Here is a 72,089-nt window from a genome sequence, read left to right as displayed (position 1 = left end):
GAAGGCCTTTCATGGTTTTGGGTGGAAAACCGAAGATGATAAAATGGTAATTCTCCCAAATTAATCTAAATTAATCTAATTAGAATCTTAACAGAATTTAAGAAAAATAATTTTTATTATTATTTCAAAATTCATAGGTAAGAACAAATATCCTAGAATAATCTAGAAAGGTATGAAAAAGAAGTATATGTGATGAAAGTCTTTTACTATATATAAGAATATATTATACAGCTTTTGTAATGAAATCAATATGGTATCAGCATAAGAACAAATAGGTCAGTTGACAGAATAGAAAATCCAGAAATAGATCATAATCTATATGAGAACTGTTTAACATATGAAAAATGTGTAGCTCAATTTGGTGGGGTAACGTATACTTTACTTAAGCAATAGTGTTTACACTTGTTCATATATTGATCTATGAATAAGAAAAGAGAGTCAGAAGGATACGTAAGCTCATTAATGCACGTTATCTATAGGGTGGCTGTGGAACAAAAGGCAGGGGAGAAGAAAGAGACCAAAAAAAATCACTAAGCAAACTTAGAATGTATGATTTATGCCATGCTTCAATAATTATAATTTAATGCGATTCTGTGCAAATATATGTGTAGAAATGGACAGGAGTGAGAGACAAAGGTACTGACCTGTAAGAATCCGTATGATGTATCAGTGAAGAAGGCAAATTGAAAATTAACATATAGAATTTGATTGTTTACATGAAAACAGACACACTGTATTAATCAGGATTTAATCAGAGAATCAGAACTTCTAGGAGACCTATAGAAGGAATTGATTATAGGTATTTGAGGATAATTTGCTATAGGGTCAAGACGAGAGCTGGTTAAACACTTTATATACAGCTGTTGCTTCTGTGTCCAATGTTGGCCCTGAAGTCTTCAGGGCAGGCAGCTAGATAGGAAAGAACAATAAAGTGGCATGCAATTGCAAGGGTAAATTGGAGCCTAGGAGGACAAGTTGAATCCAAGCAGCTCTTTTATTTCTTCCAAACCTCCAACTTTGATGATGTGGGTGACTTGCAGAAGCTGATGCCCTTGGCCATGGAGTGGAAAATGCTTCTGACCCAGGAGGAGAAGAACATGAAGGAGGAGAGCCTGTGGGAGCTGGAGAGTCCGTGGCACAGCTACCACCTGATGACAACAAGGTGACCCGGCAGACCCATACAAGTGTGTATTAGCTGCCATAACACTTGATCCTATACTAATCTCCTCAATTTAATTATTCCAGCTGCTTCATTCTTGCCTTACAATTATGCACATTTCTCTCTGGCCACTCTTAGCTTACAACCACATAAGGAAAGGAATTCTGGTAAATGTAGCCACTACAAACACACACACACACACACACACACACACACACACACACACACACCCTATTTAAGTGTATACCGTTATGTTGGTATGAATAAGGAGAAGGCGTGGGAAGATACACCACAGGCTTCTTAAGTCTAGTTCAATGGGGAAGTTCATAGGAGAGGGATGTGACCAGAGGTTAAATAAAACATGATATACTTATGCAACACAATGCCATGCAGCTGCTGTAAAGAACAAGACAGGTCTGTATGCAGCCTTAGGGAAAGATGCTCCAGTGTTAATGATGTTAAGTGGAAAAAAGCAAGACACCAAAAAAATATCTACAATATAATCTTATTTATGGTAAAATAGCCTAGCATGTTTGGAGATAAAGATATAGATCCGTTTACTGGCTGTGGGACCTGGAGCAAGCTATTTAATATCTGTATACCTTATTTTCCTCATTTGTAAAAAAAAAAAAAAAAAAAAAAGGACATAGTAATAGTAATGATACTATCTGGATCATAGAGTTGTCATGAACATTAAATGACAGCCATAAAGAGCCTAAAATAGTGCTTAGCAAATAGCAAGTGCTCAATAATATTAGTCACCATTATTATTTTGTTGTTATTTCTATCATTATTAATATATATGAAAGGAAATCACTTTCCTCCTTCTCCTATCAACTCCATTCTATACTGTCAAATCAAGGAGAAAAGAAAGAAAAGAAAAAGATCTGACTTAAACAGAGCTGCCCCAGAAGGTTGTCACTGGCCTATGGGTCAGTGAGTTGTAACCCTGGGTAGTCATTAAAAGGATGTCGATGGTGAAAAGACACAAGGTCAAGCAATCCTTATCCAGAAAAAAGCCTAGGACTGAGACAGGCAGTTCTGGCTGCTTCGGAGAGTATGTATGTGCACATGTGTGTGTTTGTATTCTCACGTTAGCATAAATGTGCTTGTGTATACGTTGTAAAGATCCAATACAACAACTGAGGTTGAATGCACATAAGGAAAAATTTTAAATACTGCAAAGGTGAGGTCAGAATGTTATATAACCTTGTTTTCTCATCCACACATGAGAGTTAAGAGAAGGGAACTGCCAGTATACTCATTTACACACCCTGAGCCCTGCAATTTATTTCACTGTATTTGATGTTAGCAGGGAAGCATTTATTTATTTAAAATTACTCAGAATACAGCACAAAGAGCTATTCTGTAGGTAGAAATGTGTCTAAACTGCAATAAAATCCCCCTCCTGCACTTTTGACACAGTGTGACCACGGTAAAGGCAACATGAGGTTTCTTTTGTTTCTAGATGCTGCTGGAGGAAATATAACAATGGGGCATGAACATGGTTCTCAGCTTTTTTTTTTTTTTTTTTTAAACTGGGGCACACGTGGCTGACTAATGTTCCTCAGCACAATGCTCTTCTAAATGCAATTCCCAGTACACTGGCCATTACTTCATCTCATTCACTGCCACCCAAGAGAGCATTTCAAGATACAAATGAGCGAGACTGACATTGGAAGAGGATAACCTTGAAGACATTCTATTTTTTAATTAAAAATGTAATACATGAATATATTCTTATTGTAAAAGATTTAAATAGTATGGAAATATATAGAATATACTCCTGTATGTGCTCTTACACACCCAAAGTCCTCCTCTCCACAGACAGAAGTTAATAAATTATTAACAATTTGATCTGTATCCTTCCTATATTAAATTTGCATTTGTACACATTTATATGTATGCATGTGTTTATCTATAGTTATATCTCCACATGCAGTGGGTTATTTTTCCATAAATGAGATTATATTTCAGATATCTTTCAGCGATTTGCCTTTTCCTCTTAACATCATATTGTGTTGCATACATACCATATTTTATTTAACCTCTCCCCAATTGGTGGATATTTATGTTGTTTCATTTTTATTATTAAAAACAATGTTGGACTGAGCATACTTGCTCACCCTTGAACATGCCTCTTAATGCACAGATATATTTATTAAGAAAAGATACCCAGAAGTGGAATTGCTGGGTCTGAGAATAACCACATTTTATGTTAGTATTTAATTAAATGCAAAAATGTCCTAAAAATCTACTCATTTACATTTTCTCCAGCGGCACATTTTTTCCTCATTCAAAAAAGACTTGGGACACCTGGGTGGCTCAGTTGGTTAAGCGGCTGCCTTCGGCTCAGGTCATGATCCCGGCATCCTGGGATCGAGTCCCACATCGGGCTCCTTGCTCGGCAGGGAGCCTGCTTCTCCCTCTGTCTCTGCCTGCCACTCTGTCTGCCTGTGCGCTCTCTTTCTCTCTCTGACAAATAAATAAAATCTTAAAAAAAAAAAAAAAAAAGACAACGCAGTGGCTACTTACTTGCCTACCTACCTACATATCTCCCTCCTTCCTTACCATCTATCTAATATGTGGAGGAAAATAAAGCAGATCAAGAGGTAGCAGCATTGATAGGGGTAGTTAAATTAGGCGATACAGGTACCTTGCTAAAAATGTAATCTGTGAGAAAAGCCTGAAGGAAGACCTGGAGCGAGCCACCCAGAGGTTATTTGAGGTAGAAAAAGATTTGAGGTAGAAGAAAGTGAAAGTATCTGAGACAGACAGTGTGTATTAGGATAAAGAGGATAAAGACTGAAGTGGGCAAGGGGAAAGTAGGAGAGAGATAATGGGTGTATGAGAGTGTACATCTCCTCAGATTATTACCAAGAATTATTAATCTTTGAAGTGTGCCAGGTCTGCTCACAAATTCACTCCCTTTTTTCAAATTTTATTCTGAGTGATTACTAATGAGATGAACATTTTCACACGAACATTGGCCATTTTAGTGATTATTCTGCATTTATATTTTCATATCTTTTTCTCATTTTTGATTGAATTTTTCTTACTGATTTTGATTCTTTTTATATATTCTGATTATTAATCCTTTTTCAATTATATGTGTTATAAATGCTTTCTCCAGGTTTGTCTCAATTTTTATGAAATCCAACCTGTACATTTTACTTATGACTTCTGGGTATTATTTTTAGCTTAAAAATAGAGAAGTATTTTCTTATATTCTCTTCTGATAGTTTAATACATTTGTTGTTTATTATGTTTCATTATTTAATCCATTTGAGATTTATATTTGTGAATGTCATAGTTAAGGTATAGTCATATTATGTAATATATGCATATATGTTATTTTTACCATATTTATAGCATTAATATGTTAGAATTTCATATATGCCAATGTTTCTGTACCCTCTATTACATTCTATATTTTCCTGTCAATACCACAGTTTCAATTATTTAAGCTTCATAATGTATATGGCTACCTGATATGGATCACTTTTCTTCACTGTCTTTTTAAAATATTCCTTGAGGGGCGCCTGGGTGGCTCAGTGGGTTAATCCTCTGCCTTCAGCTCAGGTCATGATCTCAGGGTTCTGAGATGGAGCCCCGCATTGGGCTCTCTGCTCAGCGGGGAGCCTGCTTCCCCCTCTCTCTCTGCCTGTTGCTCTGCCTACTTGTGATCTCTCTCTGTCAAATAAATAAATAAAATATTCAAAGAAAAATATTCCTGGAGATTCCATTACAGATGAATCAGAGAATCAGCTTATCTATGTGCATTTTATTGAGCTATTATTTTATAGATTAATTCAGAGAGAATATCTGTAAAATACTAAGTATTTTCATTTAGAAAATAAAATCTTTCCATTTACTTAGATTTCCTTTCTAATTTTCAGTAAATTTTTACAGTTTTAGTCCATGTAGATCTTGCATATTTTTGTTAGGTTTGGTCCTCAGCATTTTTCTCTTGCTATTTATAAATAGGGTGTATTAAATGTTATTCTTTACTATCTTGATTGAACTTCATTGGATAAATTCTGAGGGGAAACCCCACAAAACCCTGTAGTAAATAAAGATACAAGGGTAGTTTTACTCTGATTGCAGTCATTTAATAATCTGTTGCTAGGAATAGAGCATCTGAAGTGATTTCCCTCATCAGAAAAATCTCTGGGATATGACAAATCAAAGAGATTACCTTTAGCCTTTGCTTTGGGACATTTATTTACTCAGGGAGGAGGCAATTAGGCCAACCCCTAAGGCTCAAATATGTTCAATCATCCTGGTATCTGAGAACAAAGCAATGTGGCTGGGATTTCTCTTCCCTTTTTATACATTCGCCCCTGCTGTGAATTTTGACTTCCTTTTGTTTCAAGTTTTTATTTTATACAACTAAAATTTTTTAAATTATGCAATATTTCATGCACATGGGAGAGTATATAAATTAACATGACCTTAATTTAATAGATGGGTCATTTAATATAACCCAGGTTTAGTAGCTGTTAGCTGTTTACTATATTTGATTCAGAACTATTTTCCTTTTTAAAAAATTAGTTAAAAAAAATAAACTATTATAAATACAGCTGAAAACAGCATCCCCTCCCTTCCCATTCACACTGATATTTTGGGTCTTACTCTTATGCACATTTTAAATATTGTTCTGTTCTTTTCTGTGCACTTCTAAGTTGTATTCATTATGTGTGTTCTTAGCATTTACATAGTTGATATAACATGTGTAGCCTTTTGTAACTTGACATTATGTGCTTTTGAAATTCATCCTTGTTGACAAGGACAGTTCTCTGAAGTTGCTCACGATACTTCTGTTTATAGCCTATTAGTCAGATTTAGCCAATCTCAACCACCCCTCATGGCCAGAGAAAAAGGGAAATGCAGTTTTTATTCCAGGCAACCATGAACCTGGGTAAAAATCAAGATATATATTACTTAGGGAAAAGAGGGGAACTGGTAGTAGGGTACAGCTAGCCATCTCTGACAAATCTTTTAATTATAATATTTATTGTAGACTTCTGATGTATACTTTTACTAGATTAAGGTATTTTTTTTTCTTTTTTGCGGTTTATGAAAGGATATTTTGACATTGCTGTTAACTAGAAATAAATGTTAAAAGTTCCTTTGGCATCTTTTGGGATGATTTTATGGGTTTTCTACTTTAATCTGATAATAAATTTTGATAGGTTTTCTAATGTTAAACTATCCTTGCATTCTAGAAATTAGTTTATTCAATCAATAACATGAATCTTATATCTGTTAGAAACACATTTTCTTTTAAAACAGTGCAAAGTTTGATTTATTTAGGATTTAAACATATATTTATAGATTAAATTGGCTTATTCTATTGCTAAACTTCTATGATACTTTTCTGTCTCTTATTGAGTCAATTTTTGTGATATATATTTTCTAGAAAAATTAACCTGATAATTCAGATTTCTAAATTTCTTGGCATTAATTCATACTTAGGTTTCTTCCATACTTAAATAAATTTCTGCATCTGTATTTATGTCTCTTCTCTTTTTTCTTGATCAGAATTGTTAGAGATTTCACAATTATGCTGGGCTTTTAAAGAACATTTAATGGGTTTATTAAGTGGTCCTATTAGGCTTTTTGCTTACTTTAGTATTTTCTGTTTTAAATGTTCTCAATACAAATTGGGTTCATTTTTCTTCTAAATTCTTGCATTGCGTTATTATAGTAGACATTGTTTATTGGCTACCCATTCCTATCTTTTTATCCTTTATCCACACCTAACTGTAGAGGTTAAATAGCAAGTACTCAATTTCCCAGATATTCTTGGAACTAGGTATAGCCATGTCTTCCAGATTTAAGAGTTTGAGTTTAAAAGGAAGACTTCTATGGGGGCACAGTGGGATTTTTTTTTTTTTTTTTTTTTTTTTACTGCTCACTGAAGCAAAGGAACACACACTAACTTTCCTTTCCTTCAACTAGCAGAAGGAAAGAGACAGCATGGAGGAGGCACACCTGATTATAAGCACCAGCCTAGATGTGGTATACATCATGCCCTGTCACATACCATTGGAGAAAACTTACTTATTTAGTCAAAACTATTTGTGAGGGAGGCTGGGAAATATGACTACTGTGTTGGTGGCTATATCCCTATTACTGTGGAAGAAAAGAACAGATACAGAAAACAGGTTTTTAGCATATTGGTTGCAACCCTTCCCACTTCCAAAGGTACAGCAGCTAAGAACATAAATTACCCATGGATGCACAAGCTTAGAAGTTGTTATACAGTCCTTATGAGGGCCTATGTGGAAGAAAAATTGAACTTTGAAAATAGTCATCAAAATATTAGGGGATGCTACTAGCATTTTTATCTCACAAAAATACCAAAACTTGAGCTACAAGAATCAGACTCAAGTAAGCAGAGACAGAATGTCTGAGCAGCTAATTTGAAGCAATAATATTTCTTTTTTTTTTTTTTAAGATTTTATTTATTTATTTACAGACAGAGATCATGAGTAGGCAGAGAGGTAGGCGGGGGCAGAGGGGCAGGGAAGCAGGCTCCCCGCTGAGCAGAGACCCTGATATGGGGCTCGATCCCAGGGCCCTGAGATCATGGCCTGACCTGAAGGCAGAGGCTTTAACCCACTGAGCCACCTAGGCACCCTGAAACAATAATATTTCTGTAAGGGAGGATAATCTATCTATAATTCTGTAAAGGGGGATAATCACACATACACACTGCCATACAATTGAGCGGCTTCTCAATTCACTATGAAATCATATTTAATTCAAACCAAATTAATAGTCACAGGTGGTTTTAACTAGCAGTGTCATAAAAGCAATTAACATTGGTTTGTACCAACTCCAACTAGAGTTTGGAGTTGTTTCCTACTAGAACTAGTGGAGCCAATGACAATTGTATGCACAAGTAGCAGTATTCTGTTGTGCATTCAGAAATATTAAAAGAATAGAAAAAAAGATATTACTTTCTTTCTGAGTCAATTAGTTTAATTTTTAAAATATTATCTCTTATATTTTCTAGCAGTTTGCTCTTTTACGTTTAAAATAATTGAATGAAAAAGTCTACAAACCACTTATCTTTTTCTAGCATAGATTTAAATATCTTTTATAATTTTTTAATTTGAAGTTAGGTTTTAAAAAGCACAACTTACATTTAGTAAGATTCACTCTTTTTCAGGTGTACAGTTCTTTGAATTTTACTAAATAAATACAGTTGTATGACTGCCACCAGAATCAAAGTATCAAATATTTCCACAACTTCATCCCCTTAAGAGTTTCCTCAGGTCCCTGTGTAATCTGCAAGTAAAACATTTTGGGGTGAATCAAAATTGTAGTTGAGGTGTCCCAGTTGGTAAGGCAGGTTTTTCATCTGGGAGAATGCCACAAAGAATTCAAATATGACTAAACCAAGGAGCTTATTTTTGTTTTTCTTCCCAGCCCCTATGCTGAAATCCTAGCTGTGCCTCATTGGTCTAAATGATTTTAGCAGTGCATCATTCCTTTTGCTTTGCAAATATACTTTAAGAAAAATTGTGGAGGTGTACTACTTTTAATTCAACATGTTGACGTAAATATCTTCCTTCAAGTATTTTCCAAATCCATCAGATGTTTAAAGTATATTACAGAAATAAACAAAAGAAGGCATAATCTTTATTCTCAGGGGCTTTCAGATTAAGACAGAGAATAAATATGGATATATTTACAGTAAACAGAATATGGTCTATGGTAACCAGTAAGTGTTTAAGCATTTTTTTCTCCTTTGTTTATTATTGTTAGCCTGTGGAGAAGGGAATGTAGGAGGAAGTTGATGGAGTGGAAGGAGTGACTGTATTCAGCAGAAAGGAATAAATGTAAGAAGCTACAGAGTACCATGAAGAGAACAGATCAGAGATTTGGGTAGAGATGACCTTATTAAAAGATGATTATCATGGTTTTCTTTAGATAAAAGAAGCATTGTATAGTGAAGCCCTTCATTCATAGATGAGAAAATAGGCCCAAAGAGGTGCAGTGACATGGTCAAGGTCAACCAGAGAGTTTGCAGCAGATCCAGGACTAAAACTCTCTGTCCTAATTCTTCTGATATTCATTTTACTAGTCTATGTGCCTAACCTACTTGTTTTAGGAGGCAACTGGCAATTCTTCTCTTATTTACACTTGCTTTACAAGACTCCTTACACCCGACTCTAGCTTTACCAAAAAAGCAAAAAACAAAACACAAAAACGAAAAAACCCCAAACCAAACCAAAACAAAAAAACCATTAGCCATCACTTGGGGATGACACTCACTGCCTGGTAGGTGCCGCTCTCAGTTTTTCTTAAGAGAATTCACCTCTACCTTTCTTTTCTCTTGGCAGAGTGCAGGCTTCTTCCTTTTTTTTTTTTTTTTTTTTTTTTTTTTTGCCGTAAGGCTAGCTAGAAACCTTGACTCCCTTGATATCATTTCTGCAGGGGGAAAATATTTTCCCAGTTCCAAATAAACTAAACTTTCAACAAAAAGGCAAATACATGGGTCCTTTCTATAAATTTATCTGTATATGTTGGCTTTTCTATTCTGAAGAGAAATTATATTTGCTGCTCAAATCTAAAACTATGACCTTGTATATATAGGATCAACTATATCATACACAACTCTCCACAGGTTCTGGGAAACCTGAGCTTTTTCCTTGCTAAAGCAGATCACAATTCTACTCCAAATTATAGAGAATGGTACAAAGTGTCTCACTATCTGGAAAACAGGTAGAGTATACGAGAAAAGAAAATTTACAGTGGAAAAGGCACTGGTGACAGTGTCTTGATGCCATAGTTCTTTGCTGAAATGCAGTTTTTTTCAGGTGGCTTCTCTAAAAGAAAAAGGGCTACTTGGATACCAAGCTCAAGTCCACAAAGGAAATTCAAATTAGCATTACACCAAAGGTAGCACTTTCAACATCATCTGTGGGTATTTTCACCATAATGTTCCATGTTCAAAAATATTTTTGAAATGTCAATATGCACACAACACTGTGCTATGGGGAATATTTAAAAAGTAGAATAAGAAGAGAAAATAGTGCATGATATAGGGACAGTTTGGAAACATCAGCTGTAAGTATTGTGGGGATTTGGAATCAAGAAACAAAATTGTATAGAACAAGGAGGTTTAGTGAAAGAAAGCCTTGAAGGACAGAATTTGTACATATGGAGAAGAATAAAGAGCAGAGCAAAGGTTCGGTTGGATGTTCCACTACAGTGGCATTGGCGTCTATTTTGTGTGACTGGTGAATTCATTCTGAATGGTCGTTGTACCTGCCAAATGGGTTGTTAGATATTCTGAAGCTCATCCCAGCAGGCATTTCACGACACAGATGTGGAAGGGGCTATGAGGTCAGAGAGTGGTTCAGCTCGCATGGGCCATCAATCAAATGTAACAATTAAAGTGATCAAAAATAGAGATTAGTCTTTAATTGTTGCTGTGTTTTAGTTAAGTCTTACATATTGTGTGCACTCACTTCTTCTAAGGTTATACAACTAATCTCTCAGTCATGTTGCCATCAGTCTTAAACTTCATTATCATATAGCCTTATGTATCAAGCTGACAAACACACTCAATGGATATAGATGATGCTTATTATTCTTTACCAGAATAACAACGGTACTGTCACTTAACATTCAGATCCAATTTCAATCCCTTTGCAATACAAAGTTTAAAGCAATCTCATCAAGAAGTAGCAGAGCTGGCCAGTCTTCTCTAGCAGGTGCTTCTGCTGTTTCACCTTTTGAGGTAAGTAGCCTCAGGCCATGGAACCAATTTTCAGCAGTGATTTGCTATGATATTGAATACACATCTCAATACCCTATAGATAGAAAAGGAGGATCTGATTCATCAACACTTTTCTTTAGGTCAGCAAACACTCAGGGAACAATTAGACTGTTTATAAAGCCTTGGTACCTAGAATACGGCAAAGTCAATTTAAAAAATATATTGAATATGTGAGCTTTTCCAAATTGTCATCAGCTGTGATGACAAGCTATTAAAGAAGCTATTGTAGAGGACTGAAGGAGCAGCTGATTTCAAAATAGTAAATCAAGTCTTGGTCAAGAGCAGTGATGAAAAGAGAACAGGATTCTTGCTGTGTTTATGAGTAGCTCAAGACAGCTTTAATACACATCAATCACAGGTAGGCATCCTGCTCTGGTCCATGCCCCTGACTCTCAGTGTGACCTTTTGTGAGTCACCAGACGGCTTTCAGGCTCGGTTACTCAGCCGAAAACAAAGCCGAGGAGCAGAAACCTCAATGAAAAACAGGCGCTGCATCACTAATGAGATTTCCTGGGGAAATAAATTCCTCACCTCTGTAACCCTCTCTCCGTGACACTCCCCACTCTAGATTGCCACATCCCACACATTCAAGAGAAGGTGGACAAAGCAAAGTGCTTGAGGCTTGTGACTATGTCACACTCCCAGCTTCAGATGCGTTTATCAGGAAGATTTCACTGTGCTTACTTAAAATAGGGAAGCCACAAAGAAAAAGGGTCACACTATCTTGCTTTAGAAATTGGAGTGCTAGCTTTGGATTCAAAAATTTCTCAATCAGTTATGGTTTACTTAGACTTGGAAGGACTGGCCAAGGAATCTCTTTTTTCAGTTGGTCCTAAAGAGTTATGGCTATACAACCGGTACTTTGAAATATTTCCAATTCCCTCTAGGCAAAAGCATTCATTGCTGTGAAACTTGCTGCTAAAAGCCCAAGATTAGAGTTAACATGAACATGTGACAGTGTCATCATGGATGAAACAAAGTTTAGAACAGAAGAGCCAGAAGAGCAGCTTTTTAGGAGGGTAGTAATATGGGTGGAAAGTAGGCCTGGGGTTTGGAAATGCCACCAATACTGTCAACTACCACAGCTTCTGGGTACAACAGGCCACCTGCAGAAGAAGAAAGCACATAAGGAAGATGTGGCCGACACAACTTACGGCCCTTGAGAATTAGGCTGCACTTTTGCTTTTAAGATTGTTCGTCCCTTATGGGCTTCAGACACACACACACACACACACACACACACACACACACGAGGGTCTCCTTTCTGTGGCTAGCCCCTTTGGAAAGGTTCCACATGAGTGAACACTACTGAATCAGTCAGTCTATTTAGTGACTTGTAAGAAAAGCTGACGATATCACTGCTCCAAGGCAGGCTGCCACCCCAGAGCCTCAATCGTAACTAATGGGGGTTTAAAAGGGAGATCAGAAAATATCATGCAGATAAAATACTGAGATAGGAGAAAAGACCATAACCTCAATCTGCAAAATGTAATAGCTTTGTCAAAATAAAAGCCAAAGCTAAACTCTCCCGCTGCTGCACACCTCCCAGCTCAAGGGAACTGTTCAAGCAGAGAGGCATTTTCTATTAGCACAAACTCTGAATGCAGCAGGGAGAAACTCAGCCATAATATCTGCACAACGGCCCCTCCATGCAAACACCATTCCAGTAATGGGAAATTTTAATGATGTAAAGCAGCAAGGTCACACGATATGTCCAGGCAGCCCTTGGAAAGACACTACCTCGGCAGATATTACAGAGGAGAGCTCAGAATTGCTCTTGGTTCATTAGGCTTTGCCTGAGGGTTTTTTTCTTCCACTATTAACTACAAACAAGGTTGAGGTTCCTGTTACTCAGTTCCTTGTATGCAATGCAAAGAGGTGAAGGGCAGGGTTTGTAAATACGGAAAGGCAGACAGCTTAGACATGTTTTTACAATACCTGAAATATTCTCTCTGAGACACCTTAAATATGAAAATTGCAAAAACCTTATCAATGTTGCAGTAGTTTCTTCCTAGCAGAAGAACTTTTTATCTACTCGCGTGTAGATAAAGGTACTATATGCACATAAATATACACACATGGGGTGGATTGATTCCCTCCCCTACATACAGCACCACCACATCTTCTTAAAGTTTGCTTCCTTCTCCCAGCTTTATGACCCCATTGAGATCACTCTTACTGTTTTCTTCCTCGTTACATTTTGATATTTCAAAGCATGGCCTGGATCTCACTCCCATCTCCCCACTCCACATTATTAATGAATTGGAAAGCAGACATCATTAGTTTTCGGAGACCATTTCTTTTAAAATTTACAGGCCCCTTCATCTGAATCCCCAGAGACAGTCTGCTGTTCTCATCTTAGAATCTTATTAGCATCATATCTTCTGTATCCTGCCATGCAAACTGCATGGCTATGCACTTTCTAGCACTTGACCCTTTTGCGGACGGAATTAATTTACTCTTTGAAGATGCAGCAGCATGCTGTTGTGCTTGTTAAAGAAAGAAAAGCCAAGCAAGGAGATGGTAAAGCAAGCAAAGAAAATTCCTGGTTTAAAAGCAAGCTCTTGTAAGGCAAGTTACGTAGAGACTGGGCAGGAGAAACTAATAGCCAGTAACTATTGATAGAAACAGGCAAATTAACTGATGAGCAGAGATCACTGAGAATATCTGCATCTAACTACTAATAAGCACCCTCGTATAGAAAAGATTACATATTACAGATTACAATTATTGTGTACTACAACCTTTCATTCTTAGAAGACTCTTTGGTTCAATGCAGGTTAGCATTAGAAGACAACCCAAGCAACTAATTTTGATTTGGTCAGACACATGACTTGTCTCTTGAAACCTTTCAGACTCATTTACTCTGTACTCACTGTTCGACAGGTATTGTTCTAGATGCTGGAGATATAACATTGGGTAGGACATGATCCCCTTCATTTGCAGAACTTACTTTCTAGTGAAGGAGTGAAGAAAAAAAAAACCTAAGCAGACAATTAAAAATATAACTGTAGGTAGCTATAAGCACTATGAAAGAAAATGAAGCCATGCATAGGAATAGAGTGTTAAGGAGAATTATTTGAAACAAGGTAATCCATTACTTAGAAACTGACTTTCAACTGGACATTAATGATGTAAAAGAGCAAGCCCTATGAAGATCTCAGGGACCAGTATTCCAAAAAGCACACAAAAGCCTTGAGACTAGAACAAGCTTGGCATCTCTAAATTTAAATATAACCAATGCAGTTGGAGTGGGATAGTGGGGGAGTAAGTGGTGGGATAAATTGGCAGTAATTAGAAGTAAACACTTAAAGACCATAACAAGGAATCTGAATTTTATCTTACCATGATGAAAGCAATCAAAGAGTACAGATTTATGCTTTGAGGTCACTCCTACTGTTTTGAAAAGAACAGAATCAAGGGTGGGAATAAGAGAGCAGAATAAAAGCAAGGAAACTAGATAGGAGGTTATCCCAGAAATCTACACAAGAAATGATTATGGCATCTTGGACTTAGGGTGGTAGCAGTGGTGGTGGAGAGAGGTGGAGCAATTCAAGATATATTTTGAAGAGAGAATTATAGGACTTGTTAAGGAAATGGATGAGTGAGTGAATGGTGACAGATTTAACAGTACCAGAAGACTGAAGGGGGAAAAGATTCAAGATAGAAATAAAAAGCTTCATTTTGGCCAGGTTAAATTTGGGGTGACCACTAGTTTTAAAAGAGTAGATAGGGTAGAGCTCATAGGAGGGATCTGGGATTAAGACAGATATATATTTATAATTGCAAACTTCCTGAATTGTTTCAGGATGGATGAGATCATCATAGAGTGAGTTTAGATGGAAAAAAAGGCACCATGGATGGCTTTGGGGCATTCCAAAATGCAAAGGTCAGGAAGAAAAAAAGCAGCATCAAAGGAGCCTGAAAGGAATAACCAGGGTTACACAAGAATAACCAGAAAACACTACCACCACCAAGAAAAAGGACATTTGAAAAAAGAGGGAGTAATCAACTGTATAAAATGTCACTAAGAATTTAGGTAAAACAAGACTGAGAGTTGGCTATTTGATGGCAAGACGAAGTCATTTGTCACCTTGACTGAAGAGTTCTGAAGAGTGATAGGAGTGTTAATGAGAGAAACTTGATTGAAGTGAATTACAGACAAAATGGAGTATGATGGTGAAAAAAAATTAAAACAAAACAAAGAACGAGGTAGTGAGAGTAGACTCTACTAATCAGTCTTCTCAGAAAGGAGAGCAGGGAAACAAAGTGATATTTAGAGTGTTATGTTGGGATGAAGGAAGGTTTTAAGTTGGGAGCAACCACAGCATACTTGTGTTGGTTCGGCAGCTCCGGGAATGCAGGAGGAACAACAGAAATGACTGCTGGGCCGCCATCTTCCAGTATCTGCCTTCCTTAACCCTTGACTCTCCCACCAAAAGGATATATGCCCAGGTCACATCTCCATAGGTAACCTGGTACCTATGCAGGAAACAAGAATATCAGGACCCCTTCCCCATATCCTCCGATCACCAAATACCTTGCCATGTATGAATGTGAACCCATGCCCTGCCTTGGCCAGATAAAAGACCCCGCCGACTCCATCCCAGTGCGACTTCCCCTACTCCCCTCTCCAGAGTTGTAGAACCTCGCCTGAGAGTGCCAACCTTCTCCCGGTGTGAGTTTCCTAGCTCCCCTTCTCCTGAGCCCTGAAACTTCAATGGAGAGTGTCTTTAATGAATCTTGCCTTGCACCTACCTTGCCTGGTCTTGCGTTTACCTCGTCTGCAAAACTTTACAACTTGTACACCATCAAGAATGATCCTAACAGAAAAGAAAAAGAATGATGTGTAAGAAAGAGTGTATAATTGCAGGAAATATAGCTTTGACTAAAGAAGGGAAGAGAGCCAATTCCCAAGTCATGGCATTGGCTTTAGACCAGAGCATGGACATGTCATTAATGGTAATATGAGGGGAAATAGAGTTTATAGGTGTTAGATTTGGTTGTGAGAGAAACCAGTTCTCTTTTGTTAGTTTCTAATTTCCCATTTCTCAATGAAGTAAGACAAAATTATCAACTGATAATGAGTAATACAAAGGATGGTTTGAGATTTCTAGTAAAAAAAATTGTAAATGAGGCTAGTCAGTATGATTGTATGTTTTTCCCCCAACCACACTTGGCTGTTCAGATAAGGGTGAGAATAGGTGGTATGTTAGATTTACCAACACTGGGTTTACTAGCAAGTATAAAAAGGGAAAAAGGAGTAAGAAAGTAAGCAGAATGATAACAATAATGGACCAGGAATACAATATTGGTGATGTGAGGACTAATGGCATGAAGAAGGTGAATATGAATTAGCTGATGTGTAAGTACAATGGGTTGAAGAAGTATTGTTATATAGATACTGAAGTCTGAGTGAACTATAAACATATTCTAAAATGGAATTCTTACGTCTAGATTTTGGAAATGGTGTAGTGGGTTCTTGGAAAGGGATAGAAGAAAGGACTAGTAAAAATGAGGAAATCAGGGGCACCTGGGTGGCTCAGTAGTTAAGCCTCTGCCTTCAGCTCAGGTCATAATCCCAGTGTCCTGGGATTGAGCCCGACATCGGGCTTCCTGCCCTGTGGGAAGCCTGCTTCTCCCTCTCTCACTCTCCCTGCTTATGCTCCCATTTTTCTTGCTGTATCTCTCTCTGTCAAATAAATAAAATAAATAAAATAAATTGTCAAATATAAGCTTTCAAAAAATGTGGAAATCAAGGAATGATGTGGTTGCTGAAATCACCAAAAATATTGCAAGGTGTGATGGTGCAGAGGAATATAGTGAACAAGCTGCTGACTACAAAAATTACTCAGTCAGGAAATTAAGCAAATGACCACAAAAAGGATAGATAGCAAGGACTATAATCTACTGGTATTTGATTCAAAAGAGTGGGTTTTATAGAGGAGGAAGTAGAAGGACCTGAATGGACCTTTCAGGAGAAAGGAGAACATCAATCTCACCTAAGGCCCTGAGGATATGTGAAAAAAAAGCAGCCAACACTTGACAGAGTGAGAGGGAAAACAATGCCCTAAGGGATAACCTGGTTTTAGTTAGACTGAGAAGTTGGAACATTTTTGGTATGAGGTTAATAACACATGGGATTTTTTTTTCTGATGATAAAGCATGAGTTCCAGAAAGGGTGGTGGAAATAGCAATAGGAAATTGGATCAGGCTTGGGGATGTACAGAGCCACATAGAGATGAGCATACAAGTCATGATGATGACCTTTGAGCTGTACTGTTCAATGCAGTAACCTCTAGCCAAATGTGCCTATTGAGGACTTCAAATGTGCTTGGTCAGAATTAAGATATGCTGTAGGGATAAAACACATGCTGGATTTTGAAGATTTAGGACTTAAAATATCTCATATTTCATACTGATTAAAAACTAAAATAATCTTTTGAAATATCAGGTTAAATGTTATTAAAATTAGTTTCACTTCTTATTTTAGTCTATCTTATTGTAGAGAGAGAGAGTGAGAATGCCAGGAGTGGTGGTGAGGGGTGCAGACAGAGACAGAGGGAGGGAATCTTAGGAAGGATCCATGCTGGGCTGGGTGTGGAGCCCAACTGGAGGTTTGATCCCACAATCCTCAGATCATGACCCGAGCCTAAATCAAGAGCTGGACACTTAACTGAGCCACACAGGTGCCCCTAATTTCACTATTTAAAAGTTTAAATTTGGTTACTAAAAAATCTAAAATTACATATATAACTCAGATTATATTCCTGTTGGGTGGTGCAATTTTAGAAGCTTTCATTTCTGGTGATGACCTGAATGTGGATGTTAGACATGCTGGAATTAGGTCTGATTAGCTTAAGGGAAGGTAGGCTAACAGTTCCAGTTATGGCTATCCCTTTGGAGTGGTCTTTTTAATTTTTGCTCCAGTGTGGCCCTTGGACCAGAAACACTGTACCTGGGAGTTGCTTAGAAATCCAAAATCTCAGGTTCTGTCCCATAACTACTGATTCAGAATCTGCAATTTAACAGTATCCCCAGGTGAGTCTTATATGTATAATGAAGTTTGAGATGCAGTGCTTGGGGTAGTATCTAGTGGTGAAGTGGATAAAGTTGAGGCTAGGGAAGGAGTGTACTGGGAATACCTTGTTGGGTGAGAAATGGTTTTACCAGTGGATAATTTCTGGGCTGGAAGAGAAGCAGTTAGATCTCAGATAACTATGAGTCTCTACACATGTCTTGTCTAATATAGTAGCTGATGGCCACACTTGAAATGTGGCTGTTCCAAAATGAGACATTCTATAAGCCAAAGATACACCAGGTTTTGAAGACTTAGTATGAAAAAAAAAAAGAGAGTGAAATATCTTATTAATAAATTTCAAATGATGAAGTGTTAAAATGACAAAATTCTGGATGTATTGGGTTAAATTAAACATTGCTAAAATTAATTTCATCTGCTTATTTGTTTTAACTCTAGCTATTAGAAAATTAAGCATTTATATGTGACTCATATTACATTCCTATTAGAGAGCACTGCTCTAGACTATAAGAGAAAACTCTCCAGGATGTTCCCATACAGACAGACTCTGTAGAGCAGGGGTTGGCAAACTATGATCCACAAGCCAAGTGTGGACCACTACCTGTTTTTGTACATGAAAGTTTACTGGAATTCAGCCATGTTCATTCTTTTAAATTATCCATGGTCACTTTCATGCTACAATGACAGGACCGAGTATTTGAGACAGAGACTTAGAGATCATAAATATCTATGGAAAAAGTTTGCTATAGAGTAAAAATGGAAAGGCCTCACTGCTTCCAATTTCAGGACAGTCCAGGATTCATATTCATATATGGAAAGTTGGATCATATCTAGAAAAACATTTTCATGATAGTAGTTAAAAATCAGGATTACCTTTTATAATTTTATATTTAATTGTACTTTTCTTTTGAGTTACTGAAACCATAATGCTGTTGCTATTTAAAATTTATTTTAAAGGGAACAGTCTTTAGGATTTACGAGACTTCATTTATGAGCTTGGATTCTAATGGTAGCCAGATGCTACCAAATTTTCAATAATTTAAATTGGTTTATTTTCTTCTTATTCTCCTTTTACACATTGAGTAACCACTTACTAATACAGTATCAAATGCTGGAAGTACACAGTGACTTTGAAGATAATGAAATGATGTAGATTTGAATTAATCGTTTGACAGGTAATGATGTGCCCCTTTATAGTATGGAAAAAACAAACTTGTTAAGATTATTAGTGCCAGGGGAGGAGTCAAGATGATGGAGAAGTAGCAGGCTGAGACGACATCAGGAAGCAGGAGATCAGCTAGAAAGCTTATCTAACCATTGCGAACTCCTACAAATCCAATGGGAAATTGAAGAGAAGAAGAGCAACAATTCTAGAAACAGAAAATTGATCACTTTCTGAAAGGTAGGACCTGTGAAGAACTGAATCCAAAGTGACTGGAAGATAGGGGGGAGGGGACGGCTCCAGGCAAGCAGCGGAGCAACAGAGCACAAAATCAGGACTTTTAAAAGTCTGCTCCATGGAGGGACATCGGTCCAGAGGCTAAATCAGGGGGAAGCCCATGCGGGGTCAGCATAATCTCACGTCCCATGGGGTCACAGAAGGACCAGGGGTGTCTGAGTGTCGCAGAGTTTGCAGGTATTAGAGCAGGGAAGCCGGCTACAGCGACAGAGCCAAGGAGTGAGCTCTCAGCTCGGGGTTACCTTGAATGGGTAGCAGGCTGGGTGAGCTCGGAGCGCGGCCGGAGGCCACAGAGACGGAAGTGACCGGGTGCTTTTCTCCAAGTGCGACATAATGAGCGCTTTCCTACAAGCGCGACTGGAGGCCAGGGAGACGGCGGCGATTGGGCGGGACCCCGAGCTCTAGGCTCCTCCGGGCCAGAGACTGGGAGGCCGCCATCTTCATTCCCGTCCTCCGGAACTCTACGGAAAGCGTTCAGGGAACAAAATCTCCCGAAAACAAACCCAAGCAGATTACTTAGCCCAGCACCTGGTAAGGGCGGTGCAATTCTGCCTGGGGCAAAGACACTTGAGAATCACTACAACAGACCCCTCCCCCAGAAGATCAACAAGGAACCCAGCTAAGACCAACTTCACTCACCAAGGAGAACAGCGGAATTCCAGAGGAGGAGAAAGCAAATCTTATCTGGACAAAATGACAAGGCAGAAAAACTCACCACAGAAAAAAGAACAAAAGGCAGTACTGAAGGCTGGGGACCTAAACAATACAGACATTGCTAATATGACAGATCTAGAGTTCAGAATGACGATTCTCAAGGTTTTAGCAGGGCTCGAAAAAGGTATAGAAGATATTAGAGAAACCCTCTCTTGGAGAGATAAAAGCCTTTTATGGAGAAATAAAAGAACTAAAATCTAATCAAGTTGAAATAAAAAAAGCTATTAATGAGGTGCAATCAAAAATGGAGGCTCTTACTGCTAGGATAAATGAGGCAGAAGAAAGAATTAGTGACATAGAAGACCAAATGACAGAGAATAAAGAAGCTGAGCAAAAGAGAGATGAACAAATACTGGACCACGAGGAGAGAATTTGAGAGATAAGTGACACACCATAAGACGACACAGCATTAGAATAATTGGGATTCCAGAAGAAGAAGAGAGAGGGGAGCAGAAGGTATATTGGAGAGAATTATTGGAGAGAATTTCCCTAATATGGCAAAGGGAACAAACATCAAAATCCAGGAGATGCTAAGAACGCCCCTCAAAATCAATAAAAATAGATCCACACCTCATTACCTGATAGTAAAATTTACAAGTCTTAGCAACAAAGAGAAAATCCTGAAAGCAGCCCGGGAAAAGAAGTCTGTAACATACAAGGGTAAAAACATTAGATTGGCAGTGGACCTATCCACAGAGACCTGGCAGGCCAGAAAGAACTGGCATGATACATTCAGAGCACTAAACAAGAAAAACATGCAGCCAAGAATACTATATCCAGCTAGGCTATCACTGAAAATAGAAGGAGAGATAAAAAGCTTCCAGGACAAACAAAAACTGGAAGAATTTGCAAACACCGAACCAGCTCTACAGGAAATATTGAAATGGGTCCTCTAAGCAAAGAGAGACCCTAAAAGTAGTAGATCAGAAAGAAACAGAGACAATATACGGTAACAGTCATCTTACAGGCAATACAATGGCACTAAATTCATATCTCTCAATAGTTTCCCTGAATGTTAATGGGCTAAATGCCCCAGTCGAAAGACACAGGGTATCAGAATGGATAAAAAAACAAAACCCATCAATATGCTTCCTACAAGAAACTCATTTTAGACCCAAAGACACCTCTGGATTTAAAGTGAGGGGGTGGAAAACAATGTACCATGCTAATGGACATCAGAAGAAAGCTGGGGTGGCAATCCTTATATCAGATCAATTAGATTTTAAGCCAAAGACTATAATAAGAGATGAGGAAGGACACTATATCATACTCAAAGGGTCTGTCCAACAAGAAGACCTAACAATTTTAAATATATAGGCCCCTAACATGGGAGAAGCCAACTATATAAACCAATTAATAACAAAATCAAAGAAATACATTGACAATAATACAATAATAGTAGGGGACTTTAATACTCCCCTCACTGAAATGGACAGATCATCTAAGCAAAAGATCAACAAGGAAATAAAGGCCTTAAATGACACACTGGACCAGATGGACATCACAGATATATTCAGAACATTCCATCCCAAAGCAACAGAATATACATTCTTCTCTAGTGCACATGGAACATTCTCCAGAATAGATCACATCCTGGGACATAAATCAGGTCTCATTCGGTATCAAAAGATTGGGATCATTCCCTGCATATTTTCAGACCACAATGCTCTGAAGCTAGAACTCAATCACAAGAGGAAATTTGGAAAGAACGCAAATACATGGAGACTAAACAGCATCCTTCTAAAAAATGACTGGGTCAACCAGGAAATTAGAGAAGAATTGAAAAAATTCATGGAAACAAGTGAGAATGAAAACACAATGGTTCAAAATCTGTGGGACACAATAAAGCAGTCCTGAGAGGAAAATATATAGCAGTACAAGCCTTTCTCAAGAAACAAGAAAGGTCTCAAATACACAATCTAACCCTACACTTAAAGGAGCTGGAAAAAGAACAACAAAGAAAGCCTAAACCCAGCAGGAGAAGAGAAATCATAAAGATCAGAGCAGAAATCAATGAAATAGAAACTAAAAAGACAATAGAACAAATCAACAAAACTAGAAGCTGGTTCTTTGAAAGAATTAATAAGATTGACAAATCCCTGGCGAGACTGATCAAAAAAGAAAAGAGAAAGGACCCAAATAAATAAAATCATGAACGAAAGAGGAGAGATCACAACCAACACCAAAGAAATACAAACAATTATAAGAACATACTATGAGCAACTCTACGCCAACAAATTTGACAATCTGAAAGAAATGGATACATTTCTAGAGAAATATAAACTACCACAACTGAACCAGGAAGAAACAGAAAACCTGACCAGACCCATAACCAGTAACAAGATTGAAGCAGTCACAAAAATCTCCAAACAAACAAGAGCCCAGGGCCCCAAACATTTAAATAATTAATTCATATTCTCCTGAAACTGTTCCAAAAAATAGAAATGGAAGGAATACTTCCAAACTCATTTTATGAGGCCAGTATCACCTTGATCTGAAAACCAGACAAGGATCCCATAAAAAAAGAGAATTACAGACCAATATCCTTGATGAACACAGATGCAAAAATTCTCTCCAAAATACTGGCCAATAGGATCCAACAGTACATTAAAAGGATTATTCACCACGACCAAGTGGGATTTATTCCAGGGCTGCAAGGTTGGTTCAACATCTGCAAATCAATCAATGTGATACAATACATTAATAAAAGAAAGAATAAGAACCATATGATACTCTCAATAGATGCTGAAAAAGCATTTGACAAAGTGCAGCATCCCTTCCTGATTAAAACTCTTCAAAGTGTAGGGATAGAGGGCACATACCTCAATATTATCAAAGCCATCTATGAAAAACCCACTGCAAATATCATTCTCAATGGAGAAAAACTGAAAGCTTTTCCGCTAAGGTCAGGAACACGGCAAGGATGTCCATTATCACCACTGCTGTTCAACATAGTACTAGAAGTCCTAGCCTCAGCAATCAGACAACAAAAAGAAATTAAAGGCATCCAAATCGGCAAAGAAAAAGTCAAACTATCACTCTTTGCAGATGACATGATACTATATGTGGAAAACCCAAAAGGCTCCACTCCAAAACTGCTAGAACTTGTACAGGAATTCAGTAAAGTGTCAGGATATAAAGTCAATGCACAGAAATCAGTTGTATTTCTTTAAACTAACAACAAGACAGAAGAAAGAGAAATTAAGGAGTCAGTCCCATTTACAATTGCACCCCAAACCAAAAGATACCTAGGAATAAACCTAACCAAAGAGGCAAAGAATCTACACTCAGAAACTATTATAAAGTACTCATAAAAGAAATTGAGGAAGACACAAAGAAATGGAAAAATGTTCCATGCTCATGGATTGGAAGAACGAATATTGTGAAAATGTTTATTCTACCTAAAGCAGCCTACACATTTAATGCAATCCCTATCAAAATCCCATTCATTTTTTTCAAAGAAATAGAACAAACAATCCTAAAATTTATAAGGAACCAGAAAAGACCTCGAATGGCCAAAGGAATATTGAAAAAGAAAGCCAGAGTTGGTGGCATCACAATTCCAGACTTCAAGCTCTATTACAAAGCTGTCATCATCAAGACAGCATGGTACTGGCACAAAAACAGACACATAGATCAATGGAACAGAGTAGAGAGCCCAGAAATAGACCCTCAACTCTATGGTCAACTAATTTTTGACAAAGCAGAAAGGAATGTCCAATGGAAAAAAGACAGCCTCTTCAACAAATGGTGCTGGGAAAATTGGACAGCCACATGCAGAAAAATGAAATTGCACTATTTCCTTACACCATACACAAAAATAGACTCAAAATGGATGAAGGACCTCAATGTGAGAAAGGAATCCATCAAAATCCTAGAGGAGAATACAGGCAGCAACCTCTTTGACCTCAACCGCAGCAACTTCTTCCTAGGAACATTGCCAAACACAACAGAAGTAAGGGCAAAAATGAACTATTGGGATTTCATCAAGATCAAAAACTTTTGCACAGCAAAGGAAACAGTTAACAAAACCAAAAGACAACTGACAGAATGGGAGAAGATATTTGCAAATGACATATCAGATAAAGAGCTAGTATCCAAAATCTATAATGAGCTTAGCAAACTCAACACCCAAAGAACAAATAATCCAATCAAGAAATGGGCAGAGGACACGAACAGACATTTCTGCAAAGAAGACATCCAGATGGCCAACAGACACATGAAAAATGCTCCACATCACTCGGCATCAGGGAAATACAAATCAAAACCACATTGAGATACCACCTCACACTGGTCAGAATGGCTAAAACTAACAAGTCAAGAAATGACAGATGCTGGCGAGGATGTGGAGAGAGGGGAACCCTCTTACACTTTTGGTGGGAATGCAAGCTCGTGCAACCACTCTGGAAAATCATGTAGAGGTTCCTCAAAAAAATGAAAATAGAGTTACCCTATGACCCAGGAATTGCCTACTAGGTATATATCCTAAAGATACAAACGTGGTACTCCGAAGGGGCACATGCACCCAAATGTTTATAGCAGCAATGTCCACAATAGCCAAACTATGGAAAGAACCTAGATGTCCATCAACAGATGAATGGATAAAGAAGAGGTGGTATATATACACAATGGAATACTATGCAGCCATCAAAAGAAATGAAATCTTGCCATTTGCGACAACGTGGATGGAACTAGAGGGTATTATGCTTAGCGAAATAAGTCAATCAGAGAAAGACAACTATCATATGATCTCCCTGATATGAAGAAGTGGAGATGCAATGTGGGGGGCGGGGTTGGGGGTAGGAAAAGAAAAAATGAAAGAAGGTGGGATTGGGAGGGAGACAAACCATAAAAGAATCTCAAAAAACAGACTGAGGGTTGCTGGGGGTAGGGGGGATGGGAGAGGGTGGTGTGGATATGGACATTGGGGAGGGTATGTGCTATAATGAGTGCTGTGAAATATGTAAACCTGGCGATTCACAGACCTGTACCCCTGGGGATAGAAATATATTATATGTTTATTTAAAAAATGAATAAATTTATTAAAAAATTATTAGTGCCTATCATTATTGTTTTTCCATCTTCATTCTTGCTATACTACCCTGATTTAAGACTTAATAAGTCTTGCATATTATACCAATATCCTTTCCATCTGATTTTCTTTTTCTACAATTCATTTTAAGAATAAATTATTTTATTCCTCTTCAATCCATTTTCCTTGCCCTTCTTAGACTCGTATTTTTAAAACACTACTTTCTAAACCTCTTTGCTCAGAAATCCTTGGGATCTACTAAATATTAAAAATCCTGTTAGGTTTATAAACTGGCTCCTAGACAACCTTGTAATCTTATTTCCCATTATTAATTTCCATTCTAAAGTACTCCCAGATTGCCATATAGACCCTGATGTTTCAGATTAGTTCAATCTTCTACAGTTTTCTATAATATGTTTGGTTCGTGTTATTGTCTTTAGTCCAGATTATAACAATCCCCTACAACAAGTTTCACTGTCTCCATTCACCTCTTTAATCCAAGGTCATACAACTGCTTGAAAATTTTCTAAAATCATAAACTTGTTACGTTTTTCTCCATGGTAACAAGAAAAAAAATAACAGATAAAATAAAACTCATACTAATGTAGACTAGGAAAGAGTGGTGGATGTAAGGTCATCTTGATGAACTCATTTCAAAGGTTAGCAGCAACAACAGCAGAAAAAAAAGTCTATGAAAAGTGGAGAGATTTTGTGGGGTCAAGAGGAAATCAATTAAGCTACGAGCAATAGTGATGGGAGAAGACTAGAGTCTGGAGGAGCCTGATATCCACCACTAGTTTATTTGGCATAATAATTCTTTTTCCACCCCAAATTTTGCTGAGAGAGCAACAATGAAGGCAGGGCTTAAAAGAATAAAGAATTTGATTAATATATTACATTCTTCAGGTACCTGGAATTTAGGACTCTAGTGCAGCTAAATAAAAAGATGAATGGAAATTAGCTGTAACTGCAGGCCAAAACCCTCTAAGCCCAATACTAACAAGATAAAAAGGATTAATTTCTCAATGGAGGCAGCCTGAAAGATAGAGCATTGGGCTAGCCAAGAAGAGATAATCTTTATTAAAACTGTAGCTTCACCACAGATTAACTTGACTTCTAGTAATATTTGTTTAGTAAAGTTGAATTATCACCTTAGATATCAGACAAAGAGTTCAGGCTCTTGCAGCAAAAGACAAATGAGGGGCACCTGGGTGGCTCAGTCATTAAGCGGCTGCCTTCGGTTTAGGTCATGGTCCTGGAATCCTGGGATAGAACCCCGCATTGGGCTCCCTGCTCAGCTGGAAACCTACTTCTCCCTCTCCCACCCCCCCTTCTTCTGTTCCCTCTCTCACTGTGTCTCTCTCTTTCAAAAAAATAAATAAAATATTTAAAAAAAGAAAGAGCCAAATGAAACAAAAAAATTATACTACCATATCTTTCCTTCCATACACAATGTCTGGCATATAAGAAAATATCATGAGACACATAAAGAAAGAAAATATTACACATGATCAAGAGATAAACACAAACACAGGTGCTTCAGATAATGTAATTAGCAGAGCAGACTCTCAAACTAATATAAGTATGTTCAAAAACCTAGAGAACACGATGAGCAGAATCGGTGAACAGAAAGGTAATTTCAACAGAGAAACTGAAAACTTAAAGATCAACTGCATGGGGAATGTTAAGGAAATATGAAAAAAAGAGAAATGACACAAACTGAGGCAAATAGGAAGAGGATTGAAAAAAAAAATTGAACAAATTATCAGTGACTCATACAACAATATCACGCAGTCTAACACATACATAATTGAAGTCCCAGAAGGGAAACAATGATAAGAATTATGGATGACTTCTGAGGGAGGAGTCAAGATGGCGGAGAAGTAGCAGGCTGAGACTGCTTCAGCTAGCCGGAGATCAGCTAGATAGCTTATCTAAAGATTGCAAACACCTGAAAATCCATTGGCAGATCAAAGAGAAGAAGAACAGCAATTCTGGAAACAGAAAAACAACCACTTTCTGAAAGGTAGGACCCGCGGAGAAGTGAATCCAAAGCGACGGGAAGATAGACCCCGGGGGGAGGGGCCGGCTCCCGGCAAGCGGCGGAGCAACGGCGCACAAAATCAGGACTTTTAAAAGTCTGTTCCGCTGAGGGACATCGCTCCAGAGGCTAAACCGGGGCGAAGCCCACGCGGGTTCAGCGTGGCCTCAGGTCCCGCAGGGTCACAGAAGGAGCAGGGGTGTCTGAGTGTCGCAGACCTTGCGGGTATTGGAACGGGAAAGCCGGCTACAGAGACAGAGCCGACAGTAAGCTCACAGCTCGGTGTTACCTTGAACTGGTCGCAGGCTCGGAGAGCTCGGAGCGCGGCCGGAGGTCAGGCAGACGGGAGTAACTGGGCGCTGTTCTCTGAGGGCGCACTGAGGAGTGCGGCCCTGGGCTCTCGGCTCCTCCGGGCCGGAGACCAGGAGGCCGCCATTTGTATTCCCGTCCTCTGGAACTCTACGGAAAGTGCTCAGGGAACAAAAGCTCCTGAAAGCAAACCCGAGCGGATTACTCACCCCGGCCCCGGGTAAGGGCGGTGTAATTCCGCCTGGGGCAAAGACACTTGAGAATCACTACAACAGGCCCCTCCCCCAGAAGATCAACAAGAAATCCAGCCGAGACCAAGTTCACCTACCAAGGAGTGCGGTTTCAATACCAAGGAGAGCAGCAGAATTCCGGAGGAGGAGAAAGCCAAGCACGGAACTCATGGCTTTTTCCCTGTGATTTTTTTTTAGTCTTGCAGTTAATTTAATTTTTTTCTTTTTCATTTTTTGTTTTTTTTTTTCTCGCCTTTGGGTAAAAAATTTTTTTTTTTAACTGTTACCTTTTTCTTTTTTAACGATTTTTTACTAGTTTATCTAATATATACATTTTTTCTTTTTTACATTTTTCTTAGGTGTTTTCCTTTTTTTTTTTTAATTCTTTTCTTTTCTTTTTTCTTTTTTTTTTTCTTTTTTCTTTTTTTCTCTTTCTTCCTTTTTGAACCTCTTTTTATCCCCTTTCTCCCCCGTCACGATTTTGGATCTCTTCTAATTTGGTTAAAGCATTTTTTCCTGGGGTTGTTGCCACCCTTTTAGTATTTTACTTGCCCCTTCATATACTCTTATCTGGACAAAATGACAAGATGGAAAAATTCAACACAAAAAAAAGAACAAGAGGCAGTACCGAAGGCTAGGGACCTAATCAATACAGACATTGGTAATATGTCAGATCTAGAGTTCAGAATGACAATTCTCAAGGTTCTAGCCGGGCTCGAAAAAGGCATGGAAGATATTAGAGAAACCCTCTCGAGAGATATAAAAGCCCTTTCTGGAGAAATAAAAGAACTAAACTCTAACCAAGTTGAAATCAAAAAAGCTATTAATGAGGTGCAATCAAAAATGGAGGCTCTCACTGCTAGGATAAATGAGGCAGAAGAATTAGTGATATAGAAGACCAAATGACAGAGAATAAAGAAGCTGAGCAAAGGAGGGACAAACAGCTACTGGACCACGAGGGGAGAATTCGAGAGATAAGTGACACCATAAGATGAAACAACATTAGAATAATTGGGATTCCAGAAGAAGAAGAAAGAGAGAGGGGAGCAGAAGGTATACTGGAGAGAATTATTGGGGAGAATTTCCCCAATATGGCAAAGGGAACGAGCATCAAAATTCAGGAGGTTCAGAGAACGCCCCTCAAAATCAATAGGAATAGGCCCACACCCCGTCACCTAATAGTAAAATTTACAAGTCTCAGTGACAAAGAGAAAATCCTGAAAGCAGCCCGGGAAAAGTCTGTAACATACAATGGTAAAAATATTAGATTGGCAGCTGACTTATCCACAGAGACCTGGCAGGCCAGAAAGAGCTGGCATGATATTTTCAGAGCACTAAACGAGAAAAACATGCAGCCAAGACTACTATATCCAGCTAGGCTATCATTGAAAATAGAAGGAGAGATTAAAAGCTTCCAGGACAAACAAAAACTGAAAGAATTTGCAAATATCAAACCAGCTCTACAGGAAATATTGAAAGGGGTCCTCTAAGCAAAGAGAGAGCCTACAAGTGGTAGATCAGAAAGGAACAGAGACCATATACAGTAACAGTCAACTTACAGGCAATACAATGGCACTAAATTCATATCTCTCAATAGTTACCCTGAATGTTAATGGGCTAAATGCCCCTGTCAAAAGACACAGGGTATCAGAATGGATAAAAAAACAAAACCCATCTATATGTTGCCTCCAAGAAACTCATTTTAAGCCCGAAGACACCTCCAGATTTAAAGTGAGGGGGTGGAAAAGAATTTACCATGCTAATGGACATCAGAAGAAAGCAGGAGTGGCAATCCTTATATCAGATCAATTAGATTTTAAGCCAAAGACTATAATAAGAGATGAGGAAGGACACTATATCATACTCAAAGGGTCTGTCCAACAAGAAGATTTAACAATTTTAAATATCTATGCCCCCAACGTGGGAGCAGCCAACTATATAAACCAATTAATAACAAAATCAAAGAAACACATCAACAATAATACAATAATAGTAGGGGACTTTAACACTCCCCTCACTGAAATGGACAGATCATCCAAGCAAAAGATCAGCAAGGAAATAAAGGCCTTAAACGACACACTGGACCAGATGGACATCACAGATCTATTCAGAATATTTCATCCCAAAGCAACAGAATACACATTCTTCTCTAGTGCACATGGAACATTCTCCAGAATAGATCACATCCTCGGTCCTAAATCAGGACTCAACCGGTATCAAAAGATTGGGATCATTCCCTGCATATTTTCAGACCACAATGCTCTAAAGCTAGAACTCAACCACAAAAGGAAGTTTGGAAAGAACCCAAATACATGGAGACTAAACAGCATCCTTCTAAAGAATGAATGGGTCAACCGGGAAATTAAAGAAGAATTGAAAAAAATCATGGAAACAAATGATAATGAAAATACAACGGTTCAAAATCTGTGGGACACAACAAAGGCAGTCCTGAGAGGAAAATATATAGCGGTACAAGCCTTTCTCAAGAAACAAGAAAGGTCTCAGGTACACAACCTAACCCTACACCTAAAGGAGCTGGAGAAAGAACAAGAAAGAAACCCTAAGCCCAGCAGGAGAAGAGAAATCATAAAGATCAGAGCAGAAATCAATGAAATAGAAACCAAAAAAACAATAGAACAAATCAACGAAACTAGGAGCTGGTTCTTTGAAAGAATTAATAAAATTGATAAACCCCTGGCCCGACTTATCAAAAAGAAAAGAGAAAGGACCCAAATAAATAAAATCATGAATGAAAGAGGAGAGATCACAACTAACACCAAAGAAATACAAACTATTATAAGAACATACTATGAGCAACTCTACGCCAATAAATTTGACAATCTGGAAGAAATGGATGCATTCCTAGAAACATATAAACTACCACAACTGAACCAGGAAGAAATAGAAAGCCTGAACAGACCCATAACCAGTAAGGAGATTGAAACAGTCATTAAAAATCTCCAAACAAACAAAAGCCCAGGGCCAGACGGCTTCCCGGGGGAATTCTACCAAACATTTAAAGAAGAACTAATTCCTATTCTCCTGAAACTGTTCCAAAAAATAGAAATGGAAGGAAAACTTCCAAACTCATTTTATGAGGCCAGCATCACCTTGATCCTAAAACCAGACAAGGATCCCACCAAAAAAGAGAGCTATAGACCGATATCGTTGATGAACACAGATGCGAAAATACTCAACAAAATACTAGCCAATAGGATTCAACAGTACATTAAAAAGATTATTCACCACGACCAAGTGGGATTTATTCCAGGGCTGCAAGGTTGGTTCAACATCCGCAAATCAGTCAATGTGATACAACACATCAATAAAAGAAAGAACAAGAATCATATGATACTCTCAATAGATGCTGAAAAAGCATTTGACAAAGTACAGCATCCCTTCCTGATCAAAACTCTTCAAAGTGTAGGGATAGAGGGCACATACCTCAATATCATCAAAGCCATCTATGAAAAACCCACCGCAAATATCATTCTCAATGGAGAAAAACTGAAAGCTTTTCCGCTAAGGTCAGGAACACGGCAGGGATGTCCATTATCACCACTGCTATTCAACATAGTACTAGAGGTCCTAGCCTCAGCAATCAGACAACAAAAGGAAATTAAAGGCATCCAAATCGGCAAAGAAGAAGTCAAATTATCACTCTTCGCAGATGATATGATACTATATGTGGAAAACCCAAAAGACTCCACTCCAAAACTGCTAGAACTTATACAGGAATTCAGTAAAGTGTCAGGATATAAAATCAATGCACAGAAATCAGTTGCATTTCTCTACACCAACAGCAAGACAGAAGAAAGAGAAATTTAAGGAGTCAATCCCATTTACAATTGCACCCAAAACCATAAGATACCTAGGAATAAACCTAACCAAAGAGACACAGAATCTATACTCAGAAAACTATAAAGTACTCATGAAAGAAATTGAGGAAGACACAAAGAAATGGAAAAATGTTCCATGCTCCTGGATTGGAAGAATAAATATTGTGAAAATGTCTATGCTACCTAAAGCAATCTACACATTTAATGCAATTCCTATCAAAGTACCATCCATCTTTTTCAAAGAAATGGAACAAATAATGCTAAAATTTATATGGAACCAGAAAAGACCTCGAATAGCCAAAGGGATATTGAAAAAGAAAGCCAACGTTGGTGGCATCACAATTCCGGACTTCAAGCTCTATTACAAAGCTGTCGTCATCAAGACAGCATGGTACTGGCACAAAAACAGACACATAGATCAATGGAACAGAATAGAGAGCCCAGAAATAGACCCTCAACTCTATGGTCAACTAATCTTCGACAAAGCAGGAAAGAATGTCCAATGGCAAAAAGACAGCCTCTTCAATAAATGGTGCTGGGAAAATTGGACAGCCACATGTAGAAAAATGAAATTGGACCATTTCCTTACACCACACACAAAAATAGACTCAAAATGGATGAAGGACCTCAATGTGCGAAAGGAATCCATCAAAATCCTTGAGGAGAACACAGGCAGCAACCTCTTTGACCTCAACCGCAGCAACATCTTCCTAGGAACAACGCAAAAGGCAAGGGAAGCAAGGGCAAAAATGAACTATTGGGATTTCATCAAGATCAAAAGCTTTTGCACAACAAAGGAAACAGTTAACAAAATCAAAAGACAACTGACAGAATGGGAGAAGATATTTGCAAATGACATATCAGATAAAGGACTAGTGTCCAGAATCTATAAAGAACTTAGCAAACTCAACACCCAAAGAACAAATAATCCAATCAAGAAATGGGCAGAGGACATGAACAGACATTTCTGCAAAGAAGACATCCAGATGGCCAACAGACACATGAAAAAGTGCTCCATATCACTCGGCATCAGGGAAATACAAATCAAAACCACAATGAGATATCACCTCACACCAGTCAGAATGGCTAAAATCAACAAGTCAGGAAATGACAGATGCTGGCGAGGATGCGGAGAAAGGGGAACCCTCCTACACTGTTGGTGGGAATGCAAGCTGGTGCAGCCACTCTGGAAAACAGCATGGAGGTTCCTCAAAATGTTGAAAATAGAACTGTCCTATGACCCAGCAATTGCACTATTGGGTATTTACCCTAAGGATACAAACGTAGTGATCCAAAGGGGCACATGCACCCGAATGTTTATAGCAGCAATGTCCACAATAGCCAAACTATGGAAAGAACCTAGATGTCCATCAACAGATGAATGGATCAAGAAGATGTGGTATATATACACAATGGAATACTATGCAGCCATCAAAAGAAATGAAATCTTGCCATTTGCGACAACATGGATGGAACTAGAGCGTATCATGCTTAGCGAAATAAGTCAAGCAGAGAAAGACAACTATCATATGATCTCCTTGATATGAGGAAGTGGTGATGCAACATGGGGGCTTAAGTGGGTAGGAGAAGAATAAATGAAACAAGATGGGATTGGGAGGGAGACAAACCATAAGTGACTTTTAATCTCACAAAACAAACTGAGGGTTGCTGGGGGGAGGGGGTTTGGGAGAAGGGGGTGGGATTATGGACATTGGGGAGGGTATGTGCTTTGGTGAGTGCTGTGAAGTGTGTAAACCTGGTGATTCACAGACCTGTACCCCTGGGGATAGAGTATTATGCCTCCATCAGAAAGGATGAATACCCAACTTTTGTAGCAACATGGACGGAACTGGAAGAGATTATGCTGAGTGAAATAAGTCAAGCAGAGAGAGTCAATTATCATATGGTTTCACTTATTTGTGGAGCATAACAAATAGCATGGAGGACATGGGGACTTAGAGTGGAGAAGGGAGTTGGGGGAAATTGGAAGGGGAGGTGAACCATGAGAGACTATGGACTCTGAAAAACAATCTGAGGGTTTTGAAGGGACGGGGGGTGGGAGGTTGGGGTACCAGGTGGTGGGTATTATAGAGGGCACGGATTGCATGGAGCACGGGGTGTGGTGCAAAAATAATGAATACTGTTATGCTGGAAATTAAAAAAAAAAAATGTTAAAAAAAAAAAAGAATTATGGATGACTTCTCATAAGAAGCAATGAATACCAGAAGAAAATGGAATAATATTTTTAAAGTGCTGAAAAAAGAAAATTATTAATCTGGAATTCTATATAGCCAGTGAAATGATCTCTCAAAATGGAGGCAAAACAAAGACATTTTAGGATAAACAAAAATTGAGATAATGTCAAAAATACTCTGTAGGAAGGAATGAAGAGCACTGGAAATAGATTGAGAAAAGGAAGAGTGGATTAACATTTTTCTAATTCCTTTGACAAGTGATTGTTGAAAGTAAAAATAACAAGATTTAATGAAGAGCTTATAAAATACATAATAAGGATAATAAAATATATGACAAAAACAGCACAAAGTATGGAAGGGGAAAATGGAATTATAATGTTGATTCTTAGTTTATATGTGAGTGAATATAATAATAATTCAGGATAGACTATGCTAAGTTAAGATTGCATATTATAGTACATAATGCAACCATTGGGGGGAAAAAGAAGGGACATAGTTTAAAAGAAATGATAAAGTTTAAAAAAAAAAAGGATAAAGTAATATACCTAAACATAGTCAATCTAAAAGCATTCGGGAAAGGAGAATCAAAGAAACAAAGAACAGATGGAACAAAAACAAAGCAAATAGCAAGGCGGTAGGCATAAACTCAACCTTATTAATATTAACATTAAATATAAACAGGATAAATGTTACAGTTAAAAAGTAGAGATGGTCAGAATGAAATTTTTTATAAGAGATACAACTATACAGTATTTACAAGAAATGTATATAAATATAAGGACAGTGATATACTAAAGATGAGGGAATGCAAAAGGAAATCATGTTCAAGAATTAATTATAAGAAAGCAAATGTGACTATATTAATATGACACAAAGTAGACTTCAAAACAAGTAGTACTGCCATAGGTAGAGGTCATTTTATAATGATAAAATGGTCAATTAACAAAAAACACATAAGAATGTTAAATGTGTATATGCCTAATAACAGAACACCAAAGTATATGGAGCAAAAATTGGCAAGACTAAAGAGAGAATAGTAAAAGAAATTTTAAACATACAAATACTTTTCAAGGGCATATGGAACATTTGACTAAATATGTCGTATGCTAGGCCATACAACAAGTCTCAGTAGATGTCAAAAGATTAAATCATACAGAGTGTTTCATGATTCTATGATCACAGAATTAAATTAGAAATAATAATAATAAATAATTAATAATAAAAATAATAAAAGCTATACAGAAAAATCTCCTAGCTATGTGGAACTTAAATGGACTTCTAAACACACATGAGTCAGAGAAGAAATACAAGTAAAATTAGGAGATATTTTGAAGTGAATAACAATATAAAACAAAATATCAGGAGTAGTGGGAGGCAGCTAAAGCAATGCTTAGAAGAAAAAAACAATTGATTTAATGCTTATTTTAGAAAAGAAGACTTAAATGATCTAAACTTCCACCAGAAGAAGCCAAGAAAAGAAGTGCAAAGTAAGTAAAATGAAGAAACTGATAAAGAGCGAAAATCAATGAAATAGGAAATGGACAAACGATAGAGAAAATCAACAAAGCCAAAAGTTGGTTATTTGAAAAGATTTCAAAGGTGATAAATCCCTAATAAGAATGATTTTAAAAGTAGACAAAACACAAATTAACATAATGGTAATGAAAAGGGGAACATTACTATAGATTCTAGGATATTGAAGGATAATATGGGAACACGACTACCAACTTTATGCCAGTAAATTCAACAATATAGACTAAATTAACATATTCTTTGAACAGAACAAACATATATCTTTTTCAATCAATTTCTGCATTTACTGATTTCCTTAAAGTCCACCTATAAAAACTATGGGGCAAGATTTCATTTCTTTTGATGGCTGCATAGTATTCCATTGTGTATATATACCACATCTTCTTGATCCATTCATCTGTTGATGGACATCTAGGTTCTTTCCATAGTTTGGCTATTGTGGACATTGCTGCTATAAACATTCAGGTGCACGTGCCCCTTTGGATCACTACGTTTGTATCTTTAGGGTAAATACCCAATAGTGCAATTGCTGGGTCATAGGGCAGTTCTATTTTCAACATTTTGAGGAACCTCCATTGCAACATGGGGGCTTAAGTGGGTAGGAGAAGAATAAATGAAACAAGATGGGATTGGGAGGGAGACAAACCATAAGTGACTCTTAATCTCACAAAACAAACTGAGGGTTGCTGGGGGGAGGGGGTTTGGGAGAAGGGGGTGGGATTATGGACACTGGGGAGGGTATGTGCTTTGGTGAGTGCTGTGAAGTGTGTAAACCTGGTGATTCACAGACCTGTACCCCTGGGGATAAAAACATATGTTTATAAAAAATAAAAAATTAAATATAAAAAAAAAAAACCTATGGGGCAAGTGGTAGGACATGGAAATCAGAGTAAGAATCTCTGCCCTAAAAAATGAAGTCAAAATTTCTTTTCATGATATAAAAGACGTGTTTCACTTTTGATTTAGACTATCTATTTGGCCTCTTTTAGAACCTCTCCCCAAAATTACATTGTACACTATTCACAACAATTCCTCTCAGTATACTTGATCTATTCATTCTAAAACTCGCTTTATACCTAGTATTCCCTGTGCATGGCATGACTTATACACCTTTCTGCTCTGACAAACTCCTTTTCAGCATTTAAAACTAATGCCTCTAGTTTATTTTTATTTTATCTTGTTATGTTCAGTTAACTTTTCCGGATTTTTCAGACAGGTGTTTTGTATCTGATCCCTTTGATTTCCGTTCAGTTATGGTGGTTACCACACCGAACTATAAGTTAATCGTACATATGTGTCTCCTAAGATATGTTTTTCTTGTCTTCATCCCCAATTCAGGTTCTGAGTTATGTTTGCAAGGGCTTATGTCAAACTGAATCAAGAGGCAAAACATGGAATGAATGAACATCATGTCTGATAGTAAAGCATGATATGCTCAATTGTGTTACATACATTATACTTAGGTGCTCTTAAATATTTACATTGTGGGAACAAGCACTTATAAACTAACACAACTTTTGTGTTATGCTGACATCATTCCAATTTATATTTACTGATTGTATAGCTACAAAACCAAATCATGAAATCAATATTTTAAAGTATTTTATTTTCAAAATGCTCTCTATAAAATGAGTATCTTTCAAAATACAATTACTTTCTAGCACACTGTAAACACTTGATCTTGCCTGGGATAAACAGATTAAATATGTCTATCTTTCCAAGATATTTCATTAAGATATATTATGCCATTTCATTAAGATATATTATGGTGGATATCCAGGTAGCTGATGACTATGTAGTAATCAATTTCTCCAAATTACACCTCCCTCAAATGATATAAAATAAGTTTACAACTACAATGGGCTGTTTAAATGAAAATATAATGTGGTATTGTATTTAAAACATAAATAAAAGGAAAATATATGACAATAATACTACAAAGGCTGGAAAGGGAGAAATAGAAGAATTTCCTTGGAAGTTTTATACTATACAAGGAGCAGTACAATATCACTTGAAGGTAGTTCATGATAAATTAAAGATGTACACTCTAAGCACTTTAAAAATCCCACTAATATAAAAATCAAAGAGAAATAACTAGTTAACTAAGGAAAAGGATAAAATGGAATAAAAATATTCAATTCAGAAGAAAGTAAAAAAAAAAGAGGAAAAAAATAACAAGAGCTTGAACAAGCAAAGCTAATAGAATGATGATAAATTTAAATTAGACACTAAGAGGTGAGCATGGCATAATAAATAGAGTTGTTGAGTCTGTGTTGTACGCTTGAAACTAATGTGGCATTGTGTGTCAACTATACTTAAAAAAATTGATTGTATGAAAATAAATAAGGCATCAAAGTTACATGAAATTTAAATGGCCCAGCACCCTAATAAAATGGCAACGGTTTTCATAATGAATAAAAAATAAGTCCAACTACTTGCTGTCTACAGAAAAGTACATTATTTTTTTAATCTAAATTTTAGTTAGCTAACATATACTACAATATTGGTTTCTGGAGTAGACTTCAGTGATTCATCACTTCCATACAATACCCAGTGCTCATCACAACAAGTGCCCTCTTTAATACCCATCACCCATCTAGCTCATTCTTCACCCACCTCCTTCATCAACCCTCAGATTGTTCTCTGGCATTATCTTGTCTCTTAATTTTCATTGTACAGGTCTTATACATCTTTTGTCAGCTTTATTCCTGAGGATTTCATATTTTCTATGCTATTGTAGGCAGTTGTGTTTTTAATTTCAAATCTATTTGTTACTTGTACATAGCATAGAATGAGTTGAAAGTATTCTTTCAAGCCATAAGGCTTGTTTCCCTCCGTCCTATTTTTCTTTTCCCCCTTCCATATGTTCATTTGTTTTCTCAGATAGGTACTTTAAATGTAAAATTGCAAAGTAGTTTTTTTTTTAAATACAAAAATATATACCATGCTAACATATATCAAAGAAAGTTGAAGTAGTTATAGTTAATATATCAGACACAGTACATTTTAGAGACAATAAAATTATCAGGGATAAATAAGGTCATTTCATAGTGATGAAGAGTCAAATCATCAAAAGGACATAATATATTAAAAAAGGAAGTAATAATCCTAAATATTTATGCACCTAATAACAAGATTTTAAATGCATTAAATGAATGCAAAACACATGAAGCAAAAATTGGTTGAACTGCAATAGATAAATGCACAACTATAGTCAGAGATTTAAACACCGCTTTCTCAATGATGGATAGAACAAGTAAACAGTAAATTGGTACAGATTTAGAAGATTTGAACACTATCAACCAATTTGACCTAATTGACATTTACAGAATGTTCCACCCAACAACAGCAGATATACATTCTTTACATGTACAAATGTAACATTTACCAATAGACTGTCCTTTATGCCATAAAACAAATCTCAATAAATTTAAAAGGATTCAAGTGATCCATGTTACATTGTCTGCTCACAACAGACTTAAATTAAGAAATTCATACCAGAAAAATATTTAAAAATTCACAAATATTTACAAATATTTGGAAACCAATGCACTTTTTAAAAACAACAACAGAATGGGTTAAAGAAGAAATCCAAAAGAAAACTTGAAATTATTTTGAACTGAATGAAAATGAAAACACAACATATCGAAATTTGTCGAGTATCTCTAAAGTAGTGCTCAGGGGGAAATAATATGAAATGTCTATAGAAGAAAAGAAAAGAAAAGAAACCAAGGATCTTAGATTCCATAGTAAGAAATAAGAAAAGAACAGTAAATATGACCCAATACAATGAAAAGAAAAGAGCTAATAAAGTTTAGAGCACAATTCAATAAAATAGAAACAAGAAAAAAAGAAGAATAGAAAAAAATTAGAAGACCAAACCTGGTTCTTCAGAGAGATCAATAAAATTGATAAACCTCCACTCATCCTGATTAGGAAGAAAGGAGAGAAGACAAAAACTACCAAAAATAAGAATTAAAAAGATGATGGTACTACAGCTACATAAGGAAGTAATTTAAAGGAATAGTTAAAGAATATTATTTTTAAAACTCTGTAACAATAAATTCAAAAAGTATAAAAAAAATCCTTGAAAAATACAAATTAAATTCACTCAGGAAGAAAGGGAGAGCTCAAAAGTCCTATATTTAATTAAAGAATTTAATCTGATTTTAAAATCTTCCCACAAAGAAAACTCTAGCTTCAGATTACTTCATGAGAGAATTCTATCAAACACTTAAGAAATAAATACCAGTCCTATACAAACTTTTCAGAAAACTGAAGAGGAAAGAATACTTTCAACTCATTCTATGCTATGTACAAGTAACAAATAGATTTGAAATTTAAAATACAACTGCCTACAATAGCATAGAAAATATAAAATCCTCAGGAATAAAGCTGACAAAAAGATGTACAATACTTGTACAATGAAAACTATAAAACATTGCTGAGAAGTTAAAGACAGCCTAAATAAATTGAGGGATATAGCATGTTTATAGATCAGAAAACTCAATATGGTTAACATGTCAATTCTGTCCTAAATGACTAACAGAATCAATGCAATCTCTACTCAAAATCCCAAAAGGCATATTTTTTTTGGTAAAAATTGACAAGACAATTCCCAAATTCACACAGAAATGCAAAGAACCTAGAATAACCAAAAGAACTTTGAAAAAGAACAAATTTGGAAGACTAAACTACCTGGTTTCAAGACACACCATAAAGCTATAGTAATAAAGATGGTGTAGTATTGTCAATACAGACAAGTAAATCAATGGAACAGGGTAGAGAGACCAAAAATAGACCCATAGTTATATGGACTACTGATTTTCAACAAAGGTATAAGTGAAATCTGATAGAAAAAGTATAGTCTTCTTTAACAAATAACACTAGGACTGGAAATGCACTTCAAATGAACTTCACTAAAAATGAACTTCAACACATACCTTGCATAAACTAGAAAGAGTAACTCAAAACATAGAACTAAATATAAATTCTAAAACATTAAAATTAGTTAAAGTAAAAAGGAGAAAAATATTTATATTCTTGGGCTAGGCATTGATTTCTCAATATGACATAAAAATCGTAACCCATAAGAAAAAAATTGAGATTGAATTTTATCAAAATAAGAACTTTTGCTCTTTTAGGGACATTGTAAGAAAAAGAAAGCTGTGACAGGGAGAAAAATTTGAAAGTCACACATTAAATAAAACACTTTTATCCAGAACATGTAAAAGCATTCTAAATTCAATAACGAGAAACAAGCAATTAAAAAAAAATATTCAAAATATATGAACAGACATTTCATCAAAAATGATACAGCATACGAAAAGATGCTCAACATCTTTAGTCAATAGGAAAATGCAAATTACAGTCACAATAAGATGCCATTTCATAACTACTAGGATGGCTATAAAAGATAAGACAGATAATAATGTTGGCAAAGATGTGGAGATAGAAACTCTCACATATCACTGCTGGGAATGTAAAATGGTACAGCCACTTTGACAAACAGTTTGACAATTTTTTAAGAAAGCCAACATAAACCTACCATGCAACTCATCAATTCCACTCCCAGGAGAAATACGAATATATTTATGCATAAAGACTTGCATGTAGTTGTTATATCAGCACTATTCATAATAGCCAAAAACAGAAAATAACCTAAATTTCTATCAACATGTGAATGGATAAACATAATGTGGTGTATGTGTGCAGCTGAATACTATTTAGCAATGAAAAAGAAGACTACTGACACATACTTCTACATGGATGGACCTCAAAAACATGCTAAGTGAAAGAAGTCAGATGTAAGACACTACACACTGTATGATTCTATTTATATGAAATTTAAAGAAAAGGCAAATTTATACACACAGAGAAAAATTATTCATTGCCTAGGGCTGGAAGGGAAAATGGATTAATAGTAAATGAACATGTGAGATCTTCTTAGGAGGCTAATAATGTTCTAAAACTGAAATATGATGATCATTGTAGCACCCCATTAAGTTATTAAAAGTTATTTAATTGTACACTTAAAATGGGTAAATTTTAAATATAAACTATACCTCAATAAGTCACATAAAGAAAACAACAACAATGAAATACCATGTATATCTCTTAATTGAAAAAAAAATTGACTGCACCAAATACTGACATGTTGAGAAACTGAAAAAAATCACACTGCTGGTGAAATGTGTATGATACAATTTTGGAAAAGAGTCTTGCGGTTTTTTCAAAAGTTAAACATACAGCCATGGGCTCTTGTTTGCTGGGAGAGTTTAGATTACTGATTCAATTTCTTTGCTGGTTATGGGTCTATTCAGCTTTTCTATGTCCTCCTGTTTCAATTTGGTAGTTTATATGTTTCTAGGAATTTATCCATTTCTTCCAGATTGCCTAATTTGTTGGCATATAATTGCTCATAATATTCTCTTATAATTGTTTGCATTTCTTTGGTGTTGGTGGTGATATCTCTTCTTCCATTCATGACTTTATTTATTTTGGTCCTTTATCTTTTCTTTTTGATAAATCTGGCCAGGGGTTTATCAATCTTATTAATTCTTTCAAAGAACCAGCTCCTAGTTTTGTTGATCTGTTCTACTGTTTTTTGTTTTTTAATTTCTGTTTCATTGATTTCTGTCCTAATCTTTATTATTTATCTTCTCCTGCTGGATTTAGGCCTTATTTGCTGTTCTTTTTCCCAAAGAACACCTAAAGGTGTAAGGTACCTAGAGGTGTAAGGTTAGGTTGTGTATTTGAGACTTTTCTTGTTTCATGAGGAAGGCCTATATAGTTACATACTTCCCTCTGAGGACTGCCTTAGTTGTATCTCAAAGGTTTTGAATAGCTGTGTTTTCATTTTCATTTCCTTCCATATATTTTTAAAATTATTCTTTACTTTCCTGGTTACCCATTCATTCTTTAATAGAATGCTCTTTAAGCTCCATGTATTTGTGGATATTGCAAATTACTTCTTGTAGTTGACTTCAAGTTTCACAGCATTGTGTGTGGTCTGAAAATATGCATGGTATAATTTCAGTCTTTTTGTATCCCTAACAAACAAGAGTCCAGGACCAGATGGCTTCCTAGGGGAATTCTACCAAACATTTAAAGAAGAATTAATACCTTGTTTTTCTGAAACTATTTCAAAAAATAGAAATGAAAGGAAAACTTACAAACTCATTCCATTAGGCCTCATTCTATTACCTTGATCCCCAAAGCAGACAAAGATCCCACTAAAAAGGAGAATTACAGACCAATATTCCTGATGAACATGGATGCAAAAATTCTCACCAAGATACTAACTAATAGTCCAACAGTGCATTAAAAGGATTATTCACCATGACTAAGTGGAATTTATTCCTAAGCAGCAGGGGTGGTTCAACATTCACAAATCAACCAATGTGATATACCACATTAATAAAAGAAAAGACAAGAACCACATGATCCTCTCAACAGATGCGGAAGAAGCATTTGACAAAATACAGCATCGCTTCTTGGTAAAAACCCTCCACCTTGTAGGGATAGAGGAAGCATATTCAACATCATAAAAGTCAAATACAAAAGTCCCATAGCAGATATCATCCTCCACAGGAGAAAAACTGAGAGCTTTTCCCCTAAGATCAGGAACACGACAGGGAGGTCCACTCTCACCACTCTTGTTCAAATAGGACTAGAAGTGCAAGCCTCAGCAATCAGACAACAAAAAGAAATAAAACACATCCAAATCAGCAAAAAAGTCAAATGTTCGCTCTTTGCAGATCACATGATCTATGTGGAAAACCCAAAAGACTCCGGCAAAAAATTGCTAGACTAAGCAAATTTGGGTCCTTCAGCAAAGTGGGAGGATATAAAATCAATGCACAGAAATCAGTTGCATTTCTATACACTAACAACGAAGCAGCAGAAAGAGAAATCAAGGAATCAATCCCATTTATAATTGCACCATAAACCTTAAGATACCTAGGAATAAACCTAGCCAAAGAGGTAAGAGATATGTGCTCCAAAAACTATAGAACACTCATGAAATAAACTGAGGAAGACACAAAGAAATGGAAAAACATTACATACTCATAGATTGGAAGAACAAACATTTAAACTGTCTATGCTACCCAAAGCAATTGACACATTCAATGCAATATCTATCAAAATACCATCAGCATTTTTTCACAGAGCTGGAGCAAACAATCTTAAAATTTGTATGGAACCAGAAAAGACAACAGCTAGTCAAAAAAATGTTGAAAAAGAAAGCTGGAAGCATCACAATTCGAGACTTCAAGCTGTATTACAAAGCTGTCATCATCAAGACAGTATGGTACTTATACAAAAATAGACAAATAGATCAATGGGACAGAAGAGATAATCCAGAAATGGACCCTCAACTCTATGACCAACTAATCTTTGACAAAGCCAGAAGGAATATCCAATGGAAAAAAGACAGTCTCTTCAACAAGTTGTGTTGAAATAATTGGGCAGCCACATGCAGGAGAATGAAACCGGACCATTTTCTTACAACATACACAAAAATAATCTCAAAATGGATGAAAGACCTAAATATGATACAGGAATCCATCAAAATCCTAGTGGAGAACACAGGCAGCAACCTCTTTGACCTCAATCGAAACAACTTCTCCAGAGGCAAGAAAAGCCAAAGCAAAAATGAACTACTGGGACTTCATCAGGATAAAAAAATTTTGCACAGCAAAATAATCAGTCGACAAAACTAAAAGGCAACTGACAGAATGGGAGAAGATATTTGCAAAAGTCTTGCCAGGTAAAGAGCTAGTATCCACAAATCTGTAAAGAACTTAAACTGAAAACCAAAAAACCAAAAATCCAGTCAAGCAATGGGCAGAAGACGTGAACAGACATTTCTCCAAAGAATACATACAAATGGCTAACAGAGGCATGAAAAAATACTCAACATCACTCAGCATAAGGAAAAATACAAATTAAAACCACAGTGAGACACCACCTCACACTGGTCAGAATGGCTAAAATTAACGTCAGGAAAAACATCTTGGCTAGGATGCAGAGAAAGGGAAACCCACTTACACTGTTGGTGGGAACACAAACTGGTGCCGCCACTCTGGAAAATAGAAAGAAAGTTAAAATTAGAACTTAAAAAGTTCTAATTAGAACTTAAAGTTAAAATTAGTTAAAATTAGAACAACCCTATGACCCAGCAAATGTACTACTAGGTATTTATCCATATAGATAAACATAGAGATTCAAAAGGGCACATATGTTTATGTTTATAAACTAATGTTTATAGCAGCAATGTCTACAATAACCAAATCATAGAAAGAGCCCAGATGTCCACCAACAGATGAATGAATAAAGAAGATGTGGTATATGTCTACAATGGAATATTACTCAGCCATCAAAAGGAACAACATCTTGCAATTTGTGATGACATGGAGAGAACTGGAGGGTATTATGTTAAGTGAAATAAGTCAGGGAAAAACAAATACCATATGATTTCAGACACATAGAATTTAAGAAACAAACATGAACATAGGGGAAGGGAATAAAAAATGAAATAAAATAAAAATAGAGAGGGAGTCAAACCATAAGAGATATTGAACTGTAGGAAACAGACTGAGGTTTGGTGGAGGGGAGGTCAGTGGGGGGATGTAGTAACTGATGGTCATTAAGGAAGACACTTGACGTAATGAGCACTGGGTGTTGTATGCAGCCCATGAAACACTAAATTCTACCCTGAAACTAATAATGCACTGTATGTTAACTAAGCCGAATTTAAATAAAAAATTTTTAAAGAAAAGAAAGTTAAGCATACAACTACTCTATGATCCACCATTGTATTATCCAAGAGAAAAGAAAGCATATATCCATACATGAATTATATACAAACATTCATAGTAGCTCTATGTGTAATTACAAAAATTTGAAACAACTCAAATGTATATCATTAAATGAATAGATGAAGTGCAACATATAAAATGGAATGCCACTTGGCAGATAAAGTAGTAAACTACTGTTATATGGAACAATATGGATGGATCTCAATATAACTATCCTGAGTGAAATAAGCCTGACCAAAAAAAAAATACATGCTATAAGACTCCATTTATATAAAACTCTAGAAAATGAAAATCAGTTTATTGTGACAATAAATAAATGTTGCCTGGGGATGAAAAGGGGCAGAATTAAGGGGGGGTCCAAACAGGGGCACAAATGACTTTTGGGGTGATAAATAGGTTTATTATCTTGATTGTAGCAATGGTATCACAGGTATATATAGTGTAAAAGCCAATCACATTATACACTTATATTTAATTAATTTATTGTATATATGACAGTAATACTTTAAAAAAGTTTTTAGGGGTAAATACCCAGTAGTACAGTGGCAGGGTCATAGGGTAGCTCTATTTTTAATTTCTTAAGGAATCTCCACACTGTTTTCCAAAGTAGCTGCACCAACTTGCATTCCCACCAACAGTGTAAGAGGGTCCCCCATTTTCCATATCCTCTCCAACACTTGTTGTTTACTGTCTTGTTAATTTTGGCCATTCTAACTGGTGTAAGGTGGTATCTCAATGTGGTTTTGATTTGAATCTCCCTGATGGCTAATAATGATGACCATTTTTTCATGTGTCTGTTAGCCATTTTTATATCTTCTTTGGAGAAGCGTCTGTTCATGTCTTCTGCCCATTTTTGGACATGATTATCTGTTTTTTGAGTGTTGAGTTTGAAGAGTTCTTTATAGATTTTGGATATCAGCCCTTTGTCTGTAGTGTTATTTGCAAATATCTTCTCCCATTACAATGGAACATTATGCCTCCATCAGAAAGGATGAATACTCAACGTTTGTATCAACATGGACAGAACTGGAAGAGATTAAGCTGAGTGAAATAAGTCAAGCAGAGAGAGTCAATTATCATATGGTTTCACTTACTTGTGGAGCATAAGGAATAACAAGGAGGATATTGGGAGAAGGAAAGGAAAAGTAAATTGGGGGAAATTGGAGGGGGAGATGAAGTATGAGAATCTGTGTACTCTGAAAGACAAACTGAGGGTTTTGGAAGGGAAGGGGATGGAGGTGGAGGAATGGGTGAGCCTGGTGGTCAGTATTAAGGAGGGCACGTATTGCATGGAACACTGGGTGTGATGCATAAATAATGAATCTTGGAACACTGAAAAAATAAAATAAAATTTTAAAAAAGTTTTGAATTTTAATTCCAATATAGTTTCATACAGTTAAGGTTTATATTTTCAGGTTTACAATACTGTGATTCAACAATTCTATGCATCACTCAGCTCTCATTAATGGTAAGTGTACTCTAATTTCCATCACCCATTCACCCATTCCCCCCCATCCACTTACTATTTGGTAAATTTCAGGTCATTTTCTATAGTTTGGAGTTTGTTTTTTCGTTTGGCTTTCTCTCTCTTTTTTTAAACTTTGTTCATTTTTTTGTTTCTTAAATTCTACATACGAGTGAAATCATATTGTATTTGTGTTTCTGTGGAGAGCCATCCAGCAGATGCAAGGAGTCACGTAGACGAAAATGCCTGAAGATTGAGGAAGTGAGAATGATTGGCTAGGTAGGGTTTGGGTGCGCTCGTGGCTGATACATGAACAGCACCAGGAGCCAAGAGAGAAACGCATGATTACTGCTTGAGAACAATAGAGCCGTGCGCGGTTACGTAAGGGTCCACGAGGAGACCGCGTGCACAGGACAGTGATTGGATAGTCGGGCTGGACCGCCTACATGTATATATTGCCAGAACTTGCTTGTAGAAAAGGAGAACAAAGAAACCCTAATAAAGAAGTTTGCTCCTCATCACGTTTGCGGGTCGTTCTTGCTGGCGAGAGCGACATCTGGTGCCGAAACCCGGGAAACTGTCCGCATCGCAAAACGGAGATTGAGATAGAGCAACGATAAGGTAAGGAGTGCACCTATTTCTGTCTAGTGAGTGACAGGGAAAGTTCCTAGGATTAGGACGATACAAGTAAAAGTTCCCTCGGCAGGGACGATACAAGTAAAAGTTCCCTCGGCAGGGACGATACAAGTAAAAGTTCCCTCGGCAGGGACGATACAAGTAAAAGTTTCCTCGGGATGGGGAACGATCTTAGTAGACGTAGAATGGAAGATCCCCTAAAAGACGTTCTCAAGATGAATGGTACCCCCTTAAAGGCAAAAACAGCCAGGGCCTTTTTAAAAGAAGTAGCAGAGATTGCCCCCTGGTTTATAGAAGAAGGGCTCCTAAATGTGCCACAATGGGAACACCTGGGCGAGGACTTAAAACTCTGCCCCTCTACATCCCCGGGGACTCTCGCCGTGTGGTCCCTGGTGAAAGTATGTTTGCATTCCCCCCGAGAGCCCCTGCAGCGAGCAGTACTACAGGGAGGGGAAGTTTTTTTGCAAGTGAAAGAAGAATCCCGTAAGGGCTCCTCCCGAGACCCTGACTCCGAAAGCGAAAGCTCAGAAGGGATGTCAGAAAGCGAGTTGCAGGAGCTAGGAAAGATAGAGGCAAACAACAAGAAGGAGGAATCTCCCGGTCTCCAGACAGACTTGGAAGCTATGAGGCAACGATTTGAGGATAAAGAGGCGGAATTGCAAAAAGTATTAGGAGAGTTAAGGGTGCAGGGAGAAGTAATGGCGCAGCTGAGAGCAGGGACGGAAGCCGCAGTTGTGGCGCAATCGAAATTAAAAACGAAAGTTACGCCGCTTCCACATTCTAGCTCCACAGCGCCACCCCATGAGTGGCCCCCGCCTTATAAGCCCAACTGCACCAAGACGTGCTATTGTTCGGGCTGCGCCGCGGAAAATTGGAGAGAGGTCCTTGGCCCGGGAAAAGGCTTTTTTCCAGTGTTAGAAGATCAGAATCAGCAGAGATATCACCAGCCACTAGATTTTAAGTTGGTAAAGCAGCTGAAGGAGGCAGTTAGCAGCTATGGGCCCCAGGCAGCCTTTACGGTCTCCCTTGTGGAGTCGCTGGGAACACTCTACCTCGCTCCCGAGGATTGGGCCAACTTGACCAGGGCGGTATTAAATGGAGGACAATATCTAGAATGGAAAATCCAAAATCAGGACAATTGTCAGGACACAGCACGGAGAAATACAGCCGCAGGTAACCCGCAATGGAATTTAGAAATGCTGACAGGCACAGGGCCATACCTCGGGGCCCAAGTGCAGAGTACATACCCCCCTGCGGTGTATCAACAGATAGCCACAACGGCCCTCAGGGCTTGGAAGACTCTGAGAGGGGCAGGAGACTTGCAAGGCCAATTATCCAAACCCGACCCGGTGCTTAGATGGCACCGAGGTTCCCTTTGTGTTTTCCCACAGGATGCACCTGCTCCACTCTGGGTGCCGGAACGCCTCACCAGGCTGGTGGCCATGGAACCTGTGGAGGGTGCTGGTGATGGTGATGATAGCGACGATGATTGTCCTGCAGCCTGTTCCCATGAAGGCGGAGCCAGTTCAACTGTGGTCGAGACAAGAGACTGCCCAGCTTCAAGCCCTTCTTCAAATGGCTCAGCATAGAGTGCAATCTTCTCACCCTAACTCATGTTTGTTACTGACGCTTATTTTAATGCAAGCTTGCTAAAAGCTTTATGAGCCCTCTTCCTGTCTCACTTCCCTTCTCTGACGCACGCATGGTATGTTGTAGGAACAATTGTAGGAGTACTAGTGGTAATTGTTCTTTTCATGTGCCTCTTGCCTTGTGCACTTAAAATTATATTCGCAGAAATTTATACGGTGAAAGCTATTGTACGTAACCACCGGTTAATCACCCGCGGTAGGCTCAGAATGTCACCTTGAACGCCACTCATGTATCTCTTGGCTCCGTCAGCGATTGGGTTAGTATGTTATAACAATCAGTCTCATTCCTCAAAAACTGGGCAGGCATAGGAGCCCTGATTATGTTGATGATTTTGGCTCAAGTACTCCTTCTAAAATGCATCTGTAGAATTGCGCGACAACAGCGGCTATAGCAACGGGCTTTGGTCTAAGCCATGATGGCTCTGGAGGTCGGGACCTCCCCCCAAATATGGCTTAGTATGCTGGATCGGTAGTCAAAGACGGGTAAGACTGATCCCACACCATAGCAACCTAAGACAGGGGCTCCTCGACCAGGGGGAGTACCCGATGACGGGTAAGCATGTGTGCTGAGGATTGGCAACCTAAGACAGGCACGATCCCTGCCATATAAACAAATAAAAAAGGGGGAGATGTGGAGAGCCATCCAGCAGATGCAAGGAGTCACGTAGACGAAAATGCCTGAAGATTGAGGAAGTGAGAATGATTGGCTAGGTAGGGTTTGGGTGCGCTCGTGGCTGATACATGAACAGCACCAGGAGCCAAGAGAGAAACGCATGATTACTGCTTGAGAACAATAGAGCCGTGCGCGGTTACGTAAGGGTCCACGAGGAGACCGCATGCACAGGACAGTGATTGGATAGTCGGGCTGGACCGCCTACATGTATATATTGCCAGAACTTGCTTGTCGAAAAGGAGAACAAAGAAACCCTAATAAAGAAGTTTGCTCCTCATCACGTTTGCGGGTCGTTCTTGCTGGCGAGAGCGACAGTTTCTCTGGCTGACTTGTCACAGCTAGCATTATACTTTCTAGCTCCATCCATGTTGTGGCAAATGGCATGATTTCATTCTTTTTGATGGCTGAACTATACTGTATCATATACATACATCATATCTTCTTTATCCATTTATTTATCAATGGATACTTGGGCTTCTTCCATAATTTGGCTATTGCAAATAATACTGCAATAAACATAGGAGTGCATGTATACCTTTGAATTTGTGTTTTTGTATTTTTTGGATAACTACCCAGTAGTGCAAATATTGGATCATAGGATAGTTCTATTTTTAATTTTTTGAGGAATCCCCATACTCTTTTCCAGAGCAGTGGCACCAGTTTGCATTCTCACCAATTGTGTATGAGGTTTCCTTTTTCTCCACATCCTCATTATTGCCTGTTAATTTCTTGTGTTTTTTATTTTAGCAATTCTAACAGGTGTGAGGTGACATCTCATTGTACTTTGGATTTGTATTTCCTGATCATGAGTAATGCTGAGCATCTTTTCATGTCTGTTGGCCAACTGTATGGCTTTTTTGGAGAAATGTCTATTCATGTCTTCTACCCATTTTAATCAGATTATTGGTTTTTTGGGTGCTAGGTTGTATAGGTCCTTTATATATATATATTGTGTACTAACTCTTTGTTTTTTAATTAAATTGATTTATTTATTTTCAGAAAAACAGTATTCATTTTTTCTGTGTGTGTGTACTAACTCTTTACTGGATACGTCACTTGCAAATATCTTCTCCCATTTAGTAGGTTGTCTTTCAGTTTTGTTGGTTGTTTCCTTCACTGTACAGAAGCCTTTTATTTTGGTAAAGTCCCAAAAGTTTACTTTTGCTTTTATTTCCCTTGCCTCAGGAGACATATATAGAAAAATATTGCTACAAGGATGGCAGTAAAATGTTCAAAAATCTAAAAAAATGAAAGCATGAAAATTATTCAAATTCTCCACTCAACAAAATTTTAAAAAGAACATCAAAATCAAGCAAAATTTTAAAAAATGGAAGGAAATAATAAACAAAAGCAGAAATTAAATGAGGAATTGGATACAAAAATAATATACTGAATTAACTAATCAGAATTCTGGTTTTTTTTTTTTGAAAAAAGTAATGAAACTGAGAAAATCACTAGTTTGCTCATCAAAGGAAAAGAGAAAGAATAAATAAACAAAAACATATATGACATGAGTAAATAACCATCAAAATGGAAGAAATTATAATCTCATGAGACCATTTTGCAGACCTCTACACAGATTTGAAAACCTATATCAAATGGGTAATTTCTCAGACACAAAGTACCAAAACTAATTCCAGTAGCATTAGAACTCTTAATCAGACCAAGTGTAGAGGAAATGGTGTGAGTTATTAAGAAACTACTGCAAAAAACTCACCAGACCCAGTTGTCTTCACAAAGAAATCAATCATTCTTCCAAAGACCAGATGGTCCCAATGCTCTGTAAATTATTCCACAGTGTTGAGAAGGAAAGAAAACTTTCTAATTCCTTTTATGAAAGAAGTATTAACACTGATATATAAACCAGATAAAGATAATACAAAGAAAGATATATACCCAATTATATTATTATATCCAATGAATACTGATGTAAAAGTTATAAACTAAATATTATCTAGCAGAATCCAACACCACATTAAAAAATAATACACTATGGCCAAGTGGAATTTATTCCAGGAAAGAAAACTTAATCAAATATTTTAAAATCTATTATCATACATCATATTAACAAATCTAAGGAAAGAATCATATGATTACCTCTACAAATGCTGAAAGTATTTGATAAAATTCTTTACCAATTCATGATTTTAAAAAAGCTCAAGAAAATAGAAACCATGGAATATTTTGTTATCATGATAAAATTTGTATACCTAATCTTAAAGTCAGTATCTTAAAATTGGGAAACACTAGGGACAGTTCCACTAACATCAGGAACAAAGTACGATGGCCACTATCTTCATTATTATTCAACACTGTACTAGCGGGTATTAACCAATGCCATTAGATAAGAAAAATCAATTGTAGGCACAGGAATAGGTTAAGGAGTGAAACTGTCTCTTTAAAAATATGATAGCATACCTACACATATCAAGAAAAATAGATAAAACTAAGTGAAACAATAATTCACTGAGGTAGTAAGATTTGAAATTAACATACAAAATCATAGGCCTTCATATATACAAGTAGTATAGTAGAGAAAGTCCCAGTTAAAATAAAAAAATAGGAATACCTATAAATGAGTTCAACAATGAATGTGTTAAGTTTTATGGAAAAAATATTAATAACACTCTTGAAGCCCCTGAAGTAGACTTTATTCAATGGAAAGATATCACCTATTCTTAGATTGAATAACTCAACATGACAGAGATGGCAGTTCTCCCTGAGTTGATTTATAAGTTAAACACAATTATAATAAAATATCACCTAAATATTTTGTGGAACTAGATGAGCTGATACTAAATTTCACATAGAAAAACAAAAATGTAAGAATAGCCCTGAGAACACTGAAAGTGAAAAACTGAGAGAGTAGTACTCATATGTTTGCCTACTTCCAGGATTTGGATTTTTAATTGAATTGGATTAAATTTATAGATTAATTTGGGGAGAATTTAAATATTTACAACATTAAGACTTTCAATGGAAAACATGGTATATACTTGTGCATTATTTAAGTCTTTAAAAAAATTTTTTTTCAGTAAGTTTTGAGAATGTTCTTCCTGAGCTTTCTCTAAATATTTTGTTAGTTTTATTCCTAGGTGTCTACAGTTTTTATTATAAATTGATATTTTTCTAAAATGACACCTTATATGGATTGTCACTGTGTTGAATATAATTAATATTTTGCTTATTAAAAGTTTTTTTTTTTTTTTAGGAGAGAGAGAGGTGACTGTGCACATAAGAGTGGGGGTGATGGGGAGGGGCAGAAGAGAGAGAAAGAGAGAGAATCTCAAGCAGGCCCCACACCCAGCACAGAGCCCCACATAAGGCTTGATCTCAAGACCCTGAGATCATGATCTGAGCCAAAATCAGGAGTGGGATGCTTAATGGACTGAACCATCTAGGTAGCACTGACTGACTGCATTTTTTTATTAGGTTTTTTTTTTAAAGATTATTTATTTATTTATTTGACAGACAGAGATCACAAGTAGTCAGAGAGGCAGGCAGAGAGAGAGAGAGAGGGGAAAGCAGGCTCCCTGCTGAGCAGAGAGCCTGATGCGGGGCTTATTCCCAGGACCCTGAGAGGCAGAGGCTTTAACCCACTGAGCCACCCAGGTGCCCCTTTTATCACCATTAATAATACTTTGTTAGATGTCTTTGCATTTCTATGTAAACAATTATATCATTTGAGCTTTTTTTACTTATTTCCTACACCTACTTTTCACTTGTTTGTCTTCTCATTTTTTTGAACACACATTTGAATTAATAGGTTGTAACTAATCACTCTTTTCACAAATAAATGGACTCTGCAACCTAAAACTAACATATTATGTTAATTTATACCTCAATTAAAAAAATAAAAGAACTCCCAATGTTATTCCTTATGCTCCATGAGTAAGTGAAACCATATAGTTGTCTTTCTCTGCTTGACTTATTTTACTCAGCATAATCACTAAACCTTTTTTTCACGTTATTGCTTTTTAATATTTTAGTTCCTTTTTTTTGTACCCCTCTTCAAAATACTTGTATTATTGTATTATACCATTAGTGATGATTTAGATTTACCTGTTTGCCATTTTCTTTGTTCTTCATTCGTTGTTCTGTTCCCTGCCTTGTTTCTGGGATAAACTTCCTTCCTTGTGAAGTACATTCTTTAATATTTCTTCTGGTGAAAACATATCAATGATAAACTCTAAGTTTTCATTTCTGAAAGTGTCATTTTTTAAATCCTCATTTAATATATCAGGTAAAGAATTCCAGACCGATAGTCTGTTTCCCCTACAGCATTAAGAAACTATTATTCCATTGCCCTCTATCTTCTGCTGTTACTAGTGAGAAATCTGCTGTAGCTATTTTTATTTTTCTATTTTCAATGATCCTTTTTATTCTCTAATTGATTAAAAATTTTCTGTTTCTGGCATTCTAAAGTTTCAATACAGAATTTCTAGGAATGGTTTATCAAGCTTAGATTTTGTTATGTTCCTTGGATCTGAAGACACATGCCTTTCATCTCTTCTGGAAAATTCTCATTTGTTATATTTTTAATTGCTGCCTTTATCCATTGCCTCTAATATCTCCCTAAAACTTCTTTTTGCTTAAAAAAATATTTTTTGAGTATAGCTGGCATACAATGTCACATAAGTTTCAGGTACACAACATAGTGATTAAATTTCTCTACACAATTATGCTATAGTTACCACAAGTGTAGTTACCATCTGTCACCAAACTATGCTATTACAACTTCATTGACTATATTCCCTATGCTGTGCCTTTTATTCTTGTAATTTACTCATTTCTCTCACTCCCCTTTACCTATTTTGTCAATTCCCACTGTTCCTTTTCCCTCTGGCAACCATCAATTTGTTGTTTATATTTACATATCCAATTCTGCTTCTTCCTAAAAAAAATTTTATTGGCAATTTAGGGAGCTTAATCCTGCTATTTATTGTGTTTAATGACTGCTACTTGCCACAGATAGTTACTTTTGGTGTTATATAACATTGAATCAACAGGTAGTCTCAGTGGCTTTTATCTATAAAAGGTACCTCCGAAGAGTTTTGTGTTTGCTCTTTCTAGAGGTTTTACTGTTCCAGGGCTATTTATTTATTTTTATTAGTTTCAGAGGTAGGATTCAGTGATTCATCAGTTGTATATAACACCTAGTGCTCATTACGTCAAGTGACCTCCTTAATGAGGTCACCACATCCCCCAACTCACCTCCCCTCCAGCAACCTTCAATTTGTTTCCTATAGTTCAACATCTCTTATGGTTTGCCTCCCTCTCTGTTTTTATTTTATTTTTCATTCCCTTCCCCTATGTTCATCTGCTTGTTTCTTAAATTCCACATTTAAGTGAAATTATATGGTATTTTTTTTCTCTGATTGGCATATTTCACTTAGCATAATACCCTCTCGTTCTATCCATGTCATTGTAATGGCAAGATTTCATTTTTTCCTATGGCTGAGTAATACTCCATTATACCTTCTTTATCCATTCATCTGTTGATGGCTCTTTCTATAGTTTGGTTATTGTGGACATTGTTGCTATAAACATTGGGGTGCATATGCCCTTTTGAATCACTATGTTTGTATCCTTTGGATAAATACCTAGTAGTGCAATTGTTGCATTGTCAAAAATGGAGCTACTTTCCAGGGCACATTTTTATGTTAATTTCTGGCTTTGGGAATGATCAAAGCACGCAGGTACTATAAATAATGCACTCCCCAAACTCATAGGGCAGGTCATTGTTATTATTGTTAATTAAAATTATCTTCTGAAAAAATTCAGTCCAGGCCAAGACTGACAAGCTTCCTTGTAATTTTCCTGTTCAGCAGGTGCACTTACTCCCTAATCTATCCTTCGAGAAATTGTATGTTATTTAAGCACTTCAGAGTTCTGGCTTTTTAAGGAGGAGGTGTGAAGTCAATGGTATTTTAGTTCTAACTCCTTGGATTATGTGGGCACAAGGCCTCAACTTCAATCCATCCATGATTGTTAACTCAAGCTTCTAGATTTCCAAGCCCAACAAACTCCATCTTTCACCAGAGTCAACTTAGGGCAGACCCAGCCTCTGTTTACATGTTTGCTACTCTGGTTATAAGTTTCTAGCACACTTCTGAAACCTGTATATTTTTACCATTTTTCTGGAAGTTAAGATATGTATTTCAGGGGCACCTGGGTGGCTCAGTGGGTTAAAGCCGCTGCCTTCGGCTTAGGTCATGATCCCAGGGTCCTGGGATCAAGCAGGGTGCCTACTTCCCTTCCTCTCTCTGCCTGCTTCTCTGCCTACTTGTGATCTCTTTCAAATAAATAAATAAAATCTTTAAAAGAAAAGATATCTATTTCAAAGAAAATTCATTGTATTTTATTTAGACTTCCAGATGATTATAGCAGGAGAGTTTCTAGGTGATCTAGTCTACCATATTGGCAGAGTCAGAAATCATTTCACCTTGTACGTCATTTTCTACCACTCAAAAATCCATACTCTATGCTGTGGTCAGACTTTTCTTCTTTCTAGTCTATTATTAATCATGTTCTTTGATACTTCTGTGCTTTGGTTAAACCTATTTTAGTGACTCAGAATACCCAACTTCCCCATTGCTTACCCTAATTCTACCCTTTGTCAGTGTAACCTTCACACCCTCCACAATGTTTCTTATTCCTTCAGTCATCATTGACTTCCCTCTTCTCCAGATTCTTCTAGAATTATAGTCTATACTTAGTCCTGAGTTACACATGGTTTTCTATTCTTTGTTTTTGTTTCTTCTTATTTCACATACTTAATTTTAAGAAATTGAATTTGAAGAAATATGATATCCTTGTGCTGGTTAAAGAACCAAAAGGACCTAAGATATTTACTATGTTTTTTATTCCTTTAATGTGCTAATTACAATTAATAATAACATAGTAAATCAATGATGTGCATAGACTTCAACTTGGACAATATAGAAATTAAAAAGTCTTTATGTTAAGAATCAGATAATTTTCTGCACTAAATCAAAAGCAAATGTTATGTTGTCACTTCCACTGAACAAAATTCTACCATCAAACTCTTTTTGTGACCCTTTATAGTAAATATTATATAGTAAATCTTTCAGAGGAAATTCTACATTACCTTATAAGTAGAGAATTTAGACAGTTCACCTTTTAAAAAAATTTTGGAATCAGTAACACAGCTGAGAAAAACTAAATAAAAATGCAATATATAGTGACATTGTGATGTGATGTTTCTTTAAGCTGACATTTCACAAGTTTATGGTGTTCTTTTCCTTTATATATTTTTATCCTATAGAACCAATCATTGGAAAGTTACCAATCATTGCATTTATTTTATTGGAAATTTCTTAAAATTACGTAAGACTTGCCATATGTGGCAATGCACAGATTGGTGAGGAAATTTCATCTTCCAAAGTGAGGAATTCTTGAATTCAAAGAAAAGTTGTTTTGTCCCCATAGCACCAGAACATTCTCATTTTTGTGTAATCCACACTGAGATCTGCAGTGGGACATTTCCTAGGGGATTAATCAGTTTTGGAACAGCAAGTGTATATGCCAGATACAGACTGGCAGGAAGCTGATGAGGCAGCACAATGAATGATCTACCATAAAGGCCACGGGCAAGAGGTGGCCATTAGTCTAGAGCTCAGTAACGCACTCTTCAAGTACATTACTCACCAATCCATCAGGCAACATGCTACAGAACCAAGAGATTCTAGCACTTTTAAATCTGTAACACGATGGCTGCCAGCCTGCTCTACATGCCCTAGGTTACAAGGGCACAGTAGTGTAGGAGGAAGGCAATTCATTAGGTGTCATAGCCAGTATTTTTTCTATTCTTTCTTCTGTGTGTACTTAAGAAATGGGCCTTCCATTATCCACAGATTAATAGCAGATAGAATGCTCTGGTGTCTCTATTAGCATTAACTACTGGCAGATACTTTCCCACTGCCTAATCAGCACAATTTTCATTAGCTAAAATGAGAAAAACTTGTATAGGAAAATATATGTTATTTTTTATTCTAAAATACAGCTCATAAATATTCTACTAAAATAGACTATCAAACCAAACCCAATTTAGTAAATAAAAGCCCCAGAAACATAAATATGCCAATACTTAGTTGTAAATCAAGAATAGCATCTATTTTTCTATTCAGGCAGCATTTACAAAATTTAAAGTCTCCTTATGCATATACTATAATTATAATTGAATGTGAGGATTTAGGTAAATTAAGTGATGATGTTTATTAATGACAAATTTTCCTCATCTGTAAATAAACCAAAATACACAATTAAACAAACTGGAGTCATAGACCAAGAGGTCATAGGTTTAACTTAATTATGGTAGCCTTATTAATTTATCCTGAGATTACAACTTCCTACTTCGTTAGTGTTTCAATGTCTTGTTTTTTATGATGACAGTAGATGCAATTATGATTTTTGAATGTTCTTGCTTGGTGACATGCAATGTTAGCAAATCCATGTTCCTACTTTTTAAAGTCTATTGTAAGATCCAATGGTGTGAGAAGCACTGATCCAGAGCATCCAGTGAGTGTTGTGAGGGGAAGGGAGAGACACTGTTTCAGCAACAGTTATGTCCTGATGATCACCTGGAAGCTAAATTTTCTTTGGGGTCACTGTGTTGATAAGTCCACCAGAAAGGAAGGAATTAAGAAATCTTGCATGACAAAAGTGACTGTCATGTCATGTCATATCGTATACCAGTGCTTTCACAGCCTATGCATGAAAACATGAAAACCAACCCCAGATATTTAAACATACCCAGCTCATAATAACAGACAATATTCACTTACCACATACTAAGTGAGAGGGACTGTTCTCAATTCTTTACTAATAGTAACTCATTTTTTCCTCACAACAGTTCTTTGAGTCTTTGTATTTTTTAGAGATGAGAAAGCACAGAGAGTTAAAACAATTTACAGAAGTAAATTAAATTTACATAAGTCCAGATTTGAATCCAGTCTTGCTCCAGAGCAGGCACTCCTGAGCACTTTACACAGCCTTCCATACCCTTTTCAAAGATTCCACATCTAGATTGTTAAAGTCTGTGAATCTTGCATGGTGCTCAGGCATATTTGTCATTTAAAAGCTCACAGGTGAAGATATTTGCAAATGACAGTACAGACAAAAGGTTGATATCCAGGATCTATAATGAACTCCTCAAACTCAACACACACAAAACAGGCAAACATATCAAAAAATGGGCAGAAGATATGAACAGACACTTCTCCAATCAAGACATACAAATGGCTATCAGACACATGAAAAAATGTTCATCATCACTAGCCCTCAGGGAGATTCAAATTAAAATCACATTGAGATATCACCTTACACCAATTAGAATGGCCAAAATTAACAAAACAGGAAACAACATGTGTTGGAGAGGATGTGGAGAAAGGGGAACCCTCTTACACTGTTGGTGGGAATGCAAGTTGGTGCAGCCTCTTTGGAGAAAAGTGTGGAGATTCCTCAAGAAATTAAAAATAGAACTTCCCTATGACCCTGCAATTGCACTCCTGGGTATTTACCCCAAAGATAGAGATGTCATGAAAAGAAGGGCCATCTGTACCCCAATGTTTATAGCAGCAATGGCCGCGGTCGCCAAACTATGGAAAGAACCAAGATGCCCTTCAACGGACGAATGAATAAGGAAGATGTGGTCCATATACACTATGGAGTATTATGCCTCCATCGAAAGGACGAATACCCAACTTTTGTAGCAACATTGACAGGACTGGAAGAGATTATGCTGAGTGAAATAAGTCAAGCAGAGAGAGTCAATTATCATATGGTTTCACTTATTTGTGGAGCATAACACATAGCATGGAGGACAAGGGGTGTTAGAGAGAAGGGAGTTGGGGTAAATTGGAAGGGGAGGTGAATCATGAGAGACTATGGACTTTGAAAAACAATCTGAGGGGTTTGAAGTGGCGGGGGGGGGAGGTTGAGGTACCAGGTGGTGGGTATTATGGAGGGCACGGATTGCATGGAGCACTGGGTGTGGTGAAAAAATAATGAATACTGTTTTTCTGAAAATAAATAAATCAATTTAATTTAAAAAAAAAAAAAGAAAGAAAAAAGCTCACAGGTGGGGTGCCTGGATGGTTCAGTTGATCACATCTTCCCAGATTTCTGGGATTGAGTCCCACATTGGGCTCCTTGGTTAGCAGAGAGCCTGATTCTCCCACTGCCGGCAACTCCCCCTGCCTGTTCTCTGACAAATAAATAAAATCTTTAAAAAAAATAAAAATAAAAACTCACAGGCTGTGCAGCTCTTTTGCACAGTCAGGGTTAAGAACCACAGATCCAGTCAAGCAGAGAAAGACAATTATCACATGGTTTCACTCATAAGCAGTAGCACAGAGGACCTTATATGTGGAACATAAGCAGTAGCACAGAGGACCATAGGGGAACGGAGGGAAAACTGAAGGAAGAGAAATCAGAAAGATGAATCCCGAGAGACTATAGACCCTGGGAAACAAACAGGGTTTCAGAGCAGAGTGGTGTGGGGGGAGGGAGTAGCAGGGCCATGGGTATTAAGGAGGGCCTGTGTTATGACAAGCACTGGGTGTTATGCATAACTGATGAATCGTTGAACCCTACATCAAAAACTGATGATGTATTATAGATTGGCTAACTGAACATAAAAAGAAGAAGAAGAAGAAAAAAAAAAAAGAACCAGAGTTCTAGTTTCGTAATCTAGCATGTCCTTCCTATAACACAGCTACATAGGATTGGGTCCTACTCTTGCTTTATATCACAGGAAATGTGTTGGTGTCTCACGATGAGACCATGTCCTAAATAAGGTTAAAGTATGGGGCAATTCTGCTTTTTTCTGCTCTGCTTATATCCCTTTCAGAATAAAGGCTCAGTCTGGGTATCATAGGTAGAAAAATTGTCAAAGAAAAATCCTATTATTGGGGAATATAGCCATGTAAAATAATTACTGGTTTAAGAAATGATGGATACTTTGTTTTTAGATGAGTTAGGGGCAGATATGATGGCCATCTCCAAATATCTTAAGAGCTGTCATTTAGAAGGGGAATAAAACTTGTGCTGAAGCCCTTAGGCATATAATTAGACTCTGTGGCTGGAAGTTAAGGAAAGAACAACTGTAGTGTCTGATGGAAGAAAGAATTTGCTAGGGATGAGAGATCTTGAACATAGAACTGCTTACTACAGAAAGTTTGTAGCTCCTTGTTACCAGAGGTTGAAGTGATATTTGGTGACACTGTTATAAAGAAGTTTCAAGCATTGAGTGTAGTTGGTTAGAACACAGTTTTGGGGTTCACTACAACCCCAAAAGTCTTACTATGTTTCCTTGGCAGAGGCTGGGCTGATGCACAGCTAAAAGAATGGGCACAGCTTTAGCAGCTGTTTAATGCCAGTATCTGTTCTGATTGCTCAATGACATATTTTTCAATATGTCCCCAGGGTATCAGCATTCATCTAATTCAACAATTATATTTTGAGTATATGCTCAGGCCTTAAGTTAAAGAAATAAAGGTAGGGGCGCCTGGGTGGCTCAGTGGGTGAAAGCCTCTGCCAGCGGCTCAGGTCATGATCCCAGGGTCCTGGGATCGAGCCCCACATCGGGCTCTCTGATCAGCAGGGAGCCTGCTTCCTCCTCTCTCTCTGCCTGCCTCTCTGCCTACTTGTGATCTCTGTTTGTCAAATAAATAAATAAATAAATAAAACAAAAAATATGCTAACAAAAGAAAGCTTTAAAAAAAAAGAAATAAAGGTAAATGACACATTGTCTCTAAATAAATAAAAGTAAATGATACATTGTTTCTAACCCTATAAGTAGTAAGGCATATATGTTCACAATAAATTTATGTTGAACCATATGATTTTGCTGACATTCAACCATTTTTGACCTGTAAAAATGATGACTTAATGTGGTTTGATATAATAAAATTGATGAGTTATCATAAAGATATGTAAAAATGCTATGACAACACAGATGAGGGAATCATTAATTCTGTCTGAGAAAGCCTATGGGGAGAATGGGATACACAAGGTTTTTGTTTTTTGTTTTGTTTTGTTTTGAATGGATATATTTGAATTGTATTAAAGGATAAGCAAGAAATTTTCAGGTAAACCAACAGTAAAGAAACTTCCAGAGATGTAGAACAGAAAAAGAGAAGGCATGGAGAAATGGAAAGCATTTATGATTTAGGATTAAAAGCTCTGTGTTTCCACATAGTTCTTATCATCTGTAACAAAGCATGCATTCTTATTTCCTTATCCTTTTGTATCTTTTGTATCTGTTATTGAGTGGCTTTTGGCTATTTATCAACATCCAAAATACTAAGAAGGCTGTACTAGGTATCAGTATAGCAGTATTTTCCCCCCTGAACACACATTTTATGATGATGAAATAGAAGAATGCATATATTTGTGCCAAAGAGCATATGAGCTCTTGGTTAAGGGCCGTGCATATTATATACAGGCTGGCTGTGGGTTCTAATATCAGTTTCATCACTTACTAATCGTAGGCCATGGATAAGTTATTTAGCTTCTCTATGCTTCATTTTCTTCATCAATAAAATGCATATGATAATAGTATCTTTTATCTTCCATTCTGGTACTTGTCTGTTTCTTTTGTTAGAAAAATAAAAGAGATTTTACTCTATGCTCTCAGTTTGTATCTGGAGAATATAAAACATTAAGAGATAATTTTTTGACTTTTTTTTTTTTTCAGATAAATTGTCCTCCTATTTTCAACAAAACGGGACAAGTGAAAGCTCTCAAGTAGTAAACTTACTCTTTGAAGTTTCTGGGCTACTTATACCAGAAAAATTGGCTCTTCCAATACCACATACAGTTAAATCAGTATTTATGAACCTAGGGATTTTGTTCTAGGGGGGAGAAACTTCCTGCAACTAAACAACTAAATATTCTGAATAAAAGATTTACAACATCCTTTTAAATATATAGCTGAGCTCACAATAAAGTAAGGAAAATCCTTAGAGGCAAAGAACTAAGCAGAAACATGAATTCAGAGAGGTAAACATGTTAAAGCCAGCAGCAGCCCTGAGGGCATCTGCCAATCCCTAGAAACCTAGAGCTTCTCATTTGAGAAGTTGGAATGGAAACCCCAACTTAAAATCAGGATTCTGGGAGATACACCTTCAGTTAAAGTATGAAGTAGAAATTCTGTCCTGTAAAAGAAGAAATAATAAAGTATCTTTATAGCCTTGGCTATGGTTAGAAGGGACCCTATTTGTATTAGGGTGACATAAAATTTATAACCTAAACAGGAACTTTAAAAGTGGAAGAAAGTATTATTAATAACTATACCAAAATAAAGGGCACTTTAACTGGGAAATCTTGGATCGTATGAGCATCCTAATTCATAACCACAGGTTTAGCTGTCATGTCAATCCTGGGTAATAGATTGAAATCACACACTTATATGGGTTGAAAAATATCCACGCTGACAAATTGAAGTAATCCTTGGCCAACAGTTCTTAGGCATCTAAGAGGAGCAAATCCAAGTCTATTCTAGGAAAATTCATCCTTAACCCTGGTCTCATAGAAATTGCTCAGAAAAAGCCCCTGTTTATATGATCTCATAATGGAAAATAGAAAAATTCACAAAACCCACGAGGAAACAAGATACTGTGAGTCAATAGAAATAACAAAGAAAAATTTGGTGAGGAATTTCTATACTTCAAATATTGGAATTACAGAATTCAGAATATAAAATAAGTATACTTAATATGTGTAAAGAAATAAAGGAGGGAATAGAAATATAAGCCACATGAAAGAGAATATAAAGTACAAACAGATTTTTGATTGTTTATGGAAAAATAATTAAAATTTAAAATTCAGTGGACAGAGAAAACATCAGATTTGACATAGATGAAGAGAGAATTGGTGAACTAGAATATAAAACTAAAGAAATCAGTCAAGTGCTCACTTTGGCATCACATATACTAAAGAAATCAGCCAAAAGGAAACACTGAGAGACAGAGATGGAAAATATAAAAAAAGAAATTACGGTATGTGGAGGATAATTAAAAGGTGTAAAACCCATCTATTCTTAGTTTTTTAAAAGTATGATAGTAAAGAATATTAAAAAGGATATTCAAGGTAATAATCATTGAGAATTTTTCAGAAATGTTGGAATACCTGAGTATTTGGAATCTAGAAGCACAATGATCCTGAGCAGGATAAATATAAAGAAATCCAGGGGCACCTGGGTGGTTCAGTGGGTTAAAGCCTGCCTTTGGCACGGGTCATGATCTCAAGGTCCTGGGATCAAGCCCTGCATTGGACTCTCTGCTCAGTGGGGAGCCTGCTTCCCCCTCTCTCTCTGCCTGCCTCTCTGCCTACTTGTGATCTGTCTCTGTCAAAGAAATAAATAAAATCTTAAAAAAAAAGAAAGAAATCCACACATACATTTTATCTCATCAGAGTGACTCTGCGAAAACACCAAACATGAAAAGATCTTAAAAGCAAAGAGAATGACAATTTACCATGAAAGAAACAACTCTGATATCTGAATTCTCAACTGAAACAATGAAAACTAGAAACAGTGGACATATTTTAATTACTGAGAGAAAATAATTTGCAACCTAAGCCTGTATTCTGAGAAAATTATCTTTAAAGGATGAGCATAAAATTAAGACATTTCAGAAAAAAATCGAGAGTTTATGAGTAACTATACCTCACTAGGTTTAGAGCTATACCTTAAGAAGCAGGTAAAGTATCCCAGGAAGAAGGTATATTGTGCGGTAAGAAATGACAAGCAAAACCAAACAATTTAGAAAGTGGTACATTAGATATGGGTATATTTAAATCAACACACTTGTGTAAAATGATAACATAAGATCTTTCCTTCAGGCAGTAGTTGTGCAAATGATTTCAGGCAAAACTTTTTACAGATAACAACTATACATTCTAGAGACTATGCTTAGTCTCTTTCTCTATCTCCCAATACAAAAAAAATAAAATTATCAAGTGAATAAAACTTATCAAATTATATACTAAAAATGAGTACATTTCACTGAATGTGAATTTCAGCTACAAAAAAGAACTACAAAATATTAAATTCCAGTTAGTAAGTTTGCTTTGCAATGATATCTGTTAGCAAGTTGAAAGTAAGTTCTGTGAATTCTAGGATAGAGCAAATAAGGAAACATAGTGAGGATAATGGAAGCCACATTTTTCACTGTTAAAGAAGGGGGTTACAAATATGGAAAGGCGGAATACTAGAATATAACATATAGCATTGAACTACATTTGGAGTTACCAGGATGAACACACTTTTTGATAGTTAGGAAAACAAATATAGAAGTAGGTGTAGAGAAGGGGGAGAGTCAAGATGGTGGGGGACTAGCAGACTGAGATAACATCAGGTTGCAGGAGTTCAGTTAGATAGTTATCAACATTCCAAACACCTACACACTCAACAGGAGATTGAAGAAACGAAGAGCAGCAATTCTAGGAACAGAAAATCAACCACTTTCTAAAAGGTAGGATGTGTGGAGAAGTGAATCCGAAATGACAGGAGGATAGACCGTGGCAGGGAGGTGCCAGCTCCCAGCAAGCAGTGGAGCAATGGAGCACAATATCTGAACTTTTAGAAGTCTGCTCCACTGAGGCAAATCACTCCAGAGGCTAAGTGGGGGTGGAGCCCTCACGGGGACAGTGTGGTCTCACATCCCACAGGGTCACAGAAGGATCAGGGGTGTCTGAGTGTAGCAGAGCTCACAGGTATCAGAGCAGGGAAGCCTACTACAGAGACAGAGCTGAAGAGTGAGCTCTCAGCTTGGGGTTACTATAAACTGTGATCTGTGGCACAGTTGGACTACAACTCTTTGAGCAGGGACCCCACAAGTGGCAAATCTGTTGAGACCCACCCTCCTCCACCAAAAGAGCAGCACGGCGGTTATCTGCTGGGTTTAGAGACTCCAAACGCAGCTGTGTGCCAGAGACAGAAATGCTCGGTCACAGGCCAGGTGAGCTTAGAACGTGGACAGAGACCAGGGAGATGGGATTGATTGACCACCTTTCTCCAAGGGCACACAGAAGTGGGGCCCCAAGCTCTCAGCTTCTCTGGGTTGAAGATTGGGAGGCTGCCATTTTCATTCCTGTCCACCAGAGCTGTATGGAAAGTGTTCAGGGAACAAAAGCTCCTGAGAGCAACCCTGAGCAGATTTCTTAGCCTGGCAAGGGCAGCGCAATTCCACCCCCAGCAAAGACATTTGAGAATCACTAAAACAGGCCCCTCCCCCAGAAGATGAACAAGAACATACAGCCAAGACCAAGCTCACTGATCAAGGAAAACAGCGGAATTCTAGAGGAAGGAAAAGCAAAGCATAGAATTCATGGGTTTCTCCCCATGATTCTTTAGTCTTGCAAAGTTAATTAATTTTTTTAATTTTATTTTTTTCTTATTCTAATTTTTTTTAACTTTTCCTCTATCCTCTTTTAACATTTTTAACCAGTTTATTTTAACAATACCTTTCTTTAAAAAAATGTTTTTAAGCCTTCATTATTATAGTCATATTTTATCCTTCATTGTATCTAACTTTTTTTAAATATACATATAGGGCTTCTTCTTCTAAAAATTTTGGGGTACAATTTCTTCTAATAGCTCAAAATATACCCTAAATCTAGCACAGGGCTTTGTTCTAGTCTCCAGCCTCAGCAAAGTCCCTCCACTTTGTTTTTCTTCCTTTTTACAACCAACTTATCAATTCCTTTTTTAGAAATATTTTTAAAATTTTCATCATTACAGTCATATTTCATCCCTTTGGGTTTACCCTTATTTTTGCATATATATAAGTTTTTATTCCTTTAAAATTTTGGGAGGTAGTTTCTTCTAAGAGACCAAAATACACCCCAAATCAAGTGGGTGGCTCTGTTCTATTCACCATTCTAATACACACACACACACATACACACACACACATATATGTATGTATGTGGCTTGAAAAAGGCATGGAAGATATTAGAGAAAGCAGTCTGGAGGAATAAAAGCCCTTTCTGGAGAAATAAAAGAACTAAAATCTAACCAAGCTCAAATCAAAAAAGCTATTAACAAGGTGCAATAAAAAATGGAGGCTCTTACTGCTAGGATAAATGAGACAGAAGAGACAAATAGTGATATAGAAGAACAAATGACAGAGAATAAAGAAGCTGAGCAAAAGAGAGACAAACAACTATTGGACCTTGAGGGGAGAATTCGAGAGATAAATGAAACCATAAGATGAAACAATATTAGAATAATTGGGATTCCAGAAGAAGAAGAAAGAGAGAGTGGGGCAGAAGGTATATTGGAACGAATCATAGTGCAGAATTTCCCTAATATGGCAAAGGGAACAAGCATCAAAATCTAGGAGGCACAGAGAATCCCTCTCAAAATCAATAAAAATAGGTCCAAACCCCGTCATCTAATAGTAAAACTTAAAAGTCTTAGTGACAAAGAGAAAATCCTGAGAGCAAATCGGGACAAGAAGTCTGTAACATATAATGGTAGAAATATTAGATTGGGGTGCCTGGGTGGCTCAGTGGGTTAAAGCCTCTGCCTTCAGCTCAGGTCATGATCTCAGGGTCTTGGGATTGAGCCCTGCATCAGGCTCTCTGCTCAGTGGGGAGCCTGCTTCCCCTTCTCTCTCTCTGCCTGCTTGTGATCTCTGCCAAATAAATAAATAAAAATCTAAAAAAAAAAATATTAGATTGGCAGCAGACTTATCCACGGAGACCTGGCAGGCCAGAAAGAACTGGCATGATACATTCAGAGCACTAAATGAGAAAAACATGCAGCCAAGGATACTATATCCAGCTAGGCCATCATTGAAAATAGAAGGAAAGATAAAAAGCTTCCAGGACAAACAAAAACTAAAAGACTTGGAAAACACCAAACCAGCCCCACAGGAAATATTGAAAGTGGTCCTCTAAGCAAAGAGAAAGCCTAAAAGTAACAGACCAGAAAGAAACAGAGATAATATACAGTAACAGTCACCTTACAGGCAATACAATGGCACTAAATTCATATCTTTCTATAGGTACCCTGAATATAAGTGGGCTAAATGCCCCAATCAAAAGACACACAGTATCAGAATGGATAAAAAACGAAAATCCATCCATATGCTGTCTACAAGAAACTCATTTTAGACCCAAAGACACCACCAAATTTAAAGTGAGGGGGTGAAAAACAATTTACCATGCTAATGGACATCAAAAGAAAGCTGGGGTGGCAATCCTTATATCAGATCAATTAGATTTTAAGCTAAAGACTATAATAAGAGATGAGGAAGGACACTATATCATACTCAAAGGGTCTGTCCCACAAGCTGATCTAACAATTTAAAATATCTATGTGCCTAATATGGGAGCAGCCAAATATATAAACCAATCAATAACAAAATCAAAGAAACACATAGAAAATAATACAATAATAGTAGGGGACTATAACACCCCCCTCATTGAAATGGACAGATCATCTAAGCAAAAGATCAACAAGGAAATAGAGGCCTTAAATGACACACTGGACCAGATAGACCTCACAGATATATTCAGAACATTCCATCCCAAAGAAAAAATACTCATTCTTCTCTAGTGCACATGGAACATTCTCCAGAATAGATCACATCCTGGGTCACAAATCAGCTCTCAACCAAACCAAAAGATGGGATCATCCCTGCATATTTTCAGACCACAATGCTCTGAAGCTAGAATTCAATCACAAGAGGAAAGTTGGAAAGAACTCGAGTACATGGAGGCTAAAGAGCATCCTACTAATGGATGCATGGGTCAACCAGGAAATTAAAGAAGAACTTAAAAATTCATGGAAACAAATGGTAATGAAAATACAACTGTTCAAAATCTGTGGGACACAGCAAAGGCAGTCCTGAGAGGAAACTATATAATGATACAAGCATTTATCAAGAAACAAGAAAGGTCTCAAGTACACAACCTAACCCTACACCTAAAGGAGCTGGAGAAAGAACAGCAAAGAAAGCCTAAACCCAGAAAGAGAAAAGAAATCATAAAGATCAGAGCAGAAATCAATGAAATAGAAAAAACAACAAAAAAAACCCAGTAGAACAAATCAATGAAACTAGGAACTGGTTCTTTGAAAGAATTAATAAGATTGATAAAACCCTAGCCAAACTTATCAAAAAGAAAAGAGAAAGGACACAAATGACTAAATCATGAATGAAAGAGGAGAGATCAAAACCAACACCAAGAAATACAAACAATTATAAGAACATATCATGAGCAACTATACGCCAGCAAATTTGACAATCTGGAAGAAATGGATACATTCCTAGGGATGTATAAACTACCAAAACTGAACCAGGAAGAAATAGAACACCTGAACAGACCCATAGCCAGTAAGGAGATTGAAGCATTCATCAAAAATCTCCCCAAAAAAAGAGCCCAGGGCCAGATGGCTTCCCAGGGGAATTCCACCAAATTTTTAAAAAAGAGTTAATACCTATTCTCCTGAAACTGTTCCAAAACATAGAAATGGAAGGAAAACTTCCAAACTCAATTTGTGAGGCCAGCCTTACCTTGATCCCAAAACCAGACAAAGACCCCACCAAAAAGGTGAACTACAGACCAATATCCTTGATGAACATGGATGCAAAAATTCTCACCAAAATACTAGCCAATAGGATCCAACAGTACATTAAAAGGATTATTCACCATGACCAAGTGAGATTTATTCCAGGGCTGCAAGGTTGGTTCAAAATCCGCAAATCAATAAATGTGATGCAATACATTAATAAAAGAAAGAACAAGAACCATATGATACTCTCAATAGAAGCTGAAAACACGTTTGACAAAGTACCACATCCTTTTTTGATCAAAACTCTTCAAAGTGTAGGGGTAGAGAGTACATACCTCAATATCATCAAAGCTGTCTATAAAAAACCCATAGTGAATATCATTCTCAATGGGGAAAAACTGACAGCTTTTCCCCTAAGGTCAGGAACACAGCACAGCTGTCCACTGTCACCACTGCTAGTCAACATAGTTCTAGAAGTCCTAGCCTCAGCAAGCAGACAACAAAAAGAAAAAATCCACAAAGAAGTGTTCAATCTCTTTTTGCAGATTATATGATACTTTATGTGGAAACTCCAAAAGACTCCACTCCAAAACTGTTAGAACTCACACAGGAATTCAGTAAAGTGTCAGGATATAAAACCAATGCACAGAAATCAGTTGCATTTCTATACACCAACAGTAAGACAGAAGAAAGAGAAATTAAGGAGTCGACACCACTTACAACTGTACCCAAAACCATAAGATAACCAGGAATAAACCTAACCAAAGAGGCAAAGAATCTGTACTCAGAAAATTATAAAGTACCCATGAAAGAAATTGAGAAAGACACAAAGAAATGGAAAAATGTTCCATGTTCATGGATTGGAAGAACAAATACTGTGAAAATGTCTATGCTATCTAAAGCAATCTACACATTTAATGCAATCATTATTAAAATGCTATCCATTTTTTTTCAAAGAAATATAAGAAATAATCCTAAAATTTATATGGAACCATAAAAGACCCGAATAACTAGAGGAATGTTGAAAAGAAAAAGCAAAGCTGGTGGCATCACAATTCCAGACTTCAAGATCTATTACAAAGCTGTAATCATCAAGACAGTATGGTACTGGCACAAAAACAGACACATAGATCAGTGGAACAGTATAGAGAGCCCAGAAATAGACCCCCAACTCTATGGTCAACTAATCTTCAGCAAAGCAGGAAAGAATGTCTAGTGGAAAAGAGAAAGTCTCTTCAACAAATGGTGTTGGGTAAACTGGACAGCCACATGCAGAAGAGTGAACTGGACCATTTCCTTACAGCATACACAAAGGAAGACTCAAAATGGATGGAAGACCTCAATGTGGGACAGGAAATCCTAGTTGAGAACAAGGCATCAATGTCTTTGACCTCAGTTGCAGTAACTTCTTCCTAGAAACATCACGAAAGGCAAGGGAAGCAAGGGTAAGAATGAATTATTGGGACTTCATCAAGATTAAAATCTTTTGCACAGCAAAAGAAACAGTTAACAAAACCCAAACACAACTGACAGCATGGGAGAAGATATTCTCAAATGACATATCAGATAAAGGGCTGGTATCCAAAATCTATAAAGAACTTCTCAAACTCAACACCCAAAGAATAATCCAATCAAGAAATGGGAAGAAGACATGAACAGACATTTCTGCAATGAAGACATCCAGATGACCAACAGCCACATGAAAAATTGCTCAGCATCACTCGGCATCAGGGAAATACAAATCAGAACCACAATGAGATAACACCTCACACCAGTCAGAATGGCTAAAATTAACAAGTCAGGAAATGACAGATGTTGGTGAGCATGTGGAGAAAGTGGAACCCTTCTACAGTGTTGGTGGGAATGCAAGCTGTTGCAGCCATTCTGGAAAACAGCATGGAGGTTCCTCAAAAAGTTGAAAATAGAGCTACCCTACAACCTAGCAATCGCACTACTGGGTATTTACCCTAAAGATACAAATGTAGTGATCCAAAGCAGCATGTGCACCTGAATGTTTATAGCAGCAATGTCCACAATAGCCAAACTATGGAAAGAACCTAGATGTCCATCAACAGATGAATGGATAAAGAAGATGTGGGATATATACACAATGGAATACTATGCAGCCATCAAAAGAAATGAAATCTTGCTATTTGCAACGATACGGATGGAACTAGAGGGTATTATGCTGAGCGAAATAAGTCAATCAGAGAAAGACAATTATCATATGATCTCTCTGATATGCAGAACTTGAGAGGCAAAGTGGGGGGGTTGGAGGGTAGGGAAGGGGAAAAAAATGAAACAAGATGGGATCAGGAGGGAGATAAACCGTTAGAGACTTAATCTCACAAAACAAACTGAGGGTTGCTGTGGGGTAGGGGGTTAGGGAGAGGGTGAATGGATTATGGACTTTGCGGATGGTATGTGCTATGGTGAGTGCTGTGAAATGTGTAAGCCTAATGATTCACAGACTTGTACCCCTGGGGCAAATAATACATTATATGTTAATAAAAATAATTTTAAAAAATTACTAGAACAACCAACCATATGAATAGGGCCTATAGCATAACAGTAAAATGTCAAATTTTCAGATTTGAACAGTAGCACAATGGTTATGTAAGAGAATGCCTTTGCTCTTAGAAATACACTTGGAATATTTAGTGGTAAAAGTAAATAACATTACTGACTTTACAAATTAGTTTTAGATGGTAGTAGGAAGTAGATAGCAAGGACAGAAGGAGAGAGAATGATAAAACAAATAGGGCAAAATGTCAATAACTGGAGTATAGTAGAGTATATGTGGAATTTCTTCGTACAAGTTCTACATATTTTATGGGAAGTTTGGGATTATATAAAAATTAAATGTTACAGGACATCTGGATACCTCAGTTAGTTGGGCATCTGACTCTTGATTTTGGCTCAGATCTTGATCTCAGGTTTGTGA

At 37.0% G+C, this 72,089-nt stretch overlaps 1 long non-coding RNA gene across 1 annotated transcript; it reads right to left on the bottom strand.

The window, feature by feature from the left end:
- Window positions 1–23,438: 23,438 nt before the first annotated feature.
- Window positions 23,439–45,091, bottom strand: LOC116578910. Its single transcript, XR_004281086.1, has 3 exons — window positions 44,993–45,091; window positions 23,916–23,923; window positions 23,439–23,451 (listed from the first exon to the last, which is right to left on the bottom strand). It is a non-coding gene; the product is annotated as an uncharacterized LOC116578910 (long non-coding RNA).
- Between the last annotated feature and the right edge of the window lie 26,998 nt (window positions 45,092–72,089).

This window comes from Mustela erminea, chromosome 19, assembly GCF_009829155.1.
Source record: "Mustela erminea isolate mMusErm1 chromosome 19, mMusErm1.Pri, whole genome shotgun sequence".
NCBI lineage: Eukaryota > Metazoa > Chordata > Mammalia > Carnivora > Mustelidae > Mustela > Mustela erminea.
The sequence above is the reverse complement of the archived record's forward strand: the minus strand, read 5'-3'. Positions and strand labels throughout refer to the sequence as shown.